This window comes from Salvia splendens, chromosome 19, assembly GCF_004379255.2.
Source record: "Salvia splendens isolate huo1 chromosome 19, SspV2, whole genome shotgun sequence".
NCBI lineage: Eukaryota > Viridiplantae > Streptophyta > Magnoliopsida > Lamiales > Lamiaceae > Salvia > Salvia splendens.
In genome coordinates, this window is record NC_056050.1 from 22,296,704 (window position 1) to 22,357,651 (window position 60,948).

Genomic DNA, 60,948 nt, shown 5'->3' on the forward strand with positions numbered 1-60,948 from the left:
CGAGACCAATGACACAATTGTTGAAGAAAGGAATCAAAGTGGTTTGGACGCCGGAATGCTAGGCGAGTTTCCAACTGTTGAAAGAAAAGTTGACCACAACACCTGTTCTAACGGTGTCGGCAGCCAACAAGGACTTCGCCGTCTCTACTGATACAAAAAAAACTAGGACTTGGATGCGTGTTGATGCAAGATGGGAAAGTGATAGCATATGTTTCCCGACAGTTGAGATCGAATGAGCTGAATTTTCCGACCCATGATTTGGAACTAGCAGCAGTAGTGTACGCACTGAGAATTTGGAGACACCATCTCTATGAAGTGAGATGCGAGAGATATACGGATCATAAGAGTCTCAAGTACTTCGAGCAGAATGAGCTAAATATGCGACAACGACATGGGTTAGAAGTCGTTTAAGACTATGACTGTGGTATTCACTATCATCCGGGCAAGGCGAACGTAGTGGCAAATGCTTTGAGTAAGAAGAACCAACCTCAATTGGCTTTGTTGCTAACTCAGGAGGAAGCATTTATCCGTGAGTTCGATAAGATGCAGTTGGAAATAGTAAAAGCGCCCGAGACAGTAGGAGAAAGAATAGTGACGCTAGTGATTGAGTCAGATTTGAGAACCAAGCTCATAGAAGCCCAACGACGTGATGAGAAGTTGGAAGAATTACGTGTGAAGGTGAGAACCGAGAAACATGACCATTTTCGTGAAGAGGCGAACAATGCTTTGACATTCGATGGACGATTATGTGTGCCGAAAGACGAGGCACTGAAAGATGATATTTTGAGTGAAGCATATGACACACCTTACACTGCTCACCCTGGAAGTACGAAGATGTATCGAGATTTGAAGCAACGTTTTTGGTGGAATGGGATGAAAGGAGACGTAGCGTCACATGTGGAACGATGTCTAGCGTGCCAACAAGTGAATGCCTTACACCAACGGCCATATGGGAAGTTGCAACCACTCGAAATTCCCGAATGGAAGTGGGAGCATATAGCCATGGACTTCGTGATGAGTTTGCCAAAGTCACAAAAGGGCAACACTGCGATTTGGGTGATTATCGATCGACTGACTAAAAGCGCGCACTTCTTACCGATTAACGATTTCCTATGGATCGGACAAATTAGCTAAGATCTACGTGAGTGAGATTGTACGTTTGCATGGAGTGCCAAAGACTTTTGTGTCCGACCGCGATACGAAGTTCACATCAAAGTTTTGGATGAGTTTGCAATGGGAATTGGGCACACAACAAAACTTCAGCACTGCTTATCAACTGCAATCGGACGGACAGTCAGAGAGGACGATTCAAACGCTTGAGGATATACTACGAGCAGTTGTCTTAGATCGAGGGGAAAGTTGGGAAACTGTTCTACCGTTGGTTGAATTCGCCTACAACAATAGCTACCAAGCGACGATCGATATGGCTCCATATGAAGCTTTATATGGCAGGAAGTGTCAATCCCCACTATATATGGATGAAGTTGGCGAGAGGAAGATGTTAAGACCCAACGCTATAAAGGAAATGACCGAAATTGTGCATCAAATCCGCGCAAGGATCAAGGAAGCTCAAGATAGGCAGAAGTCGTATGCTGACGTGCGTCGAACGGAAATCAAATTCGACGTTGGTGACAAAGTGTTCTTGAAAGTATCCCCGACGAAAGAAGTTGTGAGGTTTGGAATGAAGGGCAAGTTGAAATCGCGCTTTGTAGGACCGTACGAGTTTATCGATGAAGTAGGTCCTGTAGCGTATCGTTTGGCGTTACCTCCCAGTTTGGGAATGTGCACAACATGTTCCAAGTGTCGCAGTTGCGCAAGTACGTGTTTGACCCTAAGCATGTGATTCGTCAAGAAGAAGTGATCCTAAACCCCGACATGAGCTACGAGGAAAGGCCAGAGGCAATCCTAGATCGGAAGATACAAGAGTTGCAAAACAAGTCGATAGCATTCGTGAAAGTGTTGGAAACACCATGGTTCCAAGGAAGCCACGTGGGAGTTAGAAGATGGAATTAAAGAAAAGTACCCCGAGTTGTTTATGTAAGACGATCAAATTTCGGGAAGAAATTTCTGTTAAGGTGGGTAGAATGTAACGACCCGCTAAATCGTTACCTACACGAAAGAATAAACCACGTATCAAATACACTTTCGACAACAAATCGAGACGAAAAGTTGGATAAGAACCGCGTCACATCAGACACGTTTTCCAATTGGATAAGAATCGCGTCACATCAGGCACGTTTTCCAAATTGATAAGAATCGCGTCACATCAGGCACGTTTTTCAACGCCACATTAATTACGCGTCACATCGAAACGAAAAGACGTGAATTTTTATCTTTTATGATAAATTTTTTTCTATAAATAGCACCTCTTTTCATTTCATTTCTTTGACGTCAATTTAGAAATCCGAGAGAGAGAAAAACGAGAGAAGGAAAACCGAGAGTTAGAAGAGAGAGAGAGCGCCGCCGGAGGCGGCGACGGTGGACGGCGGCGCTGCGGACCGCGACTGCGGATTCGTGGCAGCGGCGGCAGCGGTGAAGGGAGAGGGACGAATCGTGTCAACGTTTGTTCTACCGTTCGTTTTTCTTGATTCAAGAAGGTATAACTAAGATTTTCTTCTCATCTCCTTCATTGAAACTTTATTCTTGAATCCTACATGCATATAGAGGGTGTAGGAATCATAGATCGCAAAGCTAATCGGTGGGAAAGTGAGTTTGCTTGAGAACTTTGATAGTTATGCGATTGTTGATTAAGTTGTGTGAAGTTTGATTTGAATCCTTGGTAAATGATCTAAGTTTATGTGCAAACATGTTAAGAGAGTCTTATCAAGCATGATTGTGTGTTATAAGCATGAGAAAATTTTGTTTGGATGATTGGGGAAGAAACTCAAATTTCGAAATTTTGAGTATGAAATTTGTGGTGTTCGGACAGTGGATTCCGACGTGTATTTGACTAACCAAACGGTCGAATTTTGATACGAAAATTTTACTGAGTAAATTTCAAGGTGATTTCTGTGTCTCGTATAAATTTCAGCCCTTTTTGTCGAAAAATGAATTTTTGAAAAATGTTTGAAGTCGACTGCGCAATTTTGCCAGTAACGTGTGCTCTCGGCCAGAATGTTTCGAAATCTGTTTGACCGACCAAATGACCTCCGTTTGATGTGATTCTTGAACTAGATGAAAATTTTAAGTGTCTTCTGAGTCTTGTGAAAATTTCAGCCTTATTGGACATCGTATGATTTTACGGTGAATTTTTCAAATAAACTGCGCAGTGCTGCTAGAATTTTATGTTCCGATCAGAGAGTTGCATAAATGTTTTGACTGACCAAATGATATGATTTCGGTGTGAAATTTCAACTGGGTGAACTTGAATGTGTCTAATGTGTCGTGACCAAATTTTAGCGTCATATGAGGAAGGATGAATTTTTGGTGAATTTTTTAAGTTGACTGTGCAATTCTGCCAGAAAATGTTTTCTCGACCAGTAGGTTACGTTTCCGAATTGACCGACCAAAAGGGGGTATTCTGATATGAAATTTAAACTGGAAGTTATTTGATGAGTCTACTACATTTTGGTAAAGTTTTAGCCCCAACGGAAGTCGGGTGAATTTTTAATGATTTTTACAAAATGGTTGCGCAGTTCTGCCAAATTCTTATCTTTACAAGATGACTATATTGTTATGTTATAAGTGATATACATGATTTATATATGGGTAAGAGAATGATAAAAGGAACGATAGGACATGCATGATAATATAAGTTTACGAAAGGCTGATCTGTTTTGTCGTTGGCAAGGGTGATTGAGTATACGTGAGCTCGAGGAACGAGGGTTGCCTTAAATGGATATTGAATGGTTTAAGCAAACGAGGTGGGCTTTCTTTTACTAAAATCTTTTACGCTTTCAAAAGTATGATTATGGTGTAATAAGGGTGGTTTAAAGTGTTATGTCATGCCATGTTTGTTTTGATGATGAGATTGTGCCTGATGCCTAGTTTGTGAGTGCGCTCCATTAGGCTATAGGGCTATGTTAAACGAATTCGGGTCTGAGTAGGGCCGCAAACCCTATCAGGCTAGTGTACACAGGTGGGATCGTGAGCCGTCCTTGCTAGTCGGCCGGTCTCGTGGGCGAATAGTGTGGCCACACTTTCGTCGCACAATGGAAAGAGAATGTGATTGAATGATTGATGAGAAAATGGGGAGATTGATTGTCTGGCCAGACTTTGAAATGCTTTTGTGTTCTCGTGATATTTCTCAACTACATATAAAACTCGAGATCACTGGTATGGATGACATAACTGTTTTTATGAAAATGTTTTCGGCATGAGCCCATTGAGTACAACAAGTACTCAGTCCTGCATGTGTTTTTCCTATGTGCAGGTTGAGCGGGATGTTGCGGTGGATGTTGAGTCGGCTTAGGGAATATGGATGCGTTGTGTCTTCATACACAGGCGTCATCCTTGACTCTCTTTGAAACCTTAATTCCGCTGCTATATATATATTTTGAACTAAAATTCTTTTAAGCTAATTGAGTCATTCTTATGAACTGAAATCCTTAAATGCTATTCTTAAATGTTTGCCCCTTGGTCACGATCGCCTCGTTTGTAACACCCCTAGCATGGGCGGTCGTGACACCATACAACCATTAAAACTCTTCGGTCAGACAACGGTAGGAAATTTGTTAATAGTTCTATGGTCCAATTTTGTAAGGACAATGGTATGATCCACCAAACATCTTGTGCTTATACACCCGAATAAAATGGGGTAGCTCTGAGAAAAAATATAACATTCCTATAGATAACCTGGGCCATAATGATCGAATCCAAAGTACCCAAACATTTCTGGCCATAAGCCATATCCACGTCCGTCTACCTCATGAACCAACTTCCCACAAAAATTCTAAAGAAGAAAACACCACTTGATATCCTATCCAAAATGACCAATATTCCCCAACACCTAAACCTTCCACCCAAAGTCTTCGACTGTACTGTCTATGTCCATATCCAGAAACACGAACGAACCAAACTATCACCTTATGCAACCATATGTGTCTTCGCAGGTCATGGAGTGAACCAAAAGGGATATCGATGCTTTGATCCTCACACCAAAAAATCATTACCACCATGAACTGTAACTTCTTGGAAACCGAGTTCTTTTACCACACCCACCTTAGTAGTCAAGGAGAGAGTGGTCTAGATAGTTCACTAGACTATCTAAGTTGGGTTGTGCCACTTCACTGAAATTAAGGCACTTATGAGGAATAGTACGTGGTGAAAGGCAAATTGCCTGAAGGCGTTCAAACTGTGGGGTGCAGATGGGTATTTATAATAAAGTGAAGGCCAGATGGTACTATAGAGATATACAAGGCCAGACTTGTGGCAAAGGGGTACACCCAGACCTATGGTGTAGATTATGATGAGACCTTCTCGCCTGTCGTAAAGATTAACACTGTAAGGGTGTTGTTCTCAATTGCTGCCAACAAGGATTGGCCCATTCATCAATTCGATGTGACTAATGCCTTTCTACATGGGGAGTTACCAAAACCAGTCTACATGGAGCCCCCACCTGGGTTTACTGACAAATTCCAAGATGGGGAGGTGTGTCAATTGAAACGAACATTGTATGGGCTGAAGTAGTCTCCGAGGGTTTGGTTTGGAAGGTTCACGGAGGTAATGAAGAAATATGGATATAAGCAGAGCAACGCAGACCATGCCTTGTTCATCAAGAAGAAAAATGGGAAGATTACATGTTTGATCATATATGTAGATAACATGATTATTACTGGAGATGATGAGGAAAAAACGACTGAGCTCAGGAAAAACTTGTTCAGGGAGTTCGAAATGAATGATTTGGGACCTTTTAAATACTTCTTGGTGATAGAAGTGTTGAGGTCAAGGAAAGGGATCTTCATAAATCAGAGGAAGTATGTACTCGACCTCTTGGTTGAAGTGGGAATACTGGACTGCAAACCTGCAGATACTCCAATTGTCCAGAATCATGGGTTACAAATAAAAGAAAAGGCGAAACCAGCTGACAGAGGAAGATACCAGAGGTTGGTTGGAAAGTTGATTTATTTATGTCACACTAGGCCAAACATTGCTTATGTTGTGGGAGTAGTAAGTCAATTTATGCATGCACCTCAAGAGGAACACTAGGAAGCAGTTCTAAGAATTGTTCGGTATTTGAAGGGGACGGATGAACGTGGACTTCTGTTTGAGAAGCATGGGCACTTGGAAATACATGGTTTGACTGATGCAGATTTGGCTGGAAATCCGAATGATAGAAAGTCCATTGCGGGATACTTCACCTTTGTTGGAGGGAATCTTGTAACATGGAGAAGCAAGAAACAGAAAGTAGTAGCACTCTCGAGCGCGGAGGCAGAGTTTCGGGGGATTAAAAGTGGGGTGACTGAATTACTATGGCTAAGAAGACTTATGTGAGAATTGGAATTGTACTCATCTTAGACGTGCAAGCTTTTTTGTGATAACAAGGCAGCCATTAGTATCTCTGAGAATCCTGTTCAGCATGGTCGAACTAAACATATGGAGGTAGACAGACACTTTATAAAGAAGAATATTGAAGCAGGGATAGTTGAAATGCCATATGTCAAGTCCGAAGATCAGTTGGCGGACATCCTGACAACGGCCGTAAACTCGAAGATGTTTCGAGAATTATTGTGCAAGTTAAGTATCAGAAACCCCGTCACTTAACTTGAGAGGGAGTGTTGGAAGGATATGGCATCAAATCAAGAGGGAATATTTGTGATTAATGTGTGATCGGCTATTAGCAAGTTTAAGAGATATGGAATCATTGTAATTATGTAAAATAGGTTTACCTTGTAGAGATATCCTAGCCTTATATAATGGTGCTCTATGTACAATGTAATTATGAGAAAATAATACAATACGGATCCTTTTATCATAGTGTCTACCTATTTATAGTAAATTTTTCTTTTCTAATTAGTAGGGTATAATCTCTGTAACAAAATAAATAGTAAATTTCTCTTTCTAATTAGTAGGATCTAATCTCTGTAACAAAATACTTCAACTACTCTATCTCACTATCTCTCTTTTGCAATAAAATCATGCCGTCTATCATCACTATCTCTCTTTTGTAAAGATATCGTATCAAAAAATTATTTAACTATCTCTCTTACTACTAATTTTGCATTAAAATCCTGTCAGTCTGTCACCAAAATTATTTTTAATTGACATAATTAATTAGTTAGTACTATAGCGTAGATGCATGCTCTTCACCTCATGCAAGTCAATCATCTTCTTTATTTGGAAATTTGCTTTGATATTAATTGTTAAGATTTATGTAAAATGGAATTGTCTTATTTTTATTTTAGTGATATCAAGATAGTGACCCATCAATGCTGAAATTCTGAAATCGCGTTCATACGTACGTAGTCTCCAAATCAAGTAGGCTAATGATATATAGTCACTCTAAATCTAAATTTAAATTTTGATAAACGTTTAATTCGTTACAAAGATTCAAATGTTTAATAGTAATAGTATTATGTAGGTAGTTCGATTAACATGTTTATTTATGACTAATGATAATGTTTAATTTTATCTCTTTTTTGGCTATATTTATTTCAAAGTTTGTCCATGATAATATATCTTGGTCTGTTTTTATAATGTAAAGATTAAATTATATTGTAGTTCATTATTATAGATCACCCCACTCATGTATCTTAAATCATATACAATCCTCATTTTTTGTTTATCTCCTATTGTATCTCGCTATTTTCTTGTCTATCGAACTAAACACCATCCTAGTAAGTATCTAAGTGGCAAAATTGAGCACTTTCTTATGAGAGGTCTTGAAGTCAATCACATATGCGGTGAGGTCAAACTTTCAATTTTTAGAAATCTTTAAACTCATATACATCAATTTATTTACCACTTGTACCATTACAATGAAGTGGATCCCACAATCTACTAACATTAATTTCATTACTTTTTCTCTTCATCTCTCTTATTTTACCAAATTTTTTTCTCTCTTACCAATTTTTCTGTTCCTCTCTCTTACTTTACCAATTGTGCATTAAAATTTGTGTCGTTTCAAATGTTTCTATTTTTAAAATATGGAGGTAGTAGTATATCTCAACAACAACAAAAATACCACAAACAAAAAAGACTTTTAAGAATGTTTGAGCTTGAGACTTATCATAGTATAAGTTAATTGACTAGATATTTCATCTAGCAATATTCTTTAAAGTAACTTGAGAATTAGACTTTTCTCGGTTTTATTCTGCCACTGTCAGTGTTTGATTTGTAGTGGTAGCAACTAGTAAAAAAAAGATGACGATGTAAGACAATTCTGAGAAACAAAAGTTGAACAAATTTATTGAATAAATTGTACTCCGTTCAAAGAAATAGACCATATTTGTCATTTTTTGTTGTCCTCGAAAATAGACCTAGTTTGAAAAATGACCCACATTTGCTACCTAACACAATTAAAAACTACTAATAATATGGACTCCACATTCCACTAACATTACTTCTCTCTTACTTTTTATGGACCTCACATTCCACTAACGCTATTTCTCTCTTACTCTACATTAAAACCCATGTCGTTCACAATGTGGTCTATTTTTCTTGGACGGGAAAGTAACATAGAATTTACCTAAAATAGGTAATTAATTATTTAAAAAAAATAAGATTACAACATGATTTGAATGGGTGCAAAGGCCTTTTAAGGGTGGGAATGAGAAGCAAATCGTTCTTCTGTTTAGAAGTGGCGGGCATTTCCCTTTGGCGAGCATTTTCATATCAAGCACTTGACCAGCGGGCATTTCCCAATCAAAATAATAGAGAAGCGTAGCAAGTAAGAACTCAATGTTGGTCAGCCCGAACGACATGCTACGGCACATTCTCCTCCCAGCGCCAAAGGGTATGAACTCAAGATTGTTCCTTTGAAATCAATGTTGCTTTCCTCGAATCTCTCAGGGTTAAACTTGTCCGCCTCATCCCAGTAATTGGGGTCCCTCCCCAGCGCCCATGCATTCATCATCACTTTTGTTCCGGCCAGTTTTTGGTAGCAGTTGATTGCGCACCTCTTGCTATTTGTTCTATCTAGGCACTAGTAGCGGCACCGACAGGTGCAGCCTTAGGGTTTCTTTGACTACTAAATTAATAGTTCTCACAAAACTGAAATGTTACTCCATCTGTCCCTTATTATGTGTCTCAATTTTCCATTTGGGTCTGTACCATATTATTTGTCACATTTCACTTTTACCACTTTTGGTAGTGGATCTCACATTCCAGTCATTACCTCTAACTGAGACACGAAATTGGGGTACGGAGGGAGTACATAATATTGTGGATGTATGCTCTTCCACTTATATGGGTCAATTATCTTCTGTATACGGACACGTTGCTTTTGACATTTATTGTGAAGCATTTGACTCGATTTATTTTAACACAAGAATTACCTGCAAGTGTACGGGGCTAGTGTAGCATAAAATAAGTAAGAGTATCGTATCCCACAGAGACAAGATTATATCAACTCAAGTACCAAAAATAAACTTCGACTACTATCTAGACAATTGAAAAGGAAATGGTTTTGTTCTAACACTACTATAAGCATATAACAAGAAAAATGAATTAAAAGTATCAAGAGGAAATGAACACAACTGAAAAGATACCACAATGAGGAGAGTAGAGTTTTGGATCCAACTACAATGGAAATGTCGTGCAATTGATTCAACAACTTCGATTAACCATTTTATGTCTATAAGGTTACTAGGAAAGTCGCTAGTCTAGGTTGAGCCCCCTCTCGAGTGTACTCACCTCGTTGATTAACCCTTAACATTGAAGTCTCCTTCTAATATGTTTATATTAACTCCATGGAACATAAGACCCAATCCCTCACAAAGGATCCCCTCTCTTGAGTGTAGATTATCAAAGTGATGCTCAGTCTTTTATCAACCCTAGTTAGGTATCTCTCGATTACTACTATCTAGGTAAACAAACTCAATTGGTAGCTAAGCAATTGAATTGAAAAGGCACAAGAGTGAATAAAGAAACCACAAGAGCTAAGCAATCTAAAGAAGTTCTTGAATTAATCACAAACATCCATTGCAGTCTTCACCAAAATTCCACAATAAATTTAGCTACTCATGTTCTTCATATAAACCATGTTTGAAACAAAAGATTCTATGAAATACATGATAAAGCAAATAGATACTCTTGTGGAACGATTCTATGGAATGGAAACTTCAATCTCTCAATTTGTAGTATTCAGTCTTCAAATTTATCTTCGAAGTGTTCTTGGGAAGTGTGTTTCGTGTGGTAGGCTGTAGAATGTAGAATATGTGAACCCTAGGCGTTATTTCCTTTAATCCCCCGTCAAAATTCACGTTTTCTGCAAAAAAATACGCCAAAACAACGTACCCAGCCGGGTGGAATTATAAAGGGTAAAATTAACCCGGCCGGGTGATGATTTTCGACCAGTTTCTGACCGTTTCAGCGCAGAAACACCATACCCGGCCGGGTGGTTAATTCACCCGGCAGCGTGAAATATTCTGGACAGCGCAGTGTTCGTAAACGGTCATAACTTCTTCTATGGGACTCCGATTGAGGCTTGTAAGATACCCACGCGAAGCTCTTTCAAAGTCTCCAGTAAAAATTGTCTTGAACCAAGGCTGCTGCACATCATCATTGTTTCAAAGAGTATGGAATAAAAGAGCATATCAAAATACAAATTCTATCAAGTCAAGCCGTCGAGTGCACTTTTACTACTAACTCGTATATCACCTTGGATTCATGCTTCTCTCTAGATATGTGTACGTGTATCTCACTCTCAAAAGTGTATGTGTATGTGTATGAAAATAATACTCTCAAATCAAACAAAAGTGAATAGTTTACCATAGGCTTGCTCAAGGTCTCACCTCTCCTCTACTATGTTGTGACAATAGATCAAGGATCTGAAAGGCCTTTTCTTATAGTTGTAATGTGGCTCTTTGGATAGTAGGGAATATTTAGGCTAAAGTGGCTGAAAAGTATAAGAAGCACAAGTACCCACATATTACAATTCCCAACAAAAGACCATTTCCCAAAATAAATCCCAGATAAGTAAGACTTTGTCGAACTTCTTCCTCACATCCGGTCCCACTTATTTAGAAACCCAACCAATAACTCTTCTAGACTTCGTCTAGCTTATACCTCCAAAAATTGTCTTTTTTTCTCTCATAGACTTCGTCTAGCTTATACCTCCATTTTTTTTTCAATCTCACCACATCTTAAAGATATATTTTTTTTCACTATATTCTTCCAGCTCTCATTTTTCATATTTCATTACATGTAGAGTCTAGGATTTCCAACCCAATTGGCTAACAAAAGGTTATGAGTACGGTTAGTGTTTAGATAAAGATATGGCTAACAAAAATGCCCTAACGTCATCTGCTCTTTCTAAAATCACTTGTAGACTTAAGAAGACCAAGAGCAAATTCTAGAAACATATAGCACGATTGATGATACATCACACATAAAAAGATTAAGACTCAATTCTCACTCTGGTAATAGCATGAATCGAGGCAAACAAGCAATTCGTTAATTATGCACCTATTACTCAAACTCTCAAGTCAAAGACCATGATAGCTTAAAAGATGGATGATGTTTTTATCATTAACAACTAGTCTTTACCACAATAAACCAAAATTCAAACAAGTTCAATTTCAATTCCACAACAACCCAAAACCAATACAACTCACAGAGGTCTAAAGCAAAATAAATATATCCTAAAACATAAATAAAAGCAACAAAAGACAAATAATCAACTTGAAACAAAAATAAAGTAGTAAAGTACCTCATAAGGCTCACTATCCACCATAGAACCCCCCAAACTTATTCAAGGCCACACAAAGAATAAGTTTAAAAAGTTGGTGGAGAAGGGAGACTTATATGATAGACAAACTAAAATGGAAAACAATCTAAAAGTTACCTACTAGGGGTTACCTCCCCTATAGTGCCTTTGGTTATCATCGTTGGCTCGACGTCTTCAAGCTCTCTCAATTTATTCTGAACCGAATGATGGAATCCGCATCATTGCTCTTTGCCACTATCGCATGAACAAGTCTATCCATTTGCTTCATCCACCGACTCACCATTAAGCTTTGAAAAAGTGAAACTCCCTTCATTTTGGCCACTTTATTCTTCTTCCGAGGCCTTTTCTTTTTCAGTCTAACAGTCACTTCTTCCTCGATTTCTTTCTTTTCTTCATCAACCATACCTTTTTTATCTTCATCGTGATTCATTTTGGATTGCTCCTCGGGTGCAGATGGAATTTCTTGACTGATACCGCTCTTTAGACCGATAGCATTGCATTCTTTCGTGTGCACAATTGTTTGCTCCGGAAATTGAACTGACTGCTGTTGAATGGTAACGGCACGAGAAATTTGACTCATCTGAGTCACCATATTCTTCACGTGTGAGCTCAACTTCTCCATGGTTTGCTCTAGCTTGTCTAATCTCTGGGATGAGCTTTCTATGTAAGCTTCACTTTTTCCAATGAAGGAAATCAATAACTCATTAGTAGAATTCTTCTTAGGCTCCTCAATTACTCCATAAGAGATAGTAAAATCATGCGAGGGTTGCTGAGCATGGTCGGAATATCCAAATGATAAGTTATGAGTGGACCTGGTTAGACTGTAATCATTACTACCCGTTTGATTGAGGTAGTATCCGTCAATAGCTCTGTCTTGGTCCACTTGCTGAATATAATTAACATACTCAACATTCCCTTGAGGTTCCATTATTGGTTCACTTCTGCATAGCTGGGGCGATGGATTGATATATGCTTCAAGTTTTCGCATACATGCTTCAGTTTGCTCCATAAATGTGGCGAAAGTCTCTTCTAGGGTTGGCTTCATATTGCCATCTGACGGCTCATCCAAGAAGATGGAAGGGGAGTGGCATTCGGTGTAGTAATTATAACCCCCTTGACTAGGGTGGTAATCACTGTAGATCCAGCCTTGGTCCTCTGGATGCACATAATCCATATCTTCATAACATCTTCAAGTTCAGTAAATTGCATCCCACTATGTTGGCCCATGAGTTTGAGAGTTCGAGCCAACTTCTCCTTCAATAGATCCATCTTCTCTGGGGGGTCGGCCTCGAGGTGCGTACCTCGCAAACATGGATATAGCACCAATTAGAACATACTACGAAAAGGAAAAAAATAATAAAAAAATAAAGCAAATAAAATCTAGACTAGTAATCTCAATTATTATCACGATATTAAGCTTTAACGACATAAAATTGTCCCTGGCAACGTCACCAAAAACTTGACTCGATTTATTTTAACACGAGAAATATCCGCAAGTGTACGGGGCTAGTGTAGCATAAAACAAGTAAGAGTATCGTATCCCACAGAGACAAGATTATATAAACTCAAGTACCACGAACAAACTTCAACTACTATCTAGACAATCGAAAAGGAAATGGTTTTTTTTCTAACACTACTATAAGCATATAACAAGAAAAAGGAATTAAAAGTAACAAGAGAAAATGAACACAAGTGAAATGATACCACAAAGAGGAGAGTAGAGATTTGGATCCAACAACAATGGAAATGTCGTGCGATTGATTCAACAACTTCGATTACCCATTTTATGTCTCTAGGGTTACTAGGAAAGTCGCTAGTCTAGGTGGAGCCCACTCTCGAGTGTACTCACCCCGATGATTAACCCTTAATATTGAAGTCCCCTTCTAATATGTTTAGATTAACTCCATGGAACAAAAGACCCAATACCTCACAAAGGATCCCCTCTCTCGAGTGTAGATTATCAAAGTGATGCTCACTCTTTTATCAACCCTAGTTAGGTATCTCTCGATTACTACTATCTAGGTAAAAAAACTCAATTGGTAGCTAAGCAATTGGATTGAAAAGGCACAAGAGTGAATAAAGAAAACACAAGAGCTAAGCAATCTAAAGAAGTTCTTGAATTAATCACAAACATCCATTGTAGTCTTCACCAAAACTCCACAATAAATTTAGCTACTCATGTTCTTCATAAAAACCATGTTTGAAACAAAAGATTCTATGAAATACATGATAAAGCAAATAGATACTCCTGTGGAACGATTCTATGGAATGGAAACTTCAATCTCTCGATTTGTAGTCTTCAATCTTCAAATCTCTCTTCAAAGTGTTCTTGGGAAGTGTGTTTCATGTGGTAGGCGGTAGAATGTAGAATGTGTGAACCCTAGGCGTTTTTCCCTTTAATCCCCCATTGAAAATCACGTTTTTGGCAAAAGAATACGCCAAAACAACGTACCCGGCCGGGTGGAATTATAAAGGGTAAAATTCACCCGGCCAAGTGATGATTTTCGACCAGTTTCTGACCGTTTCAGCGCAGAAACACCATACCTGGCCGCGTGAAATTTTTTAGACACCGCAGTGTTCGTAAAACGGTCGTAACTTCTTCTAAGAGACTCCGATTGAGGCTTGTAATATACCCACGCGAAGCTCTTTAAAAGACAAAGAGATTGATATGCATTAAGGGATGATTAGATTTCAAAGTCTCTAGTAATAATTGTCTTAAACCAAGGTTGCTGCACATCCACATATTCTATACCTTTTTCTACACATTCTTAACAAAATGGTCAACATACCAACATAATAGAGAAGTAGATATAAACACCTACAATAATAGACGAAATATGATCAAATTCATACAAAACCACCCTCTAAAACCATGTAAAATCCAAGTATGTCAACTCCCCCAAACTTGATGCACTATTTATTAGCACTAAAAATACCTGCAAGTTTACAGGGTAGATCTAGTATAGCTAAAGGTCAGTACCAGTATATCGAACACAGGGAATAAGATTGTAACTAGCTATCATATACTAAGCGTCATATACTATCTAGAGACATGGAGTATTTTTGGTTTTATAAACTAGACATAAATATAAACAAATATAAAAAAAATAATACAAAGTAGGCTAAAGAAAGTAGAGTTTTATGATCCAACTACTACGACCTACTGATTATTAATCTCACAGAACCTTTACCTTTATGTGTCTCCATGATTATTAGGAAAGTCGCGATTTTCAGATAAGCCCTCTCTCAAGTGCACCTATCAAGTAGATTAGACTCTAACTATCAAAGTCTCCTTCCAATAGATTAGATTCTTATTCCTTAAGTTCCTAAGACTCAAGTCCTCACAAAGGGTCCCCTCTCTCGAGTGCAGATAAACATATGTGTTGTACTCATTCCTTTTACCACGTAAAACTAGCTATCTCTCGATTAATCTAGTTAAACGGACATAGTTCTAAAGTTGGCTAGACAAAAGAACAATAAAAGCACGAGAACAAGCAAAACAATCACAAGAGCTAGAAAAAGGTTCAATTCAATAAATCAAAACATGTTCATAATAGTCTTCACCAAAAAATCTAAAAATGATGTTTAACTACTCATAGACAAGTAGTAAAATCAATAATAAAAGTACTAGATATGAAAGAAATTGATAAAACCCAAGGTTGAATATACAATTTTCAGTCTTCTCTTGCCTGGATCTGCAGAGCTCCGCTCCAATGGAAGATGGATGAATTGTGTGTGGAATATGGAATAGAAGAAAATGTAGAGAGGGAGAAGGATTGGAGACTCTGAGATGGAGAATGATGAATTAGGTTAAGAGGTATTTATAGGTAGGAAAAAGGTTTATTTTTTTGATAATTTATGTGGCCTTTAAGAAATGGGAGGGATTTGGCTTCACAATATAATAATTTCTTTTCTTCCGTGAATTTCCGCCTAAATTCCCGCCAGCTTTGACTGCACTGCGCAACGTTCGTAGAATAGTCATAACTTTCTCCACGAACTCCGATTGAGACGTGCAAGATATCCAAGCGAATCTCTTCCGAAGACGAAGAGAATAGTATGCATTAAGCACTGATTGGACTTCACATTTGCTAGAAAGTCGGCTTGAACTGACGCTGCTGCACTTTGGCTTTTTTCACCTTTTTCTATCATTTATCAACAAACACTAGGGCTGGCAAATCGTGCGGATTGGGTTGTTATCAGGTCAACCTGATAACGACCCAACCCAATAAGGCCTAACCCAAACTCGACCTATTAAGGAAACCGTAAATCCGAACACGAACCCGACCTGCTACCTTCAAATCCGAACACGACCCGCACCCGACACGAACCCGTTATTGACACGATATAATATGGGTTGACACGACACGATAACGACCCGAACCTGATATTACACGATTAAACCTTAATTTCTAACCTAATTTACACAATTAAATTTCGTTTTATACTATTTAAACCTAATTTATAAGAAATTAAAAAATGAAAGTAATATATATTTTTAAAATAATAATAAAAATAATAATATTATTTATTAATGGGTTACCCGTATCCTACCCGAACCCGACCCGCAATTATCGGGTTCTTAATGGGTCAACCCGATAAGGACACGGACCCAATAAGACTTAACCACAACCCAATAATTTCGTGCGGATTCGTATCGGATTATCGTGTCGTATCGAAAATTGCCAGCCCTAACAAACACGTCAAAAAGACCAAATGTATAAAATATGCAATTTAAGAACATAATTTACATGATTGACATTTAAAACAAGTCAAATCAAGTCCTTAAAAACATACAAAATCCGTGTTTGTCAGCATCACGTACGATGTTAAAGATTTTTGTGTAACGACATGACAAAGGAATTGTATTCTTGTTTGATAAATATAATAACCATCAATGCTGAATTTCTGAAATCGCGTTCACATATAGTCAGTCAAACTCCAAAATTTACATTTAAACGCGCATGGTTTCTCCAAAAAAATCAATGAATATTTATTACCCAATTTTCGTACTACTATGTTACATACAAACTCTAAAATGTTCAACAAGTTCGGTTGTCATGTTTAATCTTATCTCTTGTTCAGTTGTCTTTTTATCAAAAGATCAATCATGATAATGTATCTTAACTTTTCTATGTAATATTAAGATTACATTGCATCTCATGATTATCTATCTCACTCCATTCCATGACTAATTTAATTCTAGACAAACGACAGTTTAATTTATCCAACTGACAAATCGAACACTACCTTACTACTCAAGTGGCAAAGTGAAGCACTCTTCTTATTAAGATGTCTTGGTCTCAATCATATCTAGATTCCATGAGGCATAGTTGCTAGACTAGTCTCCTTGCATATATTAATTTCATGAAAATTTTGCTCTTTTAGTAGTACTTCTGTAAATCATATGAAACGCAACATTGACTCATATGACTCCAATATAAAAATATCTAACCAGAGTACATACTAATCCAAAATAGCAGCAAGTAAAATCAACAGTTAAGAAATTTATATATAATAAAAATTAAGTGCATGTAATTGAATATTAGAGACTTCCATATAGATTAACATGACAAAGTGAGACCGTGGGAATCAAACATCGAAGTAAAAGATATACGTCAACAACAAAAAATACCACAAAAAAAGACTATTCAGAATGTTTGAGCTTAAGACTTAATTAAGTTAATTTCACCTGGTAGCAACTTGTACAAAGAGAGAATAAGATGATGTTGATTAGACAAAATTCTGAGAAACAAAAGTTGAACAAATTTATTGAATTGAAAGTAACATAAAATTTACCTAGAACAGGTAATTATTTAAAAAATTTAAGTTATTAACATGATTTGAGTGAGCGCAAATGCCTTTTAAGGGTGGGAATGAGAAGCAAATCGTTCTTCCGTTTAGCAGTGGCACCGAACGACTCCTCCATATCCAACTCTTGACCGGCCGGCATTTCCCAGTCGAAATGATAGAGAAGCGTAGCAAGCGCAAACTCAATGTTGGCCAGCCCGAACGACATGCCAGGGCACATTCTCCTCCCCGCGCCAAAGGGTATGAACTCAAGATTGTTCCCTTTGAAGTCAATGTTGCTTCCCTTGAATCTCTCCGGGTTAAACTTTTCCGCCTCGTCCCAGTAGCTGGGGTCCCTCCCCAGCGCCCATGCATTCACCATCACTCTTGTTCCGGCCGGTATTTCATAGCCATTGATTTCGCACCTCTCACTGTTTATTCTAGGCACTAGCAGTGGCACCGGCGGGTGCAGCCTTAGGGTTTCTTTTACCACTAATTTGAGGTATTTTAGATCCTCGAAGTTTTGTTCGTCTATGTAGCCCTTGTTTTCGAAAACATCTCGCACCTCCTCTTGCGCCTTTTTTAGCGTCCTAGGGTTTCTTATCATCTCCGACATCACCCACTCCACCGTAGTTGAAGATGTTTCCGTTCCCGCAATAAACATATCCTAATCATTTAAAACAAAACCTCAATTATCAAAAAAATGTAAGAGTATATTGTTTCTTTAGTACTACACCTGTCTATAAAAAGTAGACTCAGGTTGCAAATTACACAAATTTTAATGTAAAAAATTGGTAAAGACTTAAAAGACTAATTTTGGTGAACGAGTCAAATACGTACCAATATCACTGCCTTAATATTATCATTCGTGAGGGGCACTCCGGTATCATCTTGCTGGCACTTGAGCAGAACATCGACTAGATCTTCAGACCGTTCATCGCTCCGACCGGCCACCCTATGCCGGCGTATGATGCTCTCGAAAACCCTATCCGTCTGCCGGAACACCTTTCTAATCTTGAAATCCATCCCGGTGATGAGAGGGAGCAGCTTATTCGAGGGATAAAGATCAGCTACACTAAGACCAGACCCCAGCTTGATCCCTTGATGGATTGCAGCCGCCATCGTCTCCTTCTCCTCCGTCTCCTCCCCCACCGACGTCCTGCTCGTGATGTCAAAAGCCGACAGCCCCACAATCTCCGACAGATTCACCGGCGACCCCTCCTTGGAAGCGATCCACACCGCCAGATTCGCATTCTCCTCCTCCCTTATGGGGCGGAAGTACCTGATACGTGTGAACAGGGAATTAATACGTATCGGAGAAATTATTAAAAAAGAGCGGGAAGGTGTTTTTTTAAGAAGAAAATGATAAATTTATTTTATTTATTCATTCTTAATAATAATGACAGACTCCACATATATTTATAATATATAAGTAATACCTTACGCGCTTTGAGCTTAGTAGCTCAAGCGTGCAGATCTTGCGCAGGCTACGCCAGTAGTCTCCGTAGGGGGCGAAGGCGATGTCAGTACAGTTGTAGGTGATGGTGGTAGCCGCGTGAATCTTCGGCCGGTTCGCGAAGGCCACGTCGTGGGTTTTAAGGACCTGTTTGGCTGCTTCCACGGACGAGACGATGAGGAAGGGCACGCCGCCGAGCTGGAGGCGGAGGAGAGGGCCGTACTTGGCGGCTAGTTGCCGGAAAATGAAATGAGGCATGGATTTGCTTAGGAGGAGATGGAGGTTTCCGATCACCGGGAGCCTCTTTGGCCCCGGAATGCGATTCAGATCGCGTTCCGATTGGGTCGGTTTTTTTAACATGGAGAGGATTAAAAGGAGAAGAATTGAGGCGACGATGATTGATAACTCAAACATTATTAATTTTGTGGAGAATGATTGGAATGTAGTATTGTATTAAACTTGTGTTTTTACTCTTTAGTTGTGAGGAGGGAGTGGTATTTATGGGAGAATCATTGTGGTATGCAAGTTTATTAGTCAAATAAATGATACCACTACTTTTCTTTATAAGCGCAAATTTCCTATTGCAGATATTATGGAATTCAAATCTCGATTTTTCTTCATACTAATTAATAAGGTATAAAAGCTTTTTAGTTACAGTACATACTAATAAAATTTTGATCGGAAAATATAATTTGAAATTGAAAAAATGGCTACTAGTAAGAGAAAAATTTAATTACAGTACATGATCTTGTTTATATTTGTAGTATTAATAACTGCCACCATTAGTAATTCTAGAACAGTTTTAGCTATCATAATTTCAAATTTAAATCGCTTTTTCAGTATGTTTTGGCTTTGGATAGGTATCTTTACCTCGGAGGGATTTGATATTTATACCTTTTGTACAAGCTTGTATTTTAATGACTTAAAATAGGAATTCATAGGAATTCTTATCTGGATGTGATTGCACTCGCTTCTACAAAACCAAATATACTACTCCTTCCATCCGCTAAAATCTATTCCATAGCATATTTTGACGTTTCATGTTTCTGCTATTTAAAAATTAAAATTATATTTACTTTTTTTTATTTTAAAAATAAGTCACATACTTCACTAATTCATTACATTTATATTTTATTACAAAATTAATATATAAATAATAAATATATTTTATTAATTTTTTCAATCATTTTTTTTATGAAATTAAATAATTTATTAAAATTAATATATAAATAATAAATGTATTTTCAAATAGTTAGATTGATAAAATAATATTAATAAACAATAATATTTATAGATATGTCAAAATTGTGGAATAATGGTAAGGCTTGACTTGAACTGAATCAGCAAAATATCCAATTGGGCCAAAAAAAAGTGGTAAGGGCTGGGCTCAGGTTGCCTACGAACTTATAAGTTACTATTAAATTTATATATTTTTATTTTTTCTATTGATAAATAAAAATTTAAATGTGATCAGCAAAATATCCAATTCGAACTCGTAATCTTTGGCATTTGACAATTTTTAATTTACCACTACGCTAACACACATTAAATTCATAGTATTTTGTTATAACTTTTGGTAACATTATACTAGTCAACAGTGTATGATTTACCAAGAAAGAGTGATCGGAGAAAAATTAATTTTTTAATTAGTACACTAAAATCGCCAATTTGGACCTGTGAGGTGAGTTCGATGTGAGCTTCGTAGTCAACTATTCCACAACCAGGTCAATTAATAGCCCCTAATTATTTTATTTTTCAACTTGAATAGTGTTACTCCCTCCGTCCATCAAAAATAATCTCATTAGCGAACTACACAGATTTAATACGAAATTGGTTTGAATAGGAGAAGAAAAGAAAAAAATGGGAAAAGTAGAATGATAAATTGAGAGAAGCTTTCCATTTTTGGTATGAGACTATTTTTTATGAACGGGCCAAAATTGAAAGATGAGACTATTTTTATGGACATTGCAGTATTATTATTTATTAGATCCTCCTACTTTTATATTATTAACTATATATCTCACCTCTTTGGTAAGAAGGAATGAGCATCAACCAGGGAAAGAGTATAACACAAAATAAGAATCGGAAATATTGAATTATATATATATACATATATATAAGCAACATATTTTGGTTGTTGCCTGCATCAGTATCCATCGGCAGATCCAATAACTATTTTATGTTTATTTGTAGACAGTTCAAAAGATGTCAACTGCCTCAAGGGTTTAAGATCACCCATAATCAAAGTTAGAAATTGAACTCCTGGCAATTTGATTTTAATTAAGAATGGACAAGTTTAATGCCACTTGACCACACTATTTATGTTATTGTATAAGTAATTATAGATGTATTATTTTTTATGCAATTTAGAAGTGCAATGAATACTAAAATAATTCCATTTAGGCATGCACCCTTTTTTCCTCTCAGAACTGTGCATGTATAAAAAGTCAATTAATTAGAATTGCAGACCTACTTGCCGCTTGGTCTCATAACACAAAATATGTTTTTTATCCTCGTATCTATATAATAAAAACTACATAATTAAATAATAAAATTTTCACGTACCTTTTTACGTACATTGATGCGGAAGAGACATAGACAATTAATTTTTCTAGTCACTCAATATTGCACCCTAATTTATTTATTTAACTCTTATTAGTCAATAGTCATTCTCTAAAAAAAGAAACTTTATATAGCATAAAGCCCGATCGGGCCATCGGGCTGTATTACGGGCTTTTTACGACAAATTCTTTCAAGCCGAGCCCAACGCCTAACCAGATCGGGTTTGGCTAGCCCATCAATCCAGGCCGATTTGCTATAACAGCTCTAAATCTTTTTTTTAACCACACAAACTACTAAAATTGTGATTTTCTAATTACATGATTTATAAACATCGGAACATTATTCAAATTAGAATCTCTATAATCCCCCTACTAAAAAGAATGACGAAATTTATAAACCAGTCCATCATTAAAATTTTCTCGTTGAAGTGTAAAAAGAAGTGAACTACTAGATCAATTATACAAGCAGATCCGAAATTATTCAGTTTATTATTTAAAGCATGTTTGGATTGATTTTAGGGCCAATTATACAACCTGCTCAAACAGTATTCTTGATATGTGCTGTTCAATTTCTTGAGCAGAAAAATAAGCCCTGTGATAATATGTTTTTGCAACCACCAAAAATATTTGTTTCGTGGCTTTACTTATGCCGTTGGATGAGTTCTGCATCACTAATTGCACCAATAACTCCATTTCCTTTTCGATGTCCACGTCAATAGTCTACGTACGTTGGCAAATGAAACAAAAAAAAATACTATAATAATATCATATATCGATGTAAAGAGATAACTTAAACCACTATATATGTTTTATGAACCACTCCTCTTAGGCTCTTACCCTTTTGGGAGGAAACCTAATGAATTTCTATCGGTCTACAGCTACGCATTCATCGGGCAATTATTTAATTAAAAAACTCTATAATAAATTGAACTATTATCATATCTATGGTATTTAATTTTACCTTATGATTTTCAAGCTTTAGAAGGTGGTGGCAAAGTTGATTAATGAGTTGGGAGAGAGTCTTGTATTCATGGTGAGATAAAACCTCTTTGGAGAGAATATGGCCACCACAAATATTTATAGTCCTTACTATCACTTCTACTTCTGGAATTTCTTCTCCTGTTCCTTCACCAAGCTTCTTTAACCATCCTCCCCACTGTGTTTAAATTAAATATCTAATTAAGCACCAAATTGTCTCATCAAATAATACATCACTACATGTTCATGATGTCTAGAATATGCCTCATTTCATATATTACCCGGTCCACAGCCAATAATAGTCTTAGTACCGGGCGATATAAGTTTTGATGTAAAATTGATAAATATGATAGATATAGAGAAAAACCATGGTAGAAGTATTGTAAGTAAAAATATGCTTCATCTTATTAATTAAAAATTTAAAAAAATATATTCCAAAATAGAAAAGGACTCATTTATGTAGACAATCCAAAATGAAAAAGCAACATGACTATCAATAGTTCATATGTGTTGTATGTATGTATATGCGTGCACACAGGGGCAGAGCCAGCCTTTGGCTAGAAAGGACAAATGCCCCGACACTAAATGTATTTTTTGTCTTTCCAAGATAATTTTCTGGCTACGCCCCTACATGCACATGATGGTTGATGCATGTAGATGAACTCACCGCCTCATGAAGTAGGTCGTCACTAACATCTCCATCGATTTCGTCTTGTGCATTTCGAGCAATTTCCTTCATTTGTGTTAGGGCTTCAAACAGTATGGTTATAATCCGTTGTACATTCTTGTAACTGGATTCCTCGTGCACAAGTAAATTTCATAGTAAAATATAATACTTTCCATAAATCAAATTAATTAAAGAAAATGCATACTCTTTGCCTTCAACATGGATTTTGGTGGTGAATGTTGTATAAAATTCAGTGCCCTGATCTTTAAACTGATCACGTTGCTTAATGAAGTAATAAGTTGAAAGAATTTCAGCTAGAATCTGAGATTTAACCCAAGCTAGTCTCTCTCCCGATCTCTCCGCCTCAGATATGCTCGCCACCGCGAAAAAATGGGCTTCTAGAATGTTCTTTCTGCTTATACCAAACTCCGCAAGGTTGCAATCTTCATACCATCTAATCCAATTAATCATGCAAATCATAATGAATCAATGATGATAATACTAAAATTATTTTTAGCTACTACTACTAATGTGATTTGATCAATTTGTACACATACTTTTGTAAATGGTTCCATTCCATTTGATGTTGTTCTTGACATGTGTTGTAATCTGATTTTGCAAGCTCAAGATAGGTATTCTTTTTTATGTCATTAAGCCTGTAGTAATAAAGAGTTTGGTCAATTAGTCATGAGTTACACTATTTAACTCGTACTATCATAAAACTTAACCACAAAAATACATAAAACTAATTACTTGTACAATGAATCCCCGATCAATACTTCATCTGCGTTGTAATGCTCGATAAAGAATCGAGCATCCAGGCGAGGAAGTCTCGCATACCATGGCGTTTCTAGCCCATATCTTATCTGTTCAAGATATCGATTTTTTAAATTCACAAATTTTAGACGACGAAAAGCAATTCAATTAATTAATTAATAAGATATTTCACCTCCAATACATGGTGTTGATATGATAAAATACAAAAAAAAATGTAACCAATAATTACTTTGACATGGTAGATTCTCTAATTTCTCTGAAATGGTAATTTTTTTAGTAAAATCTGTAACGAACCTTATCGATTGGTTGCAGCTTGAAGCCATCAATATTTCCAGAACATACATTAAACTTCGATTTACCTGCAGTTCTAGTGACTAGATACTGTTAGTTAAATTTATGTATGTACACAACATTTTCTCTAGTAGTAATATTTTTTTCATCATGGTGATAAATTTGTTTTAAAATAATTTTACCTCCTCTTGCATCTTTCCTGAAAATACGATGATTATTCACATGGGGTGGAGTTTCTTGTCTCGCATTCTTCCATATCCCCGAACCAGTCTCTTTTTCAAAATATAGTCGAAATTAAAAGCAAATACAGCCTAATAACTACAACCTTTATTTATGTATTTGTAAACTGGACATACATTCTTGAATTATATACACAAACATAAGAACTAACCGTTGCTGCAATTTTGTGACGAAAGACGACGCCCTTGAGCAGACGAGATTGATCCGTTGCTATTTCCTAAAGGGAAATTGATGGGTGGAGTTGAAAGAATGTACATTTTTTATGCAACTGAGATGGTTATGTAATGTAAATAGATTATGAGTATATCAAGTTATCAACTAATTATAGTTAATATGGATTACTGCTTATAACATTCTAGGATTAATATGCTATTGCTATTGCAATTATTGAAGTGGTATAATCTACTCAACCTAACTCGCTAGCATAACAATTCTATTCAATTTTTCATTTGGGGAAATGAAAATTGTGAGGTTAAACTCAAGAGTTCGTTTTTAATTAACTTGAGTGTTATTGAATTTAAGTTCATGAGCTTTATAGAGTTTTAACATCGGCTTACTGATAAAGAGCCTGAGCAATTTTTTTTTTCTTTTGTTTTTTAGCATGGTTTTTCATATACTATACTAGTTTGTTTAACTAACCTTATGCTATTAGATTTGACTCAACGAACAATAACTACTTGGAGTTCTTGTGCAACTATTTGCAATTAATTGTTTTGACAGTTTGCGTAGTTGTGTTATTAAGTCAGAAATACGTAATTATCACAATCTTAAATTAAGGATATTTGATGTTATCCCTTCAAAAAAAAAGATCTATAATCTTATAAACAAAACTAATTAGTGGCGGATTAGATATATGAAAAGACATTTTCGTTATATTTAAGCACGTCAGAGTATTTTTTTTTTGCTACAACACCTAAGGATGTCAATCGGGCCGGCCCGTCGGGTTTCGGGCCAACCCTACTCGGGTTGCGGGTCAATCGGGTGCGGGCTAATCGGGTTGTGATTTCTTTCGGGTTATAAAAGCTCAGCCCTAACCCTAAAAGCTCGGGTTTCGGGCTAGCCCAGTGGGTTAATCGGGTTGCTACCGATAATATTAACATGCGATCAATCCAATAAAAAATGATTAAAATTACTAATATTCATACAATGTAAAATATTTAATTATGATATATTTGAGATATATGCTTAAACTCAATCATAAACATGATCAAATACTAATATTTGAGATATTTCGTAGAATTTTAATGCATGTTTTAGAAATTTGAATATTTTTTCTTGTGAATTTGAAGTTTTTAATTTATTTATTGATTATTATATTAATAAAAATTCAATATATAATTTGTATATTTAATATAAAATTGAAAGTTATTTTTTTAGTTAAAATTAATCAATGAAATGTCGAATTATGAGTAAAAAAATAGAATAATAGAAATTTTATCGGGTTTTCGGGCCAGCCCAGCGGGTTTTCGGGTCTGGCCCTAATGGGTTACGGGTTAATCGGGTGCGGGCTAATCGGGTTTTGATTTTATCGGGCTAGAAATTTCCAGCCCTAACCCTATAAATTTGGCGGGCTATTTGGGCCAGCCCACGGGTTACGGGCTACATTGACATCCCTAACAACACCCCCCCCTAATTATGGCTGACTAAATTTTTAGGTCGGCGCCCAATTTTTTTCGTAATTAATTCGCCATTTTTTCGTAACTAATATTGAGTATTTAGGTTGTACTCCGTAGTTAGTATTCCTCCCAATTTATATATATATAAAAAATTATTCGTTCAAATTTGTTACTAAGTAGATCTAGTTATAAAGTTGACAAAATATCGCATTCCTGATCTATGGCCGGTCTGTAGCCCCAGTCTAAAACTTATGAGCTTTAGAGCATCCACAACCGTGCTCTTGCCAGCGGCAAGGTTGTGGACCCGGATCCACTTTTTCTATCTGCTCTCTGACAAGAACACAACACCCACAGTTGTGCTCTTCTGCAAGGACGAGCACAATTAGTTTAAAAGTCAATTAAACAAAAACATTTCCGTAATACTAAAATTCATTAAAAAAACCTAAATAATATTACAAATAAAATAAAAAAACACATAATTAAAATCCTAAAAATTAAAAATTACATAATTAAAATACCAAAAATTAAAAATTACATAATTAAACTCCTAAAAATTAAAAATTACATAATTATTGGCTAATATTACCCGAGGAAGACTACTCATCCGGCGGCACTAACCCCAATTGTTTTTGGAGACCCAATATCATGGTCTCGTGCGTTTGAAGTTGCGTGGGGGTCATAGTTGACCTATCGGTCATATTGAGTTGGCCTAAGAGCATCCACAGCGAGTTGTTCGGGGGTGGAGGTGGCGCATAGGGAGCGGGTTCGGGAGCGGGGGCATATGGAGTCGCGGCGCGACGGCGGTCGGCCGCCGCCTTCTTCCTTCCTTGCGGTCGGCGTCGGGAACCACTTGGTCTGGCGTCGGGGCTACCCAAGTTAGCTCCGGCGAGTTGGCTAACCACTTCTTCGGAGCCGGCGTCGGATAGGGATACCGACCTTGACCGTTTGGAGGAGCCGCTACAGGAGGATGTTACGCCTCCCATATACTTCGGGTGCATCCGCGTGTCGTGCCAAACGTTGAGGTAGTTGAACGACTTGTCGTTCATGGATTGGTAGGTGCTTAGCGCGGCACTGATGATGTCGACCTCGCTCCGGCAGCTCTCGGCATTCCGCGTCTCCTGTAGGAAATAGCCATTGAACTTGCCAATTTCTTCGTTGGCTCGGCCGATGGAGTTGCGCACCATACTCTCGTTGCGCTCGATCGTTCCCGGCGGCCGGTTTTCATTGTACCGGCGAGAGACGCGCCACCAAAAGTGATCGCCGGATTGGTTCGTGCCAACTACAACATCCTCGGAGATTTCCAAGTACGCCTTGAACAATTTATCTATCTTCGCCGGAGTGTACGGTGTGCGGACACCGCGAGTAGGAGGAGGCGGAGTTTGGGAGGGGGCGGTCGGCCTAGGATCCGGTGTCCACCCGTATCGCCCTTCGGAGGCACCTTGGTCGTCGATTGGGTATGGCCGGTAGCCACCTGAAACGCTCGAATCTTGGGTTTGAGGAGGGGCCGAATATTCCGTTTCCGGACTAGGAAACGGTTGTGAACCGAACCATTCGGGGTTCCAACCGTGAGAGGGCCGGTGGTCATCGCCTTGGCCGGGCATTGTTATGTTGTAGGGTATGAGAGAATGAAGATGAAAATGGATATGGGAGAATGAAGATGAGAATGGATATGGGAGAATGAAGATGAGAATTGTGTAGTTTGATGTGAATTTTTTGGTGTGAAAGTGGGGATATTTATAGATGAAAGTGTGTATTTTTGGGGGGAAAAATAAAAAAAAATTAAAAAGTGGTAAAAAACGGTAATAAACGGATATAAATTTTTTGGGAAGTGAAATTTTTTTTATCGGTTTTTTTAATTAAAAACTGATTTTTAATTAAAAAAAATTTCAAAGGCAACGGCTATGCCATTGCCCAATCGCCGCGCGCCACGTGTCCTACTCGCTGGCACGGCGCTGCTCGATGCATCGAGCAGCGCCGTGCCAGCGGCGCGGACGGACGCGGAATGGGCCACTACCGTTGTGGATGCGCTCGATGCATCGAGCAGCGCCGTGCCAATGGCGCGAACGGACGCGGACTGGGCCACTACCGTTGTGGATGCTCTTAATCAGCCTCTTATACGTTGCCAACTGCAATTAGAATTTTAATTAAACTAGTTTGTCACATTATAACTTGTAACACACCAATTTATTTTAGTAAATATATACAAAAATAACTCATATGAATATTTAAAAACTTTTCCATACTTATCTTCTTCCACTAATTCTAAATAAATATTATGAATATTATTTTATTTTCACTTGTTCTATAATTATTCTATTTTAATAATTTATTAATGGTTCAAAATTTTAAATATTATCTTATGAAATTGAAATTTTATAAATTAATCAATTATTTTCAGATTTTTCATCTATTATCTTTTATAAAAATGTGTGAACAACTATAATAATGTAATTATTTAGCATTATTCTTTTAATTTTTAAATTTGTGATCAACAAGATGTGGGATTTCGGGTCAAGAAAGTAATCTCAAGTTGCATTAGAATTTGATTAGGAATAGTTTTGAATTTTGTGCAATCTATTAAGCAAAAGTCTATGCGCGTGTTTTATGTCGAATTGACTATTTTGTAGTCATATAAACCAGACATCCCCGTTTTCTTCTTGTTTTTTGCTGGGCATGGCGCAAATGGACAGCCTCTTCCCTTCAATGCGAGTGACATGTTTGTGCTAAAAGTAGGAGTATAAAAAATTTTTGTAATAATTTTTTTTTAATGGTCCGCTTAATCAACAATTGACTGAAGAACCGATGCAAAAAAAACATTTGAATGAAATCAATTGCCCTATGAATTCAATATGCTTGCGATTTATAGTGTGCAATACTATATACTTCATCCCTCCCATTGAAAATTAAACATTTTGGGTTGTTCTATTAAAAATGAAATGTTTCATAAAATAGAAACAATATCATCTCTACTTTTTATCTTTCTTATTTTATTCTCTTCTATTAACTCACAAAACAATATCATCCATAATGGAACGGAGGGAGTACAAAACATGTTCCTTTGGTAAAATTTAGGCAAAAACATATTCAGATATCTTTGTACTAATAATATTTTATTTTATTAGAGCACCCACAACCGTGCTCTTGCCAGCGGCACGGTTGTGGGCCCGGGCGGTACTATTCATGCCTGCTCTCTGGCAAGAGCACAACACCCACAACTGTGCTCTTCCGCAAGGACGAGCACAATTAACATAAAATTCAATTACACAAAAACATTTTCATAATACTAAAATTCATTAAAAAAACCACAATAAAAATTACAAATTACAAATAAAATAAAAAGACATAATTAAAATCCTAAAAATTAAAAATTACATAATTAAAATACTAAAAATTAAAAATTACATAATTATTGGCTAATATTACCCGAGGAAGACTACGCATCCGGCGGCACCAACCCCAATTGTTTTTGGAGACCCAATATCATGGACTCGTGCGTTTGAAGTTGCGTGGGGGTCATAGTTGACCTATCGGCCATATTGAGTTGGGCCAAAAGGGTCCACAACGAGTTGTTCGGGGGTGGAGGTGGAACATAGGGTGCGGGTTCGGGAGCGGGGGCAGATGGAGTCGCGGCGCGACGGCGTTCGGCCGCCGCCTTCTTCCTTCCTTGCGGTCGGCGTCGGGAACCGCTTGGTCCGGCGTCGGGGCTACCCAAGTTAGCTTCGGCGAGTTGGCTAGCCACTTCTTCACCGGCGTCGGATAGGGATGCCGACCATGAGCGTTTGGAGGAGCCGCTAGAGGAGGATGTTACGCCTCCCAGATACTTCGGGTGCGTCCTCGTTTCCTGCCAAACATTAAGGTACTTGAACGACTTACCGTTCATGGATTGGTAGGTGCTCAGCGCGGCAGTGATGATGTCGACCTCGCTCCGCCCGCTCCCGGCATTCCGCGACTCCTGGAGGAAATAGCCGTTGAACTTGCCAATTTCGTCATTGGCTCGGCCGATGCAGTTGCGCACCATACTCTCGTTGCGCTCGATCGTTCCCGGCGGCCGGTTTGCATTGTACCGCCGAGAGACGCGCCACCAAAAGTGATCGCCGGATTGATTCGTGCCAACCACCGCATCTTCGGAGATTTCCAAGTACGACTTGAACAATCTATCCATCTCCGCCGGTGAGTACGGTGTGCGGACACCGGCGCGAGATGGAGGAGTCTGCGTTTGGGAAAGGACGGGAGGCCTAGGCTCCGGAGTCCACCCGTATCGCCCATCGGAGCCACCTTGGTCGTCGACCGGGTATGGCCGGTAGCCACCCGGAACGCCCGAATCTTGGGTTTGAGGAGGGGCCGAATATTCCGTATCCGGACTAGGAAACGGTTGCGAACCGAACCATTCGGGGTTCCAACCGTGGGAGCCGCTTGGGTTGTCGTCGTGACCGGATATAGTGGTGTTGTAGGGTGTGAGAGGAAGATGAAAATGGATATGAGAGATTGAAGATGAGAATGGAGATGAGAGAATGATGATGAGAATTGTGTAGTGAAAGTGTGAATTTTTGGAGTGAAATTGGGGGTATTTATAGATGAAAGTGTGTATTTTTGGGGTAAAAAAATGAAAAAAATTTAAAAATGTGTAAAAAACGGTTATAAACGGATATATTTTTTTGGGGAAGTGAAATTTTTTTTTTTATCGGTTTTTTAATTAAAAATCCGATTTTTTTAAAAAAAAATAAAAAAATTTTAAACGCAACGGCTATGCCGTTGACGAATGGGAGGGCGACACGTGTGCGCCCGCTGGCACGGACGTGCTCGATACATCGAGCAGCGCCGTGCCAGCGGCGCGGCTGCAGCGGCGGCGGTCCTTCGCCTTGCCAACGGCGCGGACGGCGGCGGCGACTTTCGCCACCGCTGCGGATGCTCTTAGGTCCTTCTACAAATTTTTGGTTCATTAGACCCTTGTATTAATGCATTTTGTTCAATTGAATCCTTTTACAATTTTTTTGTTTCATTAAGAACTTGTACTAATGCATTTTGCTGTAAAAGGTTCTTTGATTGAAAGTTTATTTTAACAAACTTCTTAATTTAATTAACTATTCTTGTGTCAATTAATTTTTTTTTTTTTAAATAGTTCAATTGCAATACACTCAAAATCGTTGGAAAATGCTAATTTTATAACTTGATAACGTGCAATATCAATGAGTTTTTCATTTTCTCAGTTATCCTTGAGTCAATACTCCAATAAATATGAGAAAAAAGAAAATAAATAAATTTAATTAATACAAAAAAATTATTTAAATTTTGAAGTCCGTTAAATAAAGATCCAAAGAAATTAAAAATCAAAATACAAAAATCTCTTAAATAAAAATGAACTAATATAAGGACCTAATAAAATAAAACAATTGTAAAATGATCTAATTAAACAAAATATATTAGTAAATGGATCAAATGAACCAAAAATTTGTAGAAAGAACTAATAAAACAAAATGTATTGTATAAGGACCCCTAGATATGTTTTTGCCTAAATTTAAATGATATACATGTGCGAAACATGTGCATTTCATGGTATCATATCAAATTTAGGTTGTTTTCCATTTCATTGTAAATTTCTTTACCTGGAATAACAGAAGTGAGAACATAAGATCAATTTAAATAAAGTGGAATTGGTAAAGTAAGAGAGAGGGAAAAAAATAGTGTTACTGAAATGTGGAGTCCATATTATTAGTAAGAGAGAAGAAAAAAAGTAAGAGATAAGTTGTTGAAAACTTTCATTTTTTTAAATGTGCTCTATTTTTCGTGGACGAAGGAAGTATAAAAAAAATAAAATGCCTTTTGTGGGCCTACAGAACTGGTGAGCTCAAAATGGTTGGGCTTGTTACCTTTTATTTCATTTGAGCTTGTTACCTTTTATTTCATTGATTCAACAAACTAAGGAATGTTATCTATATGCATCCTCATCTAGTTCCTGAACCAGAAGGTACGTGCACCTACAACGAAAAGTTGTCATGGCATGGCCTTTTGAGGATTACTCACTGGCGAGCCACAATGGGGGCAGGTGTATTCAGTCGCCGGTTTAGGACGTGCATGAATAAATTCCTACGCATAGCAAATATCTCGGCGGCTCATGAGAAGAATACTCCCAGCAACAGCCGGACGGGCTCGGTCGATCAGCAAAGCCTTTCAACGCTACTAAGTGTACATCGGGCATCCGACAACTTGCGACTGGCATAGGCTTTAACATGTTCAACGAGTACTTGCACAACGTCGACCTGCAAGGCCATTTGCGACACATTCGACAATACAATTGAAGGCCACGTCCCTAATTTTATGCCCAACCAAGCCCAATAGAGTTCTTTTTGTTCAGAAGCAAAGAGGATGTCCACAAATATGTAGAATGAGCATTCGAAGTTCTAAAAACATGTTTCACCATCAGCAAAGGCCCAAGGCATTTGTGGTTACGGAAAGTGTTTGCCGACATCATGTGTGTGTATTATCATTCACCCGATGATAATTGACTAAGGACCAATACCCCTAATTGAGTCGACGAGGATATTGTCTACTTGTCGAGTTCATCCATCGCAACATTTCCGAGAATAGCTAAGGCACAGTAAGTTATGTCGTGAAGCCGCTACCCACGATCTAGTCGAACGAATTTGGGCATGCTTCAGTCACATTTACGCGTGATTATGATTTCGATTATTATATTTTTCCATTTATAATATTGAGTAGTTTTATGATTTAATTTAATTAAAATATTAAAACATGCAGTCTGGTCCGATTCACCCATAAAAACCACTAGTATGTTGAGCCGCTGTGAACCGGTTTTTCACTTTTCAAAACTCTTTTTTAAAATTTGTTGTTGGTAGGACTTGAACACATGATCTCATATCTAAATACCAACTCCTTTATCACTCCACCACATGGTCATTTTTGAAATATTATGAACATTAATTATTCTTATACATTAAACATTTTTATTTTCCACCAAAACTAATAATTAATTTTAATTTTATATTCTTTTAAGAAATTGATAATTATACTTTACAATCACTGATATTTTACAATATAGTAGAAGTTTATATAATTATACATGTATATATTTAATTTGTATACACTTACTATTGATATTAATATATAGTTTACTTAATTTTATCGTGTTTTATTTCCACCAAAACTAATAATTCATGTTTTATTTTATCATTACAATATTATTTTTTGCAATACGCTTTTTTAGTTAAAAAGAACATTATCTATTTATATAGTTTTAATTTTTTTATCAACAATAACTAATTATTTATATATTTAATTTTATTTAGCTATAAAAAATTTATGAAATTTTATCATTTATTAAATTTTAATATTTTATTTACAACTTATTATATATATTATTAGTTATATGTAAATTTAATATATTTTGTATATTTTGACCGATTGAATCATGAACCGGTTCGCTCGCCAGTCCATTTTTGCTTAAAAGTCTTTATCCAAATCAGGTTGTTTTCGTTGAACCAAATAAACTTCCAAATTTGGATAGCTGAAGCAAATGGCGGTCTTACTGTTACAATCAATTCCCACCATCACATTTCCATCACCACAACCAAAATTCTCAAAATCAAGCATCACATTCTTCAGTCGACGACGCTTGAACCCCAGCCACTATCACCAACTGTAGCAACACCGCCTGAAACGGAGCGCGGGTTTTTTCTTTTTCTGTTCTAGAATGAAACTTAGATTCCGTGTTTGTACTGGACTTTTTTTTATTCCGTGTTTGGGAGAGACGCATGACCCTCATGCGTCTCCTTTTAATGAAACGCATGACGATTATGCGTCTTTAAGGGAGACGCATGAGGGTCATGCGTCTCTCTATTTTTTCATTTTTTAACGACGCATGAGGGTCATGCGTCACAGGTAAAGACGCATCTCCCTCATGCGTCGGTACTTTTTTTATTTTATTAGACGACGCATAAGCGTCATGCGTCTTAGGGAGAGAAGCATGACGCTTATGCGTCTCTAATTCGAAATAAACCAACCGAGGCAGAGGCAGAATAGGCAGAATACGCGAGAGAAAGAGAGGTTGACAAAACTCAGCGATTTCCTTGGCGATTCCCCTTCATATTTCGGTAAGGTTCCTTCAATCTTTCAACATTCCTCCCTTATTTGTTGTTAATTTGCATATTATTAGGGTTTTTGATAAATTCATTTTACACTTACTAAATTAGGGTTATTGAAAAAAATTGTCGTTAATTGTTGTTGGTTTGTTTATATATTTTTCAGAAATCATGTCAGTATTCGTGTGTTTATATTGGGGTGGTAGAATAGTTCAACTTCCTCAAGTGGGCATTGGTTATGATCCACTTACAAATAGTCTCATCGAGGCAGCCAACTCGTTCATCCCAGCAGTGGACCGTGCCTCAGGCTGAGTCAGGTACGTCACGGTAATCCTGTTATACCACGCCATATACCCCGGGCTCATAGGAATATTCATGGACATCGGTGCGGCGTATTCGGTTGCCTGGAACCGTTCATACCTCAGGTCCCACTCGACAATGTAGAACTGGTGCGTGTTTTTCCAGTTGTTGCCCTTCTTACCACGCCGATCATTTTTGCCCAAATGATCAGCATTCTTTAGCATCCTGTCTACAAATGGAGGTATATCCTGATACCGATTGAACTGTCGCCGCACTCGTCCAGCCTCATGGGCCTCGATATAGGCCCAACATACCAAGTAGGTTTCGCACAAAGAGCATCCATTCACATCATTGCAGTAGTCAGGCAGTATGCAATGTGCATATGGCGTCCAGATAAACTACAAAACAACAATGCAAATGCCAAATTAACTCCATAATAAGTTCATAAATGAAGTCTAAATCGAAATAATATTCACTTGGCCAGGTCTAATCAGAGATATTTGGTCACGGTAATGCTCAACTGAGTGTCTAGGAGCATTTCCTATCTGTGTTGTTGCTTTCCACCTATACATAAAATTGATGTAAGAAAATAACCCAAGATGCATAAATAAATAAATATTTAGATATATACCTGGCGCCACATGGTGTATATGGATCATGCACAACTGATCATATGAACGAAGGCCTCAATGTGGGCATTCTTTCCCACGCCCATAGCTGCAGAAGGATCATAGGCCCGCCCAACTCTTTTCTCTTATCCATGGAAGTCTCGCACAGATAATGATAAAGGTAGGCCAATGCCGCACTTCCCCAACTAATAGTCTTCACCTCTTCCGGATCCTCAAGCGCATTCAACCACATAAATAGAACCTTACACCCCGTGGTGTCTGGTAGAATGAGACCTCCTAATAAAATTAGGGCATGGATACGTGTCCTTTGGATGTATACGTACGTAGGTAGGTCATCACCAAAAGGCATCCTCGTCTGGTTGATCAGCGCGGTCATCAGCAAACCGCCTTGCTTTGTCTCTTTGGAAGTATCTGGTATCCATCCCAACAGATCGCGGCACTTGCTGGTCCAATCTGGATAGTTGACATGATAGTCATGCCCTGTGAAAACGTGACCGTCACGCCTTGTGAAAACGTGACCGTCCGCCCTCAAGCCCCAAATGGTTTGCACATCTTCCAAGGTGATCGTCGCCTCACCGATCGGTAGATGGAAAGTGTGTGTCTCCGGCCTCCAACGCTCAATCAAAGTCGTGATCAGCTCATTGTCGACCTTCATGGGCCTCCCACAATCCATCACGCCTTTGAAACCAAAGGCGTCAAGCCAATACCTAACATTCTCATGAATGTCGATGTCCCATATCTTACTTTCTATCCTTCGGACTTTAAATACTTGTGTTGTGCCCTCTTTCATGAGTTTATTTGAAATGTGATGTTTTTGCATATTTAGCACGGACGGGTCTTCGGGTCCATATAATAATTGTCCGCTACAACTTGAAGTCTCCATCTAATCTAAGTACATATTCACAAAACAACGACCAATTCTTATTGCCACAATTTTCCATTAATAAAACAACGACCAATTTGATAACAGTGTGAATTCAATCAAACCAATTTTCCAATTTTCCGTTAATAAAACAACGACCAATTTTCCACAATTTGATGACAGCGACCAATTTTCCACAATTTTCCATTAATAAAACAGCGACCATTTTCCATTACTCAACAAGTATGGTTAGAAAAATAGCATAGAATGAATTTCACCAATAATTGAGCAATTTGGTATGAACCCTAATTTACAAAATTAAGAGAAATCTAACCAAAATATGCAAATTAAAAACAAATAAGGGAGGAATGTTGAAATATTGAAGGAAACTTACCGGAATACGAGGGGAAATCGTCGGATTAGTCGGAATTGTTGGGAAATAAACACAGGCAATCACGAATATGAAAGAGAATGAACACAAGAAGTTGTTTACCCAGTTCGATACAATGTGTATCTACGTCTGGGGGCGATGCCAAGCCAGGGATTTCACTATATAATTTCAGCATAATTTAACAATGAAGGAGCACCTCTATTTATAAGTAACTAGAGAGCCCTAATTCTAGTCAAACTAGGAAACATATTCCATAAGGAAATATCTTTTAAGGAATAAATCTATCACAAGGAAATATACTTCAAGGAAACATATCCTAAACATGGTAGGAGATATTTTAGGCTCCATAATTAACAATCTCCCACTTGGAGACTAACAACTCCTAAACAACCATTTCCTCGTGATCTCATCCCTTCATCCGCTTAGCATCGCCTAACCTTCTCTTCAAGTTCCAAGGCCAATTGAAGCTATGCATAGCTTCAATTTCTCTAAGGTCACCACCTTAATAAACATGTCTGCAGGATTCTCACTTCCAAGTATCTTCACAAGTTGCAGGATTTTCATCTCCACTAGGTGTCGGATGTAATGATATTTCAACTCCACATGCTTTGTCCTAGAATGAAACGCTGGATTCTTCGCCAAGAAAATAGCACTCTGACTATCACTGTAGAGTATGCTACTCTTGTTCTCCTTCCCAAGTTCATCTAAGAAACTCTGCAACCACACCATCTCCTTGCTTGCCTCTGTCGCAGCTACATATTTAGCCTCCGTAGTAGACAAAGCAACAGTTTTCTGCAACTTAGAAGTCCATGAAATAGCAGTACCACCATAAGTAAATACATACCCGGTTGTGCTTCTTCTCCCATCAAGATCATTGGACGCCAAGTCTGCATCCACATAACCTGCCAGCTCGACATTCTTGCCATTGAAACATAAGACGCTTTCTGTAGTACCTCTCAAGTATCGAAGGATCCATTTAACTGCTTCCCAATGTTGCTTGCCCGGATCACCCATGAACCGGCTCACTACTCCCACTGCTTGTGCAATATCAGGCCTCGTACACACCATTGCATACATAATACTGCCAATTGCTGAAGCATAAGGAATTTTCTTCATTTCAGCACGTTCTTCTTTTGTACTCGGCGACTCCTTCTTCGACAGCTTAAAGTGACTGCCCAAAGGCACACTTACTGGCTTCGAATTATCCATGTTGAATCTTTCCAAAACCTTACTAATGTAAGCAGCTTGCGAAAGATACAATTTTCCTGCCGCCTTGTCACGCTCGATTCTCATGCCCAAAATTTGATTAGCCTCTCCAAGATCTTTCATGGAGAATCGTTCAGACAATTGCTTTTTCAACTTATCCATCTCCTTTTGATCACCTCCTGCGATCAACATATCATCAACATATAATAACAGAATAAGATAGCTCTTGTCAAACCTCTTGTAGTAACAACAATGGTCAGCGTAGCATCTTTTATAGCCAATCTCCATCATGAATCCATCAAACTTCTTGTACCACTGCTTTGGAGCTTGCTTTAAACCATACAAGCTCTTCTTCAACTTGCATACAAGGTTTTCCATTCCTTTTACTATGAATCCTTCAGGTTGTGTCATGTACAACTCATCCTCCAAATCACCATGAAGGAATGCCGTCTTTACATCCATCTGATGTAACAATAGATTTTCTGCAACTACCATACTCAACACTAAACGAATAGTAGTTAGTTTCACAACAGGAGTGAACACATCTGTATAATCAATACCGTATCGTTGCTCAAATCCCTTGACAACCAGCCTAGCCTTGTAGCGCTTGCTACCATCAGCTTCACCTTTGATTCGATAGACCCACTTGCAATGCAATGCCTTTTTCCCTTTGGGAAGTTCCACAAGCTCCCATGTGCCATTTAGGAGAAGAGAGGCAAACTCGTCATCCATGGCAATTTTCCACCTTCGTTTATCATGGCCTTCTCCTGCCTCTGCATAACACTCGGGCTCACCACCATCAGTAAGTAACAAATAGAAATTAGAGGGCGAGTACCTATCAGGTGCACGTCGCTCTCTAGTCGCTTTAGGCAGCGGAATAGTCGGTGGTGGAGTGCTTGGTTCTTCTTCAAGCACCTCTTCAGCATTCTGACTCTCCTTGCTCCCACTCGAGTTTGAGATGTCTAGCTCGACCACTTGTGGCTCAGAACTGCTGGGACTTGACGCCTCCAATCTATCCTTGTACAATACCTGTTCATTGAAGATGACATCTCTACTGCGAATAACCTTACGGTTCTGCTCATCCCAGAGTCTATAACCGAACTCATCGCCTCCATAACCAATGAACGTACACTTAATAGATTTAGCATCCAACTTACTTCTCTCAACGGAACTAACATGAGCATAAGCAACACAACCAAAGATGCGTAGGATAGATAGATTTACCTCTTTTCCTGTCCAAACCTCCTCGGGTATCCGAAACTCCAAGGGAACTGATGGACCTCTATTAACTGTGTTGACTGCATCTGCCCAAAAACTCTTTGGCAATCCACTTTTCAACCTCATGCATCTTGCTCGCTCATTCAACGTTCTGTTCATGCGCTCTGCGATTCCATTCTGCTGTGGAGTTCCTTTCACAGTTTTCTCCATGCGGATTCCATTCTCGGCGCAGAATTCCTTGAACTTTGCAAGTTCATATTCTCCTCCATTATCGGATCTTAGACACTTCACCTTCATCCCGGTTTTAGTTTCAACAAGGGCTTTCCATTTCCTGAAAGCGTCAAACGCATCGGATTTACTCTTCAGAAAATAAACCCATAGCTTTCGAGTAGAGTCGTCGATGAAAGTCATATAATATTCAGAGCCTCCTAGGGACTTCACAGGTGCTGGTCCCCATAGATCAGTGTGGACCATCTCCAACTTCTGTGTCTTCAATTTTCTGTCTCCTCTTGAGAAACTCACCATTTTCTGTTTCCCAAACACGCAATCCTCGCACAGGTCAACTTCAACAGTTTTCAAGCCAGGCAGTAAACCTCTTGAGCACATTATCTTCATCCCTTTCTCGCTCATGTGGCCAAGACGACAGTGCCACAAATCTGCATTATTTGCCTCACTTGCAATATCAATGCAATCTTTGGAGTTAGTTGTGGTATACAACGTACCCTCCTTCTTACCTCGAGCTACTATCATAGCTCCCTTGGTAATCTTCCAATTGTTGCAGCCAAACGTCACGGTGTACCCTTTTGCATCAAGCTGCCCAATTGAAATCAAACTTCTCTGCAATCCAGGAATGTGTCTGACTCCATTCAGTTTTATCACGGATTCATTGGACGTCACTACCTTCACGTTTCCCTTTCCCACGATATCTAAGGGCTCGTCATCAGCCAGATGTACCTTCCCAAAATCGCCAGAAACGTAGTCTTCCATTATCTCCACATTGCTGCAGGAGTGGAACGACGCCCCAGAATCCAATACCCACGATTCCATCGGACTACTGACGCTCAAGACCAACGCCTCGCCATCGTCATCAGACATGGTAGCGTTTGCTGTCTTCTTGTCCTTCTGATCCTTATTCTTATACTTCTTCGGTGCCTCACATTGATTTCTAAAATGCCCAAACTCATCACAATTCCAGCATTTAACTTTATCCAAATCCTTCTTGGATTGACTCCTTCCTCTGGAATTTGATCTTCCACGATTTTGCTTTCCCTTCGATCTGCCTCTCTGTCCTGTATTCAGTGCTGATCCCGAAGTAGAAGATCCTGATTCTCTCCGGCGAACTTCCTCTCCAATCATCAGATCTCTTACTCTGTCAACTGTTAGTTTTGTCTCTGCAGCAGTAACTGCTGTCACTGTGCCAGCCCAACTCTCAGGCAGAGACGATAGCAAAATCAGGGCACGAATTTCATCATCGAATTTTATATTAACCGAGTTCAGTTGCGAAGTAATCATGTTGAACTCGTTGAGATGTTGTTGCACCAGCTTTCCCTCTTGCATTCTAAAATTAAACAATCGTCTAATCAGATGTACCTTGTTTGCCGTTGATGGTTTCTGATACATGTCCTCCAAGATCTTTATCATCTCCTTTGTCGACTTTGCTGCAGTCGTGTGATAAGCCACATCCTTGGACAACGATAGCCTAATCGCGCTCATCGCTTTTCTGTCCAGCAGCTCCCACTCCTCATGTTCTATCTTTTCGGGTTTGGTTTTTAAAGGCTTCCAGAGATCTTTACCGTACAGGTAATCCTCAATCTGCATCTTCCAAAATCCGAAATCAGATCCATCGAACTTCTCTACAGCAATTTTCTCGTCGATCCCCATCGTGATTTCTGCCTCTTAAACCCTAGGCTCTGATACCAGTTGTTGGGAAATAAACACAGGCAATCACGAATATGAAAGAGAATGAACACAAGAAGTTGTTTACCCAGTTCGATACAATGTGTATCTACGTCTGGGGGCGATGCCAAGCCAGGGATTTCACTATATAATTTCAGGATGATTTAACAATGAGGGAGCACCTCTATTTATAAGTAACTAGAGAGCCCTAATTCTAGTCAAACTAGGAAACATATTCCATAAGGAAATATCTTTTAAGGAATAAATCTATCACAAGGAAATATACTTCAAGGAAACATATCCTAAACATGGTAGGAGATATTTTAGGCTCCATAATTAACAGGAATCGCCAAGAAATCACGGTTGTTTTCGCCCTTTCTCTCTTTCTCTCACGTCGTCCTTTCTCTTTGTCTCTCGCGCAGAAAATAAAGCTACTGCCTCCGTCTGGTGAATTTTAGCAAATTAGAGACGCATAACCTATGACGCATAAGCGTCATGCGTCGCCCGTGAAATTAAAAAAAATAAGAGACACATGAGGGAGATGCGTCTTTACCTGTGACGCATGACCCTCATGCATGCGTCTCCCTTAAAGACGCATAATCGTCATGCGTTTCATTAAAAGGAGATGCACGAGGGTCATACGTCTCTCCCAAACACGGAATAAAAAAAACTCCAGTACAATCACGGAAGCTAAGTTTTAGTTTAGAACAGAAAAAGAAAAAACCCAACGGAGCGCAGTCGCCGAAGAAATCTCAGCGTCGATCAGAGCGTGATTGACGATGAAGAAACTCTCAGGCAGAAGGAAACAGTCAGTTATGATTGGAGCGAAGAATGGTATCCGCTCTATCTCACCAAAAACGTCCCCGACGACGCGCCGCTTGGCCTCACGGTGTTCGATAAGCAGTTCGTCCTGTTTAAAGACGGCGCCGGCGAGCTCAGGTGCTACGAAGATCGCTGCCCCCACCGGTAGGTTTGCTACTGTTTTTTTTTTGTTAAAATCGATAATTGAGGTCAGATTCAGCTTCTGCTATACTAGAAAATTTGGTACCAATTCAAGGCTAAATTCCACGAATGGACGTTATAGGCTCCGCTATCCGCCATTTGTACCCGGGAAAAAAATATTTCCAGTGATGGGAAAGACGCGTTAGCTTGTCGCGTGTTTTAACAAAACACGCATGACGCTCTCGCGTGTATAACAAAACCCGCATGAAGCTCTCACGTGTCTATTAAACACGGGTGTTTTCCTTCGATATTTTCCAGTCTTGCCGGCAGAAACTTCACTTCCACCTCGCTCAATCTCTCACTCTCAGCGACGCCCAACGTCTCTAGCCGGCGGAAATCGAAGTGAATCCGATAGGTAATTTTTGACCATTAATTTCAATTATCATTGCTATATGTTAGTTAGGTATAGATTTAGGGTTCATGGGTTGACATTGTGTGACAAGAAAAACCATGAATTTAGGCCATTGATGTAGTTATATGCATGCATTTTAAACTAAATATATAATCGAAGCAATGAACTTGGTATTGAATTTTCAAATTAATTTTGTGCAATATTTATTTAAGTATGTTGAATTTAGAGTATATGATGTTTTGTCGTACTTATTTTGCAGGTTTGATGGTGTTTGTGAGTTTATATTGGGTGGGAAAAATTATTCAGCTCCCAGGTTTGGGTGTTGCTTATGATCCCCCTCGTGCAAAATCATTTATTATATTGAATGAAAAGATATCTTATTATCAGCTACTTTCAATGATATGTGAAAAAATTGGAATTGATTTGGATGCACATACGCTTGATTTAACATGGAGGCATCCTGTGGTTTTTAGTGGAGTGGTGAATTATATAGCTACACCAGTGGATGATAATTTGTGGGAGTATATGTTTGCTGAAAATCCACGTCAAATTGAACTTTTTATTGAATATACACTGTTACTACTGCGTTGCAATTTGAACCACCTATCACTCATCATGATATTGGAACGTCTAGGAGAGATGATTATCATAGTTTTGATGTCGGGACATCTAGGAGGGATGATGAATATCATAGTATTGAATTCAACACATTTGGGAGGGAGGTTGATGAACAACTAGATGTACCAAATGTGACATGTGATGGTTCAGATGGTTCTGATAATTGTGATGGTTCTGATAATTGTGATGGTTCAGATGGTCCAAATAATTGTGATGGTTCAGATGGTCCAAATAATTATGATGGTTTAGATGGTTCTGATTGTGATGGTTCGGATGGTTCTCAACCAAGTGATCTTGATTATAGTGCAGAATCATGTGAAGATTCGACAGACGATTTCACTTCGATTTTCGTCGGCTAGATGACGATTTCGCAGCTTATCACCGTGCAGAGGAGGGGGAGCGCTGGGAGTGAGGAAGAGGGCAGTAGCCTCGTAATTTCATTCATTGAAACACGCATGAGCAAATCGTGTGTATAAATTGAAACATGCATGAGGAAATCGCGTGTTTAATTGAAACACGCTTGAGCTTAACGCGTGTTTAATATGGATACACGCGTCTTTCCTCTCTCTGGAAACTTTTTTTTTTGCGGGAACAAACGGCGGATACTACCTCCTGGGAGGTAGTTTCTTGGAATTTAGCCACCAATTCAATCATAAATTGAAATTAGGGCTCTTAATTTGGGGAGCAAATAGAAATCATTAATGAGTAATCTAGTACATTTCCACATTTTGGCTTAGTTGCTCTGGGTTTATTTTCCATGTTTCATTCTTTTGAATTGTTTTCTTCAAATTGTTGATGTGATCACAATGTAGGTTCCATGGTTTGCTGTATATTATGTGCAACAAATGTTTTGTGCTCTCCTGTAAAAGGATATAAGGTTTTATGTATTAGCATAATAATTTGGAGCTTCATGAGTGATTTTTTTCGTGTTCGTGTAGACTAGCAAAACTTTCTGAAGGTCAGCTATTTGATGGTAGATTGGAGTGTTTGTACCACGGTTGGCAATTCGAAGGCAATGGTAAATGTGTGAAAATACCACAGGTTCGTGTTGATTGATCAGTTTCCACAGATTATAATACATGCTCCTAAAAAACGGCCTTCTTCGACAGCTCTCAGAAGGCGCAAAGATCCCATCATCGGCATGTGTGAGAACATACGAAATCAAGGATTCACAAGGTGTGATATGGATCTGGATGTCGCGTAAGAGTCCTCCAAATCCTGCAAAAATCCCTTGGTTTGAGAATTTTGAGAGGCCAGGGTTTCGAGATTTATCAACCATCCACGAGCTCCCCTATGATCACTCCATCCTTTTTAGAGAACCTCATGGATCCTTCCCATGTTCCTATCTCACACAACAGCTCAGATTCTACTGCGAAAAGGGAAGAAGCAGGACCGTTGTAATTTGAGGTGACTGAAAGGACAGGGTGAGGCTTTGCTGGCCGGTGGGGTAGAGAAAGAGACGTATCATTGCCAAACCACATCCCGAACTTTCTGAGGTTTGAGGCGCCTTGTGTACTTCAGAGTAACCGGCAAGTCATTGACAAGAAGGGCCAGAAGATCCATTTCACGGGGCTGTTCCTCTGCAGACCATCGGGGCAAGGGAAGTCTATGCTCATAGTTCGCTTTGGGAACACGATGAAGCCCTCATTTGTGTTCAAACTGCTTCGAAAATGGTTTTCACATCAGACAGCTAGCAAGATTCTTGAGGAAGACATGGGGTTCCTTTCCTCTCAGAATGAGATTCTTGTGAGAGAAAAATCTCCGACGAGAGAGCTCTACATCAACTTGAAGACATCAGACACGTAGGTTGCAGAGTACCGAAGATGGATGGACAAAGTCGGACATGGAATGCCTTACCATTTCGGCCACAGCACAGTTTCTTTACCGGGAAACCCTGCACTGGTCGAGCATGCTCCAGCGGGATTCACTGCCAGCCTCTCAGCTTCTCAGCCAGCTAAGGGCGGCATTGGATCGATGCACGCCCCGAAACCTGCTAACAGATACTTCCGGCATGTGATCCAATGCAAGGAGTGCAGGAACGTCGTGAAGTTATGTCGTGCTTGGAAGAAAGCTCTCTCTGTTGCTGCTGCTGTTTCTACGGCTTTGGCGATTCTGGCGTCAGGGAGGATGTCGAGGGTGCTGTTGTTGCTCTCGGCTGCAGTTTTCGTGGCGGGGATTCAGATCTGCTCGAGTGTGATTGCAATGAACACAATCAACTACATAAGAAGTCATAGGAGGCTGTGATGTGAAGTAGTAGCTGCAAAAGTATGGTATTGCTTTTACATCTGTAGGCAAGGTTGAAGTTTCTGATAAATATAATATTTTTGTTTGCAGTATTTTTCATGGAAAAGTATTTGCAGGTTACTATTTTGAAGTCATTTTTATTCACCAAACACAAAAGTAGAAAAAAGAAATGTTGGACTAAAACAGTTAACCAGAAGCTGGAATCCTTCAGATTCAATGCTCTCTCTGGGGTCTGAATTTGCAATATGAAAATCATCTCGATGTATTTATGTATTTTCTGACATTGTACTAAATGTATATACAGTTTCCTTCCAACTCCCACCTACCTGAGCTCTTTCAATTTCTATTTCACTCTCTAGAGAGAGAGTGAAATTGATGCATGCAACAAGAGCATTTACTGAGTATTTGTCACTGTCCCACTTTGCCAAACCTGCCTCAACCATCTCCAAAATAAATGCAGAGTTATAGGGAGTAATAAATAGACAAAGTCTCCTCCTCTCATGGCGCGTGACTTCTTTCTGTATTAAGGGAATACAGCCAAAAGCAGGTTGCAGAAAGCTCAGCAAGATATGGATTATGTGTACAAATTGTTGATGCTTATGTCTTCTATCACTCTATGCCTCCTTCCATTCTCTTCTTGCTCGGCTCCCTCTGTCGGTTTCTACGCAGGTTCATGCCCCGCAGCTGAGCTCATGGTGAAGAACACAGTCAGATCAGCTTCTGATTTGGATCCCATGATTCCCGGGAAGCTCCTTCGCTTGCTCTTCCACGACTGCTTCATCGAGGCTAGTTACACCTACTTCACTCTTTCCTACTTGAGATTGCAAGATTCAAATGGTCATTATCTTTACAGGGCTGTGATGCTTCCATACTACTGCAAGGTAATGGGACGGAGAGAAGTGATCCCGGGAACGCGTCTGTTGACGGATTTGCAGTTATAGACTCAGCAAAGAGATTGCTCGAAATTTTCTGCCCGGGAACAGTTTCTTGTGCCGACATTCTTGCACTGGCTGCTAGAGACGCAGTTGAATACGTACGTGCATACATTCAATAACCAAGTTTCGAATTCGCTTTTTTTGATGTTTGAATTCGGATGAAATTTGCTTCTGCAGACAGGAGGGCCGAGCGTGCAGATTCCGACAGGAAGGAGAGATGGTAGGATTTCAGCAGCTGCAAATGTGAGACCAAACATCATAGACACAAGCTTCACATTAGATGAGATGGCTAAGCTCTTCTCTATCAAGGGTTTGTCCATGGATGACCTTGTAACCCTTTCAGGTATACTAATTTAATTTAATCATACTATGAGGCCGTTCGGTTGTCATGTTTACTTGTGACTGAATGTCGTGTCTTGTAGGGGGTCACACAATCGGAAAATCACATTGCAGCTCATTCAACGACCGGTTCAAGGTCGACCCGAGTGGAAATGTTACAGTGATCGACTCATCCCTGGACCGGCAGTACGCAGTCCAGCTAGCGAAAATGTGTCCTGGCGGTGCCAAGGATGATTCGATCACTGTAAATAACGACCCGGGCACGCCCTTTCAGTTCGACAACCAGTACTACAGGATAGTGCTGGAGCACAAGGGGCTTTTCCAGTCTGATTCTGCACTGGTAAATGATAATAGAACGAGGAGCAAAGTAGTGGAATTTGCAAACAGTCAAGATGGTTTCTATGAGAATTGGGCAGTTTCTTTCTTGAAACTTACCATGATTGGGGTTAAGATCGGTGATGAGGGCGAGATTCGACAAACTTGTTCGATGCCTAATTAGATGATTCCATTATTACCACTGTAATTATTATTTATTTTTTTGTTAGCGTTTCATGTGAAAATGGCATTTCATATGCTACAATAAATTCAATACTGCTGTGTTATGGATGGTATTATCTAGTAAATGTATTTATACTATGATTATAGATCAACAAAAGTTAATAATTTCAAGTTACTACGCTGGAAAATATTTTGATTCGATCATTTTGGGCATACAGGTTGGTAGAGGGTTAGAATTTCATATAAAAGTATTAAGAGAGTCTTTATAAGATGTTTTTTTATGCTATTTACTAGATAGAATTATGTACTACTCCCTCCGGCCCGCAATAGAAGTCATATTTAGTGTAGTACTGATTTTAAAAAATGTAAAGAATAGTAGATTGTAAAAGTTAGTAGAATATGAAGTCCATTATTTTATATTAGTTTTATAATAAAATATAGGTGAAGTAAGTTAGTGGAACATATGACATACTTATCATTTATGGTAAAAGTTAAATATAATGTTTATTATAAACGGACTAAAATGATAAAATGTGGCTTTTATTGTGGACAGGGGAGTATTTTCTTTTTTAGAATGTTAAATATTTTAGAATGAACTATACTATTATGTATAAAAGCAAACGTGCGAGTAGCACGGGACGGAGGGACTACAAGTCTAACTCCAGAAGTAATCATGTTTTAAAAAATCATTATGAGCACAGTATAATATCATTTCTAGTAGTACTATTTTTTCACTATTTTGTGTCAGAGTCTTTTATGCTTTTTTTCCTTCCTTTTTCAAAATTGGCGACTAACCTACTTTTTCTTTCTATTTATTTACTCCCTCCGTCCCGGACTACTCGCACATTTCCTTTTCGATACGGAGATTAAGGAATGAGTGTATAGCAAAGTCAACAATTGCGGTTGTAGGTGACAGGGGAGTATTTTCTTTTTTAGAATGTTAAATATTTTAGAATGAACTATACTATTATGTATTACTCCCTCCGTCCCATGCTACTCGCACTTTTCATTTTAGGCCGTAAATTTGGGATTGATTTTTTTTGTAATTAAAAAAGAATTTTAGGTGTAATGAGACATCACTTAATAAAAGAGCTCTTAACTTAAACTAACATATTAATTAAATGCATTAATTCTAACTTAAATTATAAATAGTGTAAGGACTTTGTGACGAGCCGAAAAGCAAACGTGCGAGTAGCACGGGACGGAGGGAGTACAAGTCTAACTCCAGAAGTAATCATGTTTTAAAAAATCATTATGAGCACAGTATAATATCATTTCTAGTAGTACTATTTTTTCACTATTTTGTGTCAGAGTCTTTTATGCTTTTTTTCCCTTCCTTTTTCAAAATTGGCGACTAACCTACTTTTTCTTTCTATTTATTTACTCCCTCCGTCCCGGACTACTCGCACATTTCCTTTTCGACACGGAGATTAAGGAATGAGTGTATAGCAAAGTCAACAATTGCGGTTGTAGGTGATAATTTTTACTAAAAATGGAAAGAGTGCAAATAACTTGGGACGCCCAGAAAGGAAATAAGTGCAAGTAGTCCGGGACGGAGGGAGTATTATTTTATCAATTTTATATTAAAATTGGCGTCGTTCTAAATGTTACTCCCTTCGTCCCGGGCTACTCGCCCCTTTCCTTTTCGGCTCGGAGATTAAGGAATGAGTGTATAGGAAAGTCAAAAATGACGGCTGTAGTGAAAATTTTTACTAAAAATGCAAAGAGTGCAAGTAACTTGGGACGCCCAAAAAGGAAATAAGTGCGAGTAGTGCGGGACGGAGGGAGTATTATTTTTAATAAATGGAGAAAGTATAAAAACGCCAGATCTAATTGGACAATAAACCTATAAATTGAATATAGTTAAGTTAACCATACCAAATTCAGTTAGGATTCTAGCGATTTCAAGTTTTTGTAACAGAAATCGCATCAACTACCATTAGCAACAGTTGGAGAAAGAATCCATAGAATGATTGAAGAATTTCGAGCTCCAGTCTGCTCATGAATGAGGGCTCTGCAATTTCTCCGCGAAACTGCTCCTCTCAATCTATCAAGTGTTGCGGCGGCTCATTGTGACGCCATCAAATCATCGCTCATCACAGACACCTACATTTCCAACAAACTCATAAGTAGGTACCAAAAATGCAAGGAATTGAACGCCTCCCTGAAGGTGTTCGACGAAATGCCTCAAAGGGACACCGCTTCTTGGAACACCGTGATTTCCGGCTACGTGAATTCCGGGAGCTTTTCCACCGCATGGGAGTTCTTGAAAACTATGAAAGGACTCGGCTTTCCGTTCGACGCCTATACTTTTGGCAGCATGCTCAAGGGCATTGTAGCAAGTGGCGGAATAATGTATGGCCGGCAAGTTCATGCTGATATTGTGAAGATGGGATTTGGTGATAATGTATATGCTGCTAGTGCTCTTCTGCATATGTACGCCATGTGCAGTGGAGTTGAGGATGCAAATAAGGTGTTTAGGCACATGAAGGAGAGGAATACCGTTTCTTGGAATACTTTGATTGGGGGGTTTTCGGAGGTGGGAAATCTGTGTCGTTGTCTTGAGTTGTTTCGGTGTATGGAGATTGAAAGTGTTGGAGTCGATGATGCAACGTTTGCACCTATTCTGACATTGCTCTGTGATGCTGAGTTTTATGAGTTGACAAGGCAGATCCATGGGAGCATTATGAAACGGGGGCTGGAGTACGAGAGCACTGTGCTTAACGCCACGATAACTGCGTACGCAGAGTGTGGAAGCATTGGAGATGCCGAGAAAGTGTTTGATATAGCTATAGAGAATCGGGATTTGGTGACATGGAACTCAATGTTAGCAGCTTATTTGGATCATGATCTGGAGGAATGTTGCTTCACTGTTTTCTTGGATATGATGAGAGGGAGGTTGACGGTGGATGCTTACACGTGCTCCACTGTTATAAGTGCTTGCTCTGGAGATGCAAAATGGAGCCTCGGAAAATCCTTGCATTGTCTAGTGGTAAAGAGGGGACTGGAGCAGACGACAAAACAAGTATCTAACGCATTGATTTCTATGTATTTGAAATCTGATGGTCAAAACATGGAGGATGCGGTAAGAGTTTTTGAACATATAGGCGTGAAGGACCATGTATCGTGGAACACAATTCTGACCGGTTTATCACAGAACGGGGCCAGTGAAACTGCCATAAGGCTCTTCCAGCAGATGCATCTGAATTACCTGAAAATCGACCAATATGCCTTTGCAGCAGTCTTGAGATCTTGCTCGGATTTAGCCACGCACAATTTGGGCCGGCAGGTTCATGTTCTGGTGTTGAAATCAGGCCTGGAGGAAAATGAGTATGTCGCTAGTGCTTTGATATTCATGTACTCTAAATGTGGGATCATTGAAGATGCTCGGCAATCCTTTGAGGCCTCTCAGAAGGGGAGCTCTGTGACATGGAACTCGGTCATTTTTGCATATGCACAACACGGGCAAGGGAAAGTTGCTCTTGAACTGTTTTACCTCATGACACAGAGACATGTGAAGCTGGATCATATCACTTTTGTTGCTGCTTTAACTGCGTGTAGTCACATTGGTATGGTCGACGAAGGTCTGAACTTGTTGAAAAATATGGAATCTGAATATGGAGTTCCAGCCCGAATGGAGAATTATGCGTGTGCAGTTGACTTGCTTGGAAGAGCTGGACGTCTCATTGAGGCAAAGGAACTGATCGATGATATGCCTTTTGAACCCAGTGTGATGGTTTGGAAAACATTCTTAGGTGCTTGTAGGGCGTGCGGTGACATAGAACTGGCGACTCAGGTAGCTGACAACCTGATGGAGCTCGACCCTGGAGATCACTGCACTTATGTTCTTCTCTCTGATATGTATGGCCATTTTAAGAAGTGGGACGAGAAGGCTGCCATGAAGAGGCTGATGAGAGATAAGAGCATCAAGAAGGTGCCTGGTTGGAGTTGGATAGAGTTGCACCACGACGTTCATTCATTTAACGCAGACGACCATTCACATCCTAGATCCCTAGAAATATATGATGCACTGGAAGAACTAACAAATGAAATGAGAAATTCTGATGATGCTTTGGTCATAGATATTCACCATGATGATCCGGATCTTGCCAATGGTTGTATTCAAGCTGTGCTGGTATAAGATGAAGACATGATACTCTGTTCTGTTCCTCATTATGATACACATTAGATTAAATAGTGGTAACTGGGATTGATGATTCAATTTGAGATCACTCTAAAATTCAATTTTCGACTTGGAATATCTTGATGCTAAGTGGAATCCAGCTGTAGGGACCCTTATAGGTTATGTATATTAATGCAGAAGGCTCATAAGCTGCATTTTTCAGTTTCATCCTTCCAGATCTACACCGCTGTTTTACGAGTAAGGTTGCAGCAGTAGTGTATTTTTTTACTACTGCACCGTCTGCACTAAGCTAAATTATGTATTTTAACTGTTGCTTTGTGCTTGACACAATTGTTTCTCACCATTCTTTGTTCTTTCCCAGTTACAGAAAACTCAATAAGTTGGCCATTTTAGATGCTTATTGAACTTGTCTACGGCAACAACATGATGTATACCAAGAAAGCTCTTTTATTTGTAAAACTAGTAATTCTCCTGTGTGGTCCGTGTGATATTTATACCTTGTAGTGTACTATATATGAATAAACTAGCGGCAGTTGTTCTTTTCTTTATCCCAGGTATCGATGATCAGATGATGGGTACATAGCACCAACAGGGCAGGCCACGTCGGCCAGGATGTCTTGTCTAGCCTAGCCAGGACAAATGAACCGTTCTCATGCGCGTTGAGTCGTTGCAAGATAAGTATATATGCTTATTTTAATCTTTCGTTGCCATCAAATTTACTTAGACAAGCATAAAATATTAGCAGATTAATCATTTTAGGCTATAGGTAGATTACTACTACTACTATTCATGATTTGGCTTCAAGAAACAGATCAAATAGAGCCTTTTGTATGTATGTTTGTTTGTATGTTATAATAATGAATATAAATGCAGCTCGAAATAGTTAGGTATTCAAGCATCAAAACTAGAAGATGAAGTTCAGTATCAGTTACAAAGTATGAGTATTGTAGAAGACAGATTTTGAGAGTTTACTAAGTAGTCTGTTTCACCTTTCGAAAATCACATGTAAAACAAGAAAACAACAATGTATTCAACTTGCTTGTATAAATTGTCTGTAATTACAAAAGGAGACCTTTAAATATCTGAATTATTGGAATAACCACTTTCCCTTTAATCATGTCGGTCTTATGATCTTATCTCAATCGTGTAAAATAGAGACTTTGTAAGAGAATTATTTTATGTGACAGACTAAAATAGCAAAAGAAGACTTTTTTGGAGAGAGAGGGTTTGCAGCTGACCTGCTGAAAATTTAAACAGAATTACTTGGTTTTGAAATTTAGACTTGAGACTTGAGATTCAGTTGATAAATGGTAGATTTAAAGCTATAACAAGTCACCTGTTCTAATTTTTTTCATCTCATTTTTTGAGTTATTATCTGTTCTTATTCTAATACCATACCAAAAATGGTGAAGAAATATTTATGAATAACTCTCACACTTTCCTCATGCGATAATGTACAAGCAATAAGGTGCGTAACAATCTGAAACAGTAGGACGTAAGAAACTATTTTGCTGAAGTTGTTATTTTAGCAAATCACATCACATAAAACCATAATACTATTCCCTTTGTCTCGGCTCAATTAATTGATTTCTTTTTTACCGTTTTGAGAAGATGATAATAAATAGTTAGAGCGGAAAAAAAGTATATAGAAGAGAGTCGTATCTGCATTATTCTCTTACTTACTTTACAATCTCTATATTTTAACTATTTATTATCTGTTTCTTCAAACACGTGCCGAAAAACAGTCAATTACTTGAGATGGGACGAAGGGAGTACAGTTTTCAACTTTAGATGTTGATTGCTTAAAAGAGTTTTCTTTACTTTCTTTTTTGGTTTTTGTGTGTGGTACGTTGATGTGAAGTATCTGCACGGTCACTAATCTTTGCCATGATAATTGATATCACTATCATTTTGACTTGGGATATACATTTTCATACCTAAACTCAAAAATAATGATGTGATTTTTTAAGGAAATTGCAACTATGAATATGTCTAGCACTATTTTGGTATTCATTAATAGTTTAGACACCCTAAATTACAAATTTTAGGATCAATAATGATTTCTCATCGAGATGACTCAAATACCAGACCTATTAGATAAATGAGAAGTGTCTTATCAACTAAATTGCGTTTCACTATCACCATTTTTAGTTACTTTGAATCTCATAAGTTTAGCCATTTTTAGATACTTTGAATCTCATAAGTTTAGGTTTCCAATAAACAGAAGTTTTATCAATAACATTATTTATTTTGATGGGCCAGCAATATATTGATAATTACATAATTGACTAATGTGGGACGGTAATCAATTATCATGCAGAAAGATGTTTCTTGAAAATTAAATTAGCATTATTATTTTTTATGAAGAAACATCATGAGTTATTTAATTTGTGTGTGGAATGTGGATCCTAAACAAGATTAGTGAGGAAGCTAAGATGGAATTTGGATGAGATTAGAGGTCCCCAAACCGAACCGAACCGAACCGGACGAACCGGCCCGGAACCGTCGGCAGCGGTTCGAACCGTGACCGGAACCGCCGGTTCCGCCGGGCCGGTTCAGGTTTCATTTTTTGACGAACCGTATTTCACCGGAACCGCCGGTTCCGAACCGGCGGTTCGGCGGTTCCCGATAACTTTTCAGGCTACTTCCGACCTACCCATAGCCTTTTCAGAAACCGGGTCAGAAACCGCCGGTTTTCGTCAGAAAACCTTGACGAAACCGGCGGTTTCAACACAAAACCGGCGGTTCCGCCGGATTTTCAAAATTTTGAAATTTTGAATTATTTTTTAAATTTAATCACAATTTTCCCCTATAAATACCCCGTCCTCTTTATTTCTACTCACCCCATTCTTGTGTTAATAAGAATTTCTCTTCTCAATCTCAATTTCTCTATTCTCCATCCTCATTCTCTCAAGTTGTTTACTTTATTTGCGCTCATAATTTACTCACGTTGGTTGTTCACGTTATCATATTCACACAATCACACTACTCTCTATTCTCCACTTTCAATTTTCCATAAATATCATGTCTTCATCTCGTCGTGGTGGTGATCGGGGCAAGGGAATTGCCCAAGATCAAAGTGATACTCGTCGTCGACGTGCCCCTACTAGAGCACAAGTTGCGGAGGAGGTGGGAAGGCGAGCCGCTCTTCGAGCGCAAGTAAGTTCTAATATGTTTTTGTTTTTTGTTAATGTTTATTAAATTCATAATTTCATTTTTTAAATATATGTGTCTATGTGTTTTATTTTTGTGTTAGTATTTTTACTTAGTTGTATAATTTTCGTAGGAGGAAGAAGATCGAAATGCGGCCTTGTTACTTGCCCTCGCCGACGACGACCAACAAGGGGGGCATTCACATTCGGCTTCGCGTTTCAAATACGATGTGAATCTATCGTCGGACGAAGACGATGATGGATCGCATCAATTCCCCTCTTCTAGCGCCGGCCAAGTTGGCGAAAATGATGAGGAGGCCGATGCTCCTCCTGCTTCAGGACGACAAAAGAAGAAGATGCCACCAAAGTTGAAATCCGTTATTTTCACCAAACATTACAAGAAGGTCCCGGTGGTAATTTCAAATCCTAATGATCCGACCACTACCGTGGAGACAAATGAGTTCAAAGCATATTGCAATTATTGCGATAAAGTCTATCCATTTAGAACCGGTGGGGAATATGGTACCCTCCATCGCCATTTGAAGACAAAACACCTCGTGGAATATGGGCATACTAAGTCCCAAAGCCAAATAAACTTCCCTTCCGGCTCATCGTCTCAAACAGGTACGCCTCTATTTAAATATGATCCCAAAAATGTTACCGATGCTATGGTAAGATGGGCGGCAATGAAGCATTTGCCGTTTAATTTTTTTAATGACAAAAAATATGAAGATACTATGCAAACCGCTTTTAATGTTGCTGCAAAAAGAATTCCCCTCAACTGCTCAAAGATCTAACAACCGGCAGTTTTTTGATAAAAAAAAGAGAAGTTGGAAAATTTCTATCCAACTTGGAGCACAAAGTTAATATTTGCTCCGATGTGTGGACGGATTCTTTCCAAAGAAATTCTTACATGGGAATTTCATGTCATTTTATAGACAATAGTTGGTCTTTAAATAAACGTTTAATTGGTTTTAGACAATTTCCTTCCCCACACACCGCACAAGCAATTGCATCCTTAATTATTCAAGTTTTGAATGATTATAAGTTATGCAACAAAATATTTTTGGTTGGTTTTGATAACGAAACCGCCAACACTGCAAGTATACCCGATTTAATTGCGGTTTGCTTCCCGGTGATAAGTGGTAAGTATTTTCACCAACGATGTATTTGTCATATTTTAAACTTATGTGTACAATATGTTTTGTCTTTATGGCAAAGACATATCCAACCTATTACAACAGTTGTATCCTTGATCCACTGGAAGCCTCAAATTGGCAAGACGTGGAAGAAGTATTGCCACTCGAAGAAAATAAGGTACACAAATTTTACTTTAGACGTGTCTACTAGATGGAACTCTACATATGATATGTTGCATTCTACATTATAGCATATAGAATATTTGGTTGATTTTTATAGAACTTTCCTTGTTGATGATTTATATCTAACTTCTTCTTGTTGGGATCAAAGCATGAGTTTATTTAAATTATTCAAAGGTTTTAGAAATGCCACCGTTGAGTTATCGGATGTGTATTATTGCACATCCATTCGTGTTTTAGAACATTGCATGTACATATCACTTGGTTTTAAAACTGTAATGAAAAATTCCGCAAATAATCTTGAATTAATGTGTGTTTTATATTACATGGTTGAAAAATGGCTCAAGTATTTCAATGAGATCTCAACTGTTTTTTTGCTTGCAAAAGTTTTGGATCCAAAATGGAAACTAGTTGGTAATTTAAAAATTTTAGAATTTTATTACAACAATTTGGCTTCTATTGATCTTGAACCACTCCGAGCTTTGCAATCGAATGACGAGGACGACGACAACTACATAAACCTAGCCCAAACATTCCAAATAAACCTCCCCCACCTCCCAACCCTGCAAAGAAGTTTTGAGTTCGACTTGCGGGCTCTCTTTCACGATTACGAAGCCAAGTGCAACAGTACCCACCAAGTGAGACCTAGACCCCCCGTCAAACACATAACTTTGGCTTCTTCCAAGTTGATGACCCCGATGCCCAATCCCAATTGGCGGACCTATACGGCTTCAGCAGCGGAGGAAGGACGGCAAATTCGGTAAGTGAGTTAGATTTATATTTTGACTCACACTTTTCATTCAATGAGGAAGAAGGAGGTCTCGTTCCCCAACAAATCGACGTCCTAGATTGGTGGGGATCACACGAGAAAGATTTTCCCATCCTTGCATCAATGGCCAAGGAGATCTTTTCGGTTTCGGCTTCCACTGTCGCCGTCGAGTCCGCCTTTAGTGTTGGAGGCAACGTCTTGGACGACAGAAGAAGTGGACTCACCGGGCAAAACATGGAAGCCACCATGTTACTTGATGATTGGTTCTCCACCGAAATTAGAGACCAAGAACCGGATTGGGACAATCAAGTAGTACAACCCGACCAAGACTACTTCTCCGACGAAGAAGAATAGGCCAATTCCTCCGATCAAGCCAAATAGGTAAGCAAGGTAAGAGAACTGCGTGGACTTTGATTCCAAATGCAATTGAGCATTGAGGATACGTAGGCATCTCAACTTAAATTTTAAATTTAAGTTGAGCTCAATCATTTTCCTTTATTTCTTTTTTCTCTCATTTGTTTCGAATATGTAATTTGTAAATTGTAATCAAGACTTTAAGTCTTTTGTAATTTATAATTTTTAAGTTGTAATTTGTAAATTTTAAGTTGTAATTTGTAATTTTAAAGTTGTAATTTGTGATTTTGAAGTTGTAATTTGTATCAATAAAATTGCATTTGTACATTGCTTTATTCTAATTTTATTTATGCAAGTATATTTACATTTTTTACTTGAATTACAAATTTACAATGTAAAAAAAATACCTTGAACCGCCGAACCAGACGAACCAGCCCGGAACCGGATAGGAACCCGCGGTTCCGGCGGTTCACGTGAACCGCCGGTTCACGGTTCAGGAACCGGAACCGCCGAACCTAGGACGGGCCGGTTCAGGTTCATGCTTTTTTTGAACCGGAACTGGCGGTTCCGAACCGTGAACCGCCGGTTCCCGAACCGTGGTGACGTCTAGATGAGATTGTCTTCACAACCTAATCAGACCATGTAATTGAATTCATCACTATTGTTATCTTTCTACTAATACTCTACTTATATAGAATAACTGTTACATGGGTTAACCCTTAATAGATTTATTTTCTTTTGTACGAGTTAATTAACCAACTACGTTTTCTTAGGTCATATTAGTATAATCTAGTACACATAATATTTCACGATTTTGTTTGGAAATGGTCCAATAAGTTTTTAACGAGGCTAACTTCAAATAAGAATGCTCAACTAACAATAGAAATTAGTGATCAAGATTGAGATTCTTGAGTTTTCATAGGCTCAAGAGTCAAGATTCAAGAACATACATCTCTCTAGCTTTAACTGATCATGATACTCGTTTACTAAGTCAATTCATAATACAAGTAAAATAGCTCCACTTTTAATATGTGTCGATAAAATGATTATCTAGTAGTAGCCACGTAGTACTTCCTCTGTTCCTTGTTAATTGAGACACTTCTTTTCGACACGGGGATTAAGAATAGTGTATTAAGTGAGCGGTGAATAAAGTAATAGAGAATAAAGTAAGAGAGATAAAAAGATAATAAAGAAAGGGAGAGGGTTACTTTTTTTATCAAAAATAGAAAACTCAATTATCTTGAACTTTCAAAAATAAAAAAAATGACTCTATTAACATGGAACGGAGGTATAGGGAAAAAATCATGAAGTGAAGGATCATTCCAATGAGACATGTCCATCAATAATCGTTCTATTTTGCCATTTTGTCTGTCCACTATAAATATTACTCATCTCATTTTTTTTACTATTTTGGTAATGGCCTCACATTCCACTAACTTTATCTCACCCACATTTTAACATAAAACTAATACTCCCTTTTTCCAATGCTATTCACATTTTTTTAGTCGTAAATTAAGAATCGAGTAATTAGTGTAGTTAGATTAGTCTTTTAAATATAATAAGGGGACCCTTAATTAACTCTAATATCTTAATCAAATACCCTAATTTTTAGAAATAATGTAAGTAGTTTGGGACGGATAAAAAAAAAAGTGTGAGTACCATAGGATTTGTGAAGGAGAAAGTATATAAAAGCAGGACCTTCTGTTATTTTTTTTTATTACTATTACATTTCTTAAAATGTGTATCAAGTCAAACTAAACCTATTATTCGTGAATGGAGTGTATAATATTTTTACCAAATGAGTGTGCCGTAGATTCCTGAAATCGTATATATGTAGCCAAGATGATGGAAGCCTAGTGTTCACAAGCCACATCAAACAAAAATAACTCAGATTCTCACTCACTCATGGCCACTCCCCATTTCCTCTCCACCTTCATCAAATCTTCTTTCCTTTTCTTGGTTTTTATATCATGTTTTTTAGACCAAACCCAAGCTTTTAAAGCCAAAAATAATAAGATTCAACTCTTTCTACACAATTCAAATTAGCTCTCTTTTTCCAGCCTCTGTTTGAAGTCCTTCCAAAGGTAACAATTCCTCTCTCTATCATTTGCATTTTATTCAAATATTTGCAGCTTGTCCATAGTTGAAGTTGAGATGAATGAAGGTTGAATCTTGAATTCAATTAATCAACTTTATTATATTTCTATTTCCTGTCTTCTTTGAACTAATCATCAAATCTTAAATCCTGAAATGTAACAAAAACTTGGATAATAATGGTCATTTTCCAATTTTATGAGATATTTGGTCTTTCTTCCTGTACGGCATGCAATAAGTCATTTTCAAAATTAAAAAAAAATGCAACAAGTCATTTTCATATTTCAACTATTTAAAAAGAAGTGGGCAATAATCCTTTTTGTACCATGGATTAAGAGCAATAATGTGAGCATAAAAAAGCTGCAAAGGTTCAATTTTGGCATAATATTTGGATTTATGGGCACAAATTAATAATTCCTCAGATATTGAATCTTGTAGTTAGAAGCAAATATCAAGAGGTTAACAGCTATTTTTTAAATTAATTAAGCTTTTGGTTTTATGTGAAAAAAACATTAAACAATTAATTGCTGGTGCCTTGTCTTCTTTTGCTGTGTGTTTTTTAGTGTGTGAAAGTTCGTGTGTTTTATAATTCTGTCTCATCATTTAGCCTTAGTTTTCAAGAAGTTAATAATGAATTCTTATTGTCTGGATTACTTCAATAATGTTAGTATTAGTAGTATTTTTATTTCTCTTCACAGGTGAATAGAAGTTATTTTGTTGAAAATAAAATTAATATTTTTAACATAAAAATATTCGTACTCTTTTGAATTGTTGATTGTGCTACCCTTAGAGCACCCACAACCGTGCTCTTGCCATCGAGCACGGTTGTGGGCCCGACCCCACTTTTTCTGCCTGCTCTCTGGCAAGAGCACAACACCCACAACTGTGCTCTTCCGCAAGGACGAGCACAATTCAATTTAAAATTCAATTAAACAAAAACATTTCCATAAAATTAAAATTCATTAAAAAACCACAATAAATATTACAAATTACAAATAAAATAAAAAAGACATAATTAAAATCCTAAAAATTAAAAATTACATAATTAAAATACTAAAAATACCTAAAAATAAAAAATTACATAAGTAAACTCCTAAAAATTAAAAATTACATAATTAAAAGCTAAAAATACTCCCGTGGACGACTACTCATCCGGCGGCACTACCCCCAATTGTCTTTGGAGGGCCAATATCATGGCCTCGTGCGATCGAAGTTGCGAGGGGGTCATAGTGGACCTATCGGCCATATTGAGTTGGGCCAAAAGCTGCCACAACGAGTTGGTGGGGGGTGGAGGTGGCGTATATGGAACGGGAACGGGAGCGGGAACTGGAGCATCGGCGGTTGCAGCCGCGGCTCGACAGCGGTTGGCCGCCGCCTTCTTCCTTCCTTGCGGTTGGCGTTGGGAACCGCTCGGGCCGGCGTCGGGGCTACCCAAGTTAGCTCCGGCGAGTTGGCTAGCCACTTCTTCGGAGCCGGCGTCGGATAGGGATACTGACCTTGACCATTTGGAGGAGCCGCTAGAGGAGGATGTTACGCCTCCCATATACTCGGGTGCGTCCGAGTCTCTTGCCAAACGTTGAGGTACTTGAACGACTTATAGTTCATGGATTGGTAGGTGCTCAACGCGGCAGTGATGATGTCGACCTTGCTCCGGCCGCTCCCCGCATTCCGCTCTTCCTGGAGGAAATAGCCATTGAACTTGCCAATTTCATCGTTGGCTCGGTAGATGGCGTTGCGCACCATACTCTCGTTGCGCTCGATTGTTCCCGGCGGCCGGTTTTCATTGTACCGGCGAGCGATGCGTCACCAAAAGTGATCGCTGGATTGGTTCGTGCCAACCACCGGATCTTCGGCGATTCCCAAGTACGCCGTGAATAATTTATCCATCTCCGCCGAAGTGTACGGTGTGCGGACACCGCGAGTAGGAGGAGTCGGAGTTTGGGAGGGGGCGGTCGGCCTAGGCTCCGGTGTCCACCCGTATCGCCCTTCAATGGCACCTTGGTCGTCGATTGGGTATGGCCGGTAGCCACCCGGAACGCCCGAACTTTGGGTTTGAGGAGGGGCCGAATATTCCATTTCCGGACTAAGAAACGGTTGTGAACCGAACCATTCGGGGTTCCAACCGTGGGAGGGCGGGGGGTCATCGCCTTGGCCGGACATTGTTATGTTGTAGGAGTGGAAGAAAGATTGAGAATGGATATGAGAGAATGAAGATGAGAATGAGAATGAGAATGAGAATGGAAATTAGAGAGTGTAGATGAGAATTGTGTAGTGTGGGGTGAATTTTTTGGTGTGAAAGTGGGGTATTTATAGATGAAAATGTGTATTTT

General features: G+C 38.6%; 4 protein-coding genes and 1 pseudogene across 4 annotated transcripts; 3 read left to right on the top strand and 2 right to left on the bottom strand.

The window, feature by feature from the left end:
• Window positions 1-17,530: 17,530 nt before the first annotated feature.
• Window positions 17,531-19,633, bottom strand: LOC121778548 (salviol synthase-like). The gene is made up of 3 exons (XM_042175922.1): window positions 19,054-19,633; window positions 18,455-18,896; window positions 17,531-18,281 (listed from the first exon to the last, which is right to left on the bottom strand). Exons 1-3 carry the CDS (start codon window positions 19,482-19,484, stop codon window positions 17,658-17,660), a joined length of 1,497 nt encoding a protein of 498 aa, XP_042031856.1. The 5' UTR covers window positions 19,485-19,633; the 3' UTR covers window positions 17,531-17,657.
• Window positions 19,634-21,946: 2,313 nt separating this feature from the next.
• Window positions 21,947-24,890, bottom strand: LOC121778587 (probably inactive copalyl diphosphate synthase 3-like). The gene is made up of 9 exons (XM_042175955.1): window positions 24,736-24,890; window positions 24,527-24,616; window positions 24,348-24,412; window positions 24,030-24,142; window positions 23,834-23,932; window positions 23,482-23,730; window positions 23,277-23,400; window positions 22,593-22,787; window positions 21,947-22,351 (listed from the first exon to the last, which is right to left on the bottom strand). The coding sequence occupies exons 1-9, from the start codon at window positions 24,839-24,841 to the stop codon at window positions 22,157-22,159; spliced, it is 1,236 nt and encodes a 411-aa protein (XP_042031889.1). The 5' UTR covers window positions 24,842-24,890; the 3' UTR covers window positions 21,947-22,156.
• A 16,533-nt stretch (window positions 24,891-41,423) lies between these two features.
• On the top strand, window positions 41,424-45,186 carry LOC121779168 (annotated as a pseudogene).
• A 253-nt stretch (window positions 45,187-45,439) lies between these two features.
• On the top strand, window positions 45,440-46,899 carry LOC121778441 (peroxidase 18-like). Its single transcript, XM_042175794.1, has 4 exons — window positions 45,440-45,799; window positions 45,868-46,047; window positions 46,127-46,292; window positions 46,372-46,899. Exons 1-4 carry the CDS (start codon window positions 45,584-45,586, stop codon window positions 46,785-46,787), a joined length of 978 nt encoding a protein of 325 aa, XP_042031728.1. The 5' UTR covers window positions 45,440-45,583; the 3' UTR covers window positions 46,788-46,899.
• Window positions 46,900-48,661: 1,762 nt separating this feature from the next.
• Window positions 48,662-51,406, top strand: LOC121779586 (putative pentatricopeptide repeat-containing protein At3g25970). Its single transcript, XM_042176923.1, has 2 exons — window positions 48,662-51,167; window positions 51,292-51,406. Exon 1 carries the CDS (start codon window positions 48,792-48,794, stop codon window positions 50,925-50,927), a length of 2,136 nt encoding a protein of 711 aa, XP_042032857.1. The 5' UTR covers window positions 48,662-48,791; the 3' UTR covers window positions 50,928-51,167; window positions 51,292-51,406.
• The last annotated feature ends 9,542 nt before the right edge of the window (window positions 51,407-60,948 follow it).

What these genes read in the sequence shown, in the direction of transcription:
- LOC121778587 (XM_042175955.1), bottom strand. Translation starts at nt 24,841, where the DNA reads ATGTACATTCTTTCAACTCCACCCATCAATTTCCCTTTAGGAAATAGC. An exon ending in AGCTGCAACCAATCGATAAG is followed by an intron (nt 24,143 to 24,347) that starts GTTCGTTACAGA and finishes TATCTTGAACAG; the next exon opens with ATAAGATATGGGCTAGAAAC. An exon ending in GAATGGAACCATTTACAAAA is followed by an intron (nt 23,731 to 23,833) that starts GTATGTGTACAA and finishes TAATTGGATTAG; the next exon opens with ATGGTATGAAGATTGCAACC.
- LOC121779586 (XM_042176923.1), top strand. Translation starts at nt 48,792, where the DNA reads ATGAGGGCTCTGCAATTTCTCCGCGAAACTGCTCCTCTCAATCTATCA.
- LOC121778548 (XM_042175922.1), bottom strand. Translation starts at nt 19,484, where the DNA reads ATGTTTGAGTTATCAATCATCGTCGCCTCAATTCTTCTCCTTTTAATC. An exon ending in CTAAGCTCAAAGCGCGTAAG is followed by an intron (nt 18,897 to 19,053) that starts GTATTACTTATA and finishes CACACGTATCAG; the next exon opens with GTACTTCCGCCCCATAAGGG. An exon ending in ATATTAAGGCAGTGATATTG is followed by an intron (nt 18,282 to 18,454) that starts GTACGTATTTGA and finishes TTAAATGATTAG; the next exon opens with GATATGTTTATTGCGGGAAC.
- LOC121778441 (XM_042175794.1), top strand. Translation starts at nt 45,584, where the DNA reads ATGGATTATGTGTACAAATTGTTGATGCTTATGTCTTCTATCACTCTA. An exon ending in TCCACGACTGCTTCATCGAG is followed by an intron (nt 45,800 to 45,867) that starts GCTAGTTACACC and finishes TTATCTTTACAG; the next exon opens with GGCTGTGATGCTTCCATACT. An exon ending in TGACCTTGTAACCCTTTCAG is followed by an intron (nt 46,293 to 46,371) that starts GTATACTAATTT and finishes CGTGTCTTGTAG; the next exon opens with GGGGTCACACAATCGGAAAA.